Below are 72,089 nucleotides of genomic sequence, written 5' to 3' on the forward strand. Positions count from 1 at the left end.
TGAGTTCAAACGAGAGAAATCCAGAGAAAATTGAAACTATTAAAGGTATATACAATATGTACTAATAAGGATTTTGAGGAAGAAAGATCTTACCAAGGACATATATGAAGCAGCCCTCCATGTTCGCACTATAAAGTCTTCATTAACTCACATAATGCACAACATTTTGGCCTGACTTGTTCAATTTGCTGGCCTATTTGCAGCTGTAAGAGTAGTGAGTTCATGATGGATTCAAGCTTCACATCTTTCATATCTTTGGCACATATCTTTGGATTCTTAACCATTTTAAACTCGTGCATGACATTCATTTCTAATCAGTGATCACCCAACTCTCAGCACTACATATTGGGGACAATTGCACCCTCATTGTGAAATATCAAACATCAAGAATTGTTTATGCCTGTTAATTTTGATTCCATAATTCGTCTCTGTAAAATATTGTAGCTATCTTCTGTATGTCCCTTTTTAGGTGTAATTTGCAATTTAGAGCAGAGTACCAACATATCAAAAGGATCTAAATGTTTGTGGATCTTTGAGCTCAAATTTAATGGCGGATTGACAAAATTGAAGCTCTCTACTTCTTCAGTTGTCGCTAAAGAAACACCCACACCCACTGAGGTTCTCTCTCTCTCTCTCTCTCTCTCTCTCTAACAATGACGACACCCAAATGGTTAAATTCGGTCAATTCTTACTTGCAAAGGCCTCAGATCTCTGATTGGAGGAGATCTGAGAGAGAGAGAGAGAGAGAGACTTGTAGATCTGGTGTGGCGGTACTGTGCAACGTTCGGAACTAAATGTGTGTGTGTGTGTGTGTGTGTGTGATCAGAGGCAGCAGCGGAGAGGTGCTGACGGTGAGAGAAGCAGCAGCGGAGAGGTGCTGACGGTGAGAGAAGCAGCAGCAGAGATGAGAAAGAGAGAGAGAGAATGAGAATATGTGAGTTATATGGGGTGGGTGAGGACCTTAGACATCACAAAATCATATTGTGGACCTCTCCCATTATTAAAAATTAGAGAGGGACTTTAGACTAATTTTCTCAACAAAAAAAAAAATCAAGATTGCATTCCACAACTTTCCATTATTAAATTCTACCTGAACATATTCTTATTGAGTGATGATATACAAACATAAATTTTCTATAGAATTTTCAAACGCAGTGATATTGCTTAATGGTGACATTTCACTTTAAAATAAAACACCCATAAATATGATTTATATTTACAATAATATCACTATCACAATATTTTTATGATATTTTTTGTATAAATTTTTATATATGAATATAATTTTTCATTTCTATTTTCACCATTATACCCAGATTAGATTAGTTTAATTTAGATATATTTAAAAAGTATAAAATTTTTGCAAAAAATTTTAAAAAAATCCATTGAATACAATAAAAAAAGATAATGTATTGAATTTTTATATGTTTATATATATATATATATATATTTTTTTTTTATTTGGTGAATTTGAAAAAAACACAAAATATTATATTTCTTAAGTATATTTTGATTGGGACTGGCTTCCCTCTATTCGTGATCGTGTTGGGTTGGTGGGGGCTGGTCATGAGTCCCGTTTCGATAATCTGAATCGTTTAATGTGTAGAACTCGTCGAGTACTATACATTTATAAAAAATCACGTTAATCGGATATCAATAACCACATGATCAAATCATTTTGTATAAAAAAAATGAACGGTAAAAAAATAAATGGTTGACAAAAATCTGATCTAATGAGATAACTATCAATACTCGATCAATGTGATTTTTTACAGACATATAGTACTCGACAAGGTTTGCATATTGAGCAGTTCGGATTGTGGAAACGGGATTCGTGGTGGGCCTCCACGGACCCAACAGTACCCTCCAGTTTGATCGCGGATTAGAGAGAAGCTCAGCCCATCTAGATTAGGTATATTTAAAAAACAAAAATAAAAAATTGCTTAAAATATTAAAAAATTTAATAAAAATAAAAAAATAGGAAAAATTTTTTAAAAATATTTTTTTTGTATTAGTTAAACCAAAGAAGATGGTTGTTATTTCTATTGAAATGACATGATTAAAATATTTGTATTATTTTATTATTTTATATGTATAAAGGCTAAGGGACAAAATTTTAATCTGACAGATGGATAAGTGTAATTTTTTAAATGTTAAGGGAGATTTGTATTAAACGAAAACCTCAACGGGGTGTCTGTGTAATTTATTCTAAAAAATATAATTATGAAAATTGATGTTCTAAATTTTTTTTTCTACTTTAATTTTAAATTAAAAGGTAATTTTAAAAATTTAATATTTTAAAAATATAATAATTATAAGAAAAATTATCAGTAAATCCCAATTGAAGAAATGTTGCTCCATTTAGGCCTAGTTTGGGAAGACTAAATAAGTGCACTTTTTGACTTTTTATGAAATATGAGTTGGGTTTGGGTTAGGTTTGAAGTGATGTGTTAGCGAGGTGATGTGACTTAAATAAGATGATGTGACTTAAATAGGATAGTGACTTTTTGACTTTTTGTCTTTTTTTAATCATGCCAAACTTGGCCTTAGTACTGTGTTTTTTTCTTATAAACCATTTGGTTATATTTAGCTAGTAAGGAATATTTCCTTTTGGTTTGTTCTAGTGAGGGTTTACCTATTTACCCTTTTGATGGGATTAGGGTGGATTCTACTTTGCTGATGTATTGGATGTGTGTTTAGGAGAGGAGGGGGTAACGTTTTTACGTTGTCACTTTTCTGTGTGTTTTTGACAGTGATTTAAGGTGTAGTAAATTTCATTTTTTGATGTGGGTTTCTTACAACATGGAAATCGTGTCTTACTGCCTGAAAGTCTGTGGTTTTGCTATGGTTTTCTGGTACCGGCGGTGATCGAAGGCGATTTTCTGACATTAGTCTGGGTTGTTGTATTTACCAAGAGCGGTTATTTTTTGTTGGGGGTTTTGGGTGGATGATTTTGTGGGATGTTGGCATGTTGTGGTGTATTGTGTTTTTGTTTCATTTATTCTTTAATGGAGGATCTGGGAGGGGAGGAAGCTCTGTTTGTTTTTTTTGTTTTTTGTTTTGTAGGTATGGAGGTCCAATTTTGTTGCTATGTACCTATGGCCAAATGTATAGTGGGAGTGGAAACAACATTCACAACGAATAGGGGTTCAACATTACAAACTCAAAAAATTAGCACACACACCAATCCTCACCGGATTTACATTGCCATTCTAAATGTTACCGTGTTCATCTCTTCCGCGATGATCGCATAGGAGGAAAAAATAAAAAAGCTACAGTACACTTTTTGAGTACATTTGTCAATTCAATATTGTACAATCCCAATATTACCCCAGAACAAATGAGGCAACACACGCTAACATCATGTCCAAAACTCTCCTTACTTATCAAATGGGACTTATTGGTTCATAAGATTAAACATAGGACTAAATAGTGCAAAAGATTCTATTTTGAAATTTATTGGTGCATTAGCCATAATTATACTATTAAAAAAAAGGTTAAATTTAGCTATCAATATTTTGGAACCGATGGAGTAAAAATTCAATTCACCATCTTGACTTGCCTACATAGATAAAACTTTCAATTAAAAAAAAAAAAGCCTTTTTAAAAAACTTTGTTAATTGAATTTTTTGATTTGTTATTTTTTTATTCAAAAATAATAATTTAATAAAGAAAATAAAAACCTTATTTTCAAATATATTTTTCGAGAGTAAAAATAAAATTTAAAAATATCTTATTGGGTTTTATTTCATCGTACTAAATTTAAAATTTTCAAAAAAAAAATCAAAAAAACAAGTTTTGAAAAACTCAACCAAATAATTTTTTCAAAAATAAAAAAATTAATTTGAAATACTTTTTTAAAAAATATAAAATATAAAATTTGTATAAAAAGACAAACATGAAAATAGTTGTATATTCCTTCATTTTATTCAATTTTATTTTGATCAAGAAATTGCAGAAGACACAATCTTGAATAGGAGAAGGAAGGAGAGGGAGAGAGAGAGAGAGAGAGAGAGAGATGTTACAGTACCCGGCGTTCATGACTCAGTACCCATGGTCGACGACGATGATTCCGACGTCGTTTCTGCTGCCAGCTCAGTGGCCTCAGCCCCAAAACGACGAGCTCCTCCTCGCCAAGGAAGAGTCCGATTTCGAAGACAAGGTCTTTTTCTTGTTCGTATTCATATGTACACATACTCATATTCTATTGATTGTATGTGAAGTAGTAGTATGCGTAAAGATCCATTCCTTCATTGCTTCACTTAACCCTAAATTTGTGAGTTTTGAGTTGCACAATTTCAATGCCTCACACTGTTAAGAGTTATTGCTGTGTAAGACCATCTCCAATCCTTCACCAATTTTTTCATCTAATTTGATTTCAAGTCTGAGCAGAAAGCTTGATTTCATATGAACTAAATTTTCATCAAAATTTTCCTTTTCATCAAATCTGATGAAAAAAAGGGTAAATTATACTTTGCCGATATAAGTTTGGCCACTTTCCCAGTTTGACTTATGAAGTTCATGTTTTTCTGGCTTTGTTCACGTTTTTTTCCAATTTACTCTTAGGCCTCGTTTGGCAAGCGGCTATTTTAGTCAAAAAGCCAAAAAAGTCACTAAAAAAATCAAAAAGCTAACAACTCATACAAAAAAAGTTAAAAATTTCTTCTCTCTACTTTTTACACATCTTTTCGTAAAAAGTCAAAAAATCATCCCAAAGTGGCCTTGTTTGGTTTGTGTTTCTCAAAAAATTTTGGGAAAAATTCTCTACAAATAAGTTTTCAAAAGTAGTCAAACCAAACAAATTTTTTCAAATTTTTTTTCCAAAACTTGTTTGGTTTACAAGTTTTCCAAACAAATCTCTCTCTCATTACACATCAAATCAATCACTTTTTCCAAAACTCTCTCTCAAAATAATTTTTCAAAACATCTTTTGAAAAAAATCAAACCAAACAAATTTTCGTACTTTTTATCTCAAAACATGTTTCTCAAATACAAACCAAACAAGCCAGTTTTTTTTACATACAAGAAATGATACATTGACAGTTATAAAAAAATATTTTATTATATATAACTAATTACTTTGGCATAAGCTCAAATTCTAATGTAATAATATATATATTTTTTATATTATATGACAGTTATCATGACATTTTCTATGTAATTTTGAACAAAAATTAATTTTAGGAATAAATTGGAAAAAACTTGGGCCACAGTGGAAAAATGGCCAAATATAAAGGGGGCAAAGTATAATTTAACAAAAAAAAAAAAATCATCTATAATACTTCATCTTTTTAAATTTTCATTAAATTCTAATTTGATAAAGTCTTTTCTTTTGATTTGATGAAACGATTGGAGATGAATTTTGAGCACTTCTTCATCAAATTTAAATTTGATGAAAGAAAAAGTGAAGGATTGAAGATGACCTATTCTTAATCCACATATAATTTTGCTATACCTCAGGTATCTGGGTGAATTCAAATTACTTTGGGATTGTACGGGTATTTAGAATTGGGGTTACAAGTAAGACTTATGATTCCATGTTGTAGTTTCTTTGATTTCTCTCTTTTTGTGTGTGTGTGTGTGTAAATTATGATAATGTAGTTGGGCTTTTTATGGTTGTGATATTGCTGTGGAGCGATTCAGGGTTCTGAGGGTTATTGCTATATACACATATATACTAGTGGTGAGTGCAAATTACATCTAAATTTTTGGACAATTAATTAATTTGATGAATGATGAATAATAGGTTAGTTGTTATTTTATGGGCATTATTGGAAAATAAAAAAGCATGACAAAGCTTATGAGTTGTGTGCCATCTTGTGTATACATGCATAAACTTGTGCATATACTTTGCATATATACAAGCATGGATAGAATGCAAAAATAGTGTTGTATATATGACAACTTTTTACACATGTACATACAAGATAAGGCGAAGGAAGAACCATATTTTGTAATCATTTTTGAAGGAAGACCCAAACACTACTCAATAGTTTGGATCTACTGAAATGATCATAGCAGAGGAAATTGATGAATTTTAATGGATGTGGTTGTGTTTAAGATGACTTTTTACATGTCCACACAACATAAGATGAAGGAAGAACTATATCTTTTAATCATTTTTGGTACCTATGCTGTGCTCATTTTGACCAAGAATTTGTTGAAAGGTTGCTGTTGTTTGACACCTAGTACCAAAATCATAAGAGTAGCTTATTTTTTCCTATAAAAGAGAGAGATGATTCAGCACTTCATTGTCCCCTAAATTGCTATGTGTTAGTCCACAGTTTTTCCTAGGTGTTCCTCCAAGAACCCAGTTATTTGTCCAAATTAAATAGATAAGACTCAAAACTTTGTGGAGATGGATTTTCGCACTGTTTTAACACTGAAGCTATAGAATAGATAATAATTGCACGAGTTGCATTGGATTTAAGATTTAGTGGCTATAAAGTTATGAGCAAAGAAACACGGACATGGACATGAACATGAACATGGAACACAATGATTTTAAAAAAATTAGAATATGAACGTGGCGGGAATAAAACAAAAAACACTATATATATTTACACTTTATATGAATATAAATTTAGGGCACATAGATCTGAGGTGTGTCCAGACATAGGATACACATGTCCGCGAAATGTCCCCAACTTATCTTACAAAAATTAACAATTAAAGAAGTAACACATCATGGGTGTCTCCGGTGCATGGACACGAGTGTCCATGCCATGTGCTGTCCAACTGACACGGACATGACACCCATTTTGGAGTCTCTGCTTCCTAGCCTGTGAGTGTGTCAAATAAGAATCACAAGATATTTGATGGTTGAACAGGGATTGGGCATTTATAAATAATTTTGTAGGCATCATCACATTGCAGTAATTTGCATTTGAACATCAAGTATAAATTCAAAATAGTTGCTTTTGAAAAAAAATGAAACCAATTGGTGGTTACCACCTTGTTAGGTGAATATTCAAAGATGAACATCTGATGGATGGCCAGAGCTAGTTTGTTAGTTGAAGCAATTTTCATAAACAAGAAATTAAATTTGGAAACTTTTAAAAGACGTTAGTGAGGGTGGATTGCCAATGAGTTATAGTCACCTATCCATTTTTGTTATTTTAGAAGTAATTTATGGAGGATATCGATAAATTTTATTTCACTTTGTGACTGTTATATAATGCAAGAAACATAGATTATGCTGCTGAATCAAAAATGAGTTGCAAATGAGGCATTACTAAACTTTTCCAATGAAGATGATCAATCTAAGTAAATTAAAAAAAAAATTGGAACTGGATCAGAATTATGCAGTTGCAAGGACTATGTTCTTTCACATCTAAAGTTTGAAGCTTCGTATTGAAAATGCAATGGGCATGTGTGGGAAAAACAGTTTATGGTTGTATGAATGTTTTATTCCTAGTTAAACTTTTATATTTCATGCACATATGTACTAAGTTGCTTCGAGTTCGATGTTCTTACATAGAAGTTCAGTGGTATTCTTATCTCATCCTTCAAATCTAGTTGTAAATAAGGGATGAAACAACAAATTTATTGTTGTACATTGAATATTGACTTGTGAATTCTGTGCTTGACTAAGGAAAGAATTGAAGCTTCTAATGTTACCTTGTGGACTCTAGAGTTTGCATCCATTGCGCTGGTGATTTCTTAGTTTCACTTCTTCATTAAAATAAGTTTTAATTTCTTAAATCAAAGCCCAGATAGGTTTTTAGTTGTTTTTCTAGTTTTATAAGTATTCAGATTTTTAAAACCGGTCCCTTAACTTCTTTCTGCTCATTAAAGAGTAAAGCAGTTGCCAGAAATATTTGCCGAAATGCCCTCTCCTATGTGTTTTCAGTGGATTTGCTGCTTATACATTCCATTCCATTCCATATATGGAATTGACATCTGCATATATGAGTGTATTAGTGTAGAGAGTATATAACTTTACATCCTATGAACTTTAAGGTGTGCAAATTTCATATTTGATTTTTCAGGCAGATCAATAGAGACTTTATTTAACTTAGGTTGATCTAGGCCAGAGGCAGACCTACATCAAGATGACTCTTTTTTCGAAACAGTTTGGCAGTACTCATGGATCAAAATGCAAATAATGAATCAGACAGCCCCATTTCACATATAATTATCAGAAGTGCGAATGTTATGCATGTGATTGGATGATGTATTAGGTATTTCAACTTCATTACATAAAAAACTTAGGAATCAATATGCACACAAAAAAATAAAAATTCATCAGAATGATCGTGATGTGCAGATTTTCGTAATTTGTTTTTGTGACTGGTTTGTTGCTTGCTGACATGGGTATAAATTTATTCTTTTTCAGTGCAATGAAATCAGAATGACAAATAGCAACTTAATTGTGATTGGGAGGACAACGGTTGATATCGATAAAGAGGACTATGACAATGGTGCAGATGATGATGAAGCTGACAATGCAGAGGAGTCTGAAGGTGATGAATTTGAGCAGGAAACTGGTTAATTGCTTCATTATTCCATGCAGTACCTTTATTGATTTTGTTTGTTAGTTTTGTTTAATAAACAAAAACAAAACCAAAGCGAGTTATATTACTTTTAGGCATTGAGTTTAATGTCACACGCCTAACTACCTTCGTGTTCGCCTATATGTATCTACATGACTAAAGGCTTGTTTGGCATATGCTTTTTTAATAGTTTTTTTACCTTCTTCGTTTTGAAGTATGAAGTAGTTGCTAAAAAGGTTAATCAAATAGGGCGGATCCTGGTAAGAAAGTTTATTTATTTATTTTTTCAATTGTCAGCTTACTAAGTTGAAACCAACCAACTAAAATGTTCTGGGCTTAATTAATCAAAAAGTATTTTTTTTAACTGAAAACAAATGTAGTTGAAATTTCACCAGTCTCTTGGCCTTTATGATTCATCAATGTATTGAGTTGAAATTTCATAAAATTGATGAAGTTTTTCAAAACTATCAAATTCTAAAAGAGACTTTCTAACAATGGTTCACTCTTCATGATCCATCCAGGAATTGGATAGAGAATAGTTGAGATATTTAACTGGGGAGGGAGAGGTTGGGATGGCACAAGTACAGAAAAAATAAATAAATAAAAAAAATCTAGAATTGGAACATACAGAAAGAAAAAAAATAAAAAATAAAATAAAATCTAGTTTATGGGTTTAAAATTTTAAAAAGATTAATATCAAAAAAATATAAAATTGGATCAATAATATAAAATATTTTTTAAGGGATAAGATTAATACTTTTAGGGCAGTTGGTTGATGAATTTGAAAGCAGGGTGCAATTTTTTAGATGTAAACATCTAAAATCCCTACACCACCTCATAGGAGGTTAGGAGTTTGACTTTTTCCTGCTTTTATGTGGATCTTTGCCTAATGAATTGTTGGACTTTTGCTTTTATTTTTTTATTTATATATATATATATATAATTGGATGCTTAATTTGATGCAAGTCTCATAATATTTGTATATTATCTCTTGAAAAGAAAAAAATAATAGAGGAAACTAGCAGATTTATGAGTGAAATCTAATTTAAGAATAGCAGAAGTTTTTGAAAAAAGGAGACATGGGAAAAGTAAGCACATTAGAGCTCTTTTACATATTTATTGAATTACAATTTACAAATGAGTTCTATATTATTAATCAAAAGCTGATGAGTTGTAAAATTTACAATCATTATTTATAATAAAAGAAAGACTAATATTTGTGTTAGGATTACAAACGTGAGATAAATTGTGGGAGAGAATATTTATTTTAGGGAAAATTTCAAAAAAAAAAAAGTGGTGGGTAAGAAATATAATTACAAAATGATAAAGATACAAGTTTTATTTGCACAATCTAATGCATATTAATTGCACACGCATAATTTTGCAATTTTTTTTTTTACTCTCTGTTTTTTATTGTGTTGTGTTGTTTTGTTTTGTTTTGTTTTTTTTATATTTCCATTTTATTTTACATTTATATCTCATTTTTTGAAAATCGTTGTGCATCTGGACTTACTGAATCCAAACCCATTAAGAAACAACCAAATAAAGCAATTTCTTAATTAAGGCAATAAAATTAAAGAAAATAAAAAAATTACAAAACAAATGACAAATTTAAGTGAAGATCAAATTTGAATGTTAGAGAGAAAAATTATATATATATATATATAAGTCTAGTCAAAGTCAAATGCTAAGGACATGTTTGGTAAGAGCATCTCCAACGGTGACTCAAATTTTTCAATAAATTTGAGTAAAAAATGACTCATTTCACTAAATTGATACCACTCGCTCCAACGGTTCACCTTTCACCAAATCTATCCTGGGACAACCGGGTGGTCGACTGGCCGGTTGACCGGTTAGGCAAATTTTTTTTTTTTTTTTTTTTTTTGCGAATTGTCTGAACTTTTTTTTGAACTTTCTGAACTTTTTCGGGACGACCGGGGTGGTCGACCGGCCGGTTGACCGGTTAGGCAAATTTATTTATTTATTTATTTATTTTTAACGGTTTGAACTTTTTTTCCTGAACTGTTTGAATCTTTTACTGGTTGACCGGTGTACCTCTTTCAACGGTTAGTAACAGTGATTTGGTAAAATCTGTGTCTCGTTCTCAGTTTGATACTTTTTTTGCTGAAATCTCATTTTGATATCAATCTGGTGCAACGGTTGGAGCTTGAAAAAGTAGGTTTTTCATCAAAATTTGAATTTTATGCTGGGTTTGGTTCACCGTTGGAGATGGTCTAATGTATGTTTATATTTACAATATTTTTAGTTTATATTTATAAAATTTTAAAAACTATAAACAAAAATTCATTTGCCATCTAAATTTGTTTACAAGCTTCTGTTAAAAAATTATAAAATTTACTAAATCTTTATAAACACAAAAAAATTGTTTATTTTTATATTCATTATTTTCTGCTTCTTTCACTCCATCTAGCCACCATCCACCACTCATCATCACCATTGACCATTGTCACTGATAACCTTCTCTGGTCACTACCATTCGTAGTCAACAACCACCTCCTAGCACTGCCAACTACTTCCCATTTTTGAAAATTATTTGCAGCCATTACCTCTGTGTGAAACAATCTTCAGCCGTCATCTCCAGCCGTTGGTGATCACCTCTTGGCAGAACTATCTTTAGTCACCATTTTTAACTATCAACAATTATATTCGACCATCACCTTTTGCCAGTTGCCTCTCATTTATTTTTAAAATAAAATTTTAAAATACTTATGTATCAATTGAATTTTTATTAAAAATAAGCATAAATATATTCAATATTTTCTGTTTGTAAACCTTACCAAACAACATTTAAATAATTCATAAATTAATATCCAAGCAAAATAATGTGAAATGGGCGTAGAAATAGAAAAGCTTCCTTTTGTTGTGTGCTGAATTTTTTTGAAAAAAGTTCCCACTTGCCTATGTCCCCGACATTCCTCAATTCACACCACCACCATCGCTGACTTTCACTCTCCTAATTCCCCGAAAGCACTTTATGCCTTCCCCTTTCTCAGTTTATACCAAATTTGAGAAGGAAAAATGGTGAAATTCTACTCTCAGTTTTATTCTAAAAATAAGGTGAATATTGTAGATTTAAAGTTCATAAATGTGGATCACATTTAGAAAAAATTTATTCTATAGTTACAATTTTCTTAGTAATTTTCTAAATACTTGTTCTGAATTCTTGGTATTGTTGTTTTGCAAAGCTCTAACCAACATATATTGCATAACAATTGGCTTTGTTATGGCCTAATTGGTGAAAAATTCATTCTTATGGGGTCAAATATTATTTAGTCTAATCTTTTTTATTTATTATTTTTTTTGTGATAAGGACACAAGTTAAAAAGTTATTGACAGTCGACAGTGGTTGATGGTGGTGAGTGAACAAATAGATAACACTGAATAGATAAGTGACAAGTGTACATATATGTAACATTTGAATATATAGGCAGGGACGAAACTAGGAGCAGTGCCGGCTCAGATATTTTGGGGGCCCAAAGCGAACTCTTGATATAGGGCCTCACATACATTTAAAAAATAAAAAATAAAATTTTATGATCAAAAGATCATATATTTAAATTTTGATCATATATATAATTATTAAAATTCATTTAAATATATAACAAAGTTTACAATAAATAAAAAAAATTAAAATAATTCAAGCTGAAGTACTAAATAAAAAGTGAACAAATTGTACACCTAAACACCACTCTTCTCATATTTTTAACTACAAAAATGCTAATCTAATTTGCATAATTCAATTTATTAACCAAATTATTTTCAATGGATTAAATTGTTAATACATTCAATTTTTCTTGTGACATAATTAAATGAAGATAAAATTTAATCAATTTTAAATTTGAAGAGTTTTTTTTTCCAAAAACAATTTTATTTGGTATAATTAATTGTGTTCCATACGCAATCCGTATCAGGATCCTCTGGAGTAATTGGCCTGAAGTGATCCCTGAAGTGTATTGATCCAATGGCTGAAATCTAACTAACCAAAACGACGTCGTTTTGGTTAGTAATTTCAAAAAAAAAAAAAAATAAATAAATAAAATAAAACCTGATTCAAAGTTCCCAAATCCTTCCCTCCAGTAAGCAAAGCTGTGTGGCGGGAATGTAAAAAAGAGAGAAGAAGTCAGAGAGAGAAGAGTGACGGGAGTGTTGTCCAGCCATTGCCACCATCGCCGCCGTCGTCCAGTCGTTGCCGCCATCGCTGAGGTGTGGGAACATTTCATTCATCCCTTTTTATGTATATGTATTGTTTAAAGTGTCCTGTGCATTTTTCAGTATGTATATGTGTTCTGCATTTTGAGGTGGATCAGAACAGTTCCATCTCAACTTCTTGAGGTGGATCAGAACAATTCCAATTCACTATGTATATGTATATGTATTGTTTAAAGAAGCAGAACACCTCATTCCCTAAAGTCCTGCATTTTCCACCGTTTTGGAGGTTGAAGAGGTCTGAAAAAGAATAAGGGAAGAGAATCTTGGAGTTAAAAATTTGACTTTGATTGGCCCTAACAATATAGTATTTTTTGCTCAACCACATATCTTTACATGTAATATTTTGAAACATATGTATGTTGTTTTTGAACTACTTAGAGTCCAGGCCCATATGTATGTTGTTTGTGAGGCACTTTAGATATCTGCTCAGGCTTGCATTTAGAAAATGCTCAATCTATAGAAGAATCTAGCAATATTGATGAATTACTAGTCAATAACTCCTTAATTTGTGCATATGCATACAATGGCGAGGCAGCAGCGTGGCAACGGCAGCGGCGTGGCAGCGGTGATCAGGGGTGGATCGAAAGCTCTTCTCTCAGCCTCTCTCTCTCTCTCTCTCGTCTCTGATGCTTCACATATCACAGATGATTTGGGAACTTTGAATCAGGTTTTATTTTTTTATTTTTTATTTTTTTATTTTGAAATTACTAACCAAAACGACGTCGTTTTGGTTAGTTAGATTCTCAGCCATTGGATCAATACACTTCAGGGTTCACTTCAGGCCAATTACTCCAGAGGATCCTGATACACGCAATCCATGCATTTGAGAAATAACCATCCATTAATTTAAAATAATGCGCCATATCAATCGACTTTTTAATTTTTGCCAATAAAAACAATCATTCATTTGGTTTAAATAATTCTTCACAACAATCAACTATTAGTTTTGAATTTTCACCAAACTTTGCCGGATTTTTCAAATTTAGATAGAGTTTTTTTTTTTTTTTTTTTTTTTTTGTGGACTAGTATAATAGCTAAAAAAAGTTTGGGCTTTTTTTTTCACTCAATTTTTCGACGCTCAAAGTGTAGGAGAAGACTATGGGGGCCTATGGCCTCCCTATTTCTATGAAAAATAAGATTTGTCATGGTATTTTAAAAATCGACAATACTACGTAGCTCAAATTTTGTGGCTCAAAAGTGATTCAAATGGCCAAAACGACGTCTACGTAGCTCAAATTTTGTGGCTCAAAAGTGGCTCAAATGGCCAAAACGACATCGTTCTGTACTCAAATATATCTCATTTCATATATAAAATGGCCTTCATTATAAAAAAATACATATCTCATTCTTATCTTATCTTGCATTCTCCTTTTATTTTATACCAAAAAATTTTTTTCTTCCTGTTTATATATCATATTGTATATACATGTGTACTCATATTTATAGTGAAAATTTTTATTTGTCTTTTGACTCCTTCAATGATGAAATTCTAATTCTGTCTTTACAGATAAGTAACACACGTACATGTAGTTAACATTTAGATAAGAAAGCTTTAAATAGATAGTAGTCCTTTTGGCCCAAAAAATTTAAACTTGGGCTATTGCCCAATAATTCCAAAAAAATAAAATTTTGACCTGAGTGCCCAATCTATATTACACCTTAGATCCCTATGAACCTCCAATACTTCAACTAAAATTCTAAATTCTAATCCAAGTAATCATGAGGAGACACTCCAGTATTAGTGAGGTGACATCTCTCATATTTGAGTTACATTAACATGGTGGAAAATGTTTGGTGACTATAAATTCTGTGTTTTAAATAGTTTGAAAATATTAAAATGATATCGTTTTGACATTTTCGGAGTTATTTTGTACTTAGAACGATATTGTTTTGACATTTTCAGACCATTTGAGTTACAAAATTTGTGACCACCAATCATTATCCTAACGTGTTATTGTGATCTAACTCTATTAATTTAGGAAAATGAGTGGGAGCACTAATTAGTATTCTCACTAATGATGTAATAGTAGGCTCCACCATAAATGATTTGATATTTTAACTTTAATATTGTATTTTTTTTATTGAGTGTCATATCATTAGTGATCTTTTTAGAGTTTTAAAATTAGTGATCTCTATCATTGTTGACTAATTTATTCATTAAAGAATAATGCTTGGGACCCCCTTTTGGGAGTCACCCCTCACTCCCTTTGCCATGTGACAGGAGGTGATTGGAGGAGCAGGAAAAAAAAGAAAAAGAAAAAGAAAAGATAACCAATAAGAGAGAGGGGGTCAAAGGAGGTGGGGGAAAAGGGGATGAATCATTACTCTTCATTAAAAATGCTTTGTGGCTCAAAATTTTCTCCCGAATGGCCCGAAAATGTTGACACTCTCTCTGTTCATCAATCAAACCACGATCAGCCTTTTCTCTTCTTCTGTATCTCTCTTTCTCATTCCCAACAATCAGTCTCTTTCTTCTCTCAACTCTTGAAAACCCCTCTCTCATCTGGAGCTGTGATTCAACTCGTTGAAACTCTCTCACTCATTGCTCTCAGAACCAGAGCTGCGATTTAACTCTTCAAAACTCTGGTCAGTGCTCATTCTCTCATCCCTCTCGTCTCTGTGTTGGGTAAAGAAAAACTCAGGTCAGTGATCCCTCTGTCATCTCTCTCGTCTCTGTGTTGGGTAAAGAAACTGGAGCCGATTCACTCTTCAAAACCCTTTCGCTTATCTCTCTCTCATCCCACTCGTCTTTGTGTTGGGTGGACAAACTGAAGTTGACTCCTCTCATACAAACTTGATATTGCAAAACTAGGGTTTTGCTTTGGCATAAATTCCTGTACATATTCATAAATTGTGACTGTTTGGGTATGCGTTTTGCCTTCAATTGCTGTTAGGGTTACAATTTTCCCATCAATTTTTGTTATAATTTGTGTCTTGCCTTGAAGATTCTGTTAGGATTTGTGAGAAATTTTTTTTGGGGCTTATAAATTAAGGACTGTTAGTTTGATTTGAGACTTGGATTCTATGAATTTACATTCTATGAATTTAGGATTGTTCTTTTTATTATTATTTGTAGTTAGGATTGTATAACTGGATTCTATGAAATTTTCTTTGGGGATTATGAATTTGGGATTGTTATTTTCATTTGAGACTTGGTTTATTTGAATCTACATTCTATGAATTTACGTTTTTTTTTTTTTTTTTTTTTTTTGAGTTGAATTTAGGATTGTGTAATTGCATTCTATTGGATGATATGAACTTGCGTTGAATTTAGGATTGTGTAATTCAGGATTCTATGAATTTAGGTTTGTTTTGTATTTTTTTTTTTTTTTTTGGTTACTTGAATATGCATTGAAGGATTGAATTTGCATTCTATGAATTCAAGATTGTTATTTTTTTTTACTTCAATTTAGGATTGTATAATTGCATTATATTGGATGATATGAACCTGCATTTAATTTAGGAATGTGTAATTCAGGATTCTATGAATTTAGTTTTTTTTTTTACTTGAATCTGCATTGTATGAATCTACATTCAAGGAAATTTTGTTTGGGCCTTATAAATTTAGGATTCTTACTTGGATTTTAGAGTTGGATGATATGAATCTGCATTCTATGAATCCTGGTTTGTTTTTTTGTTTTTTACTTGAATCTGCATTCTAGGAAATTTTGTTTGGGGCTTATAAATTTAGGATTGTTATTTGGATTTAAGAGTTGGATGCTAGTGTTTATAGTACTTCAAATTTTATTACAACCCGTATTTGTAGGCTTGAGACCATATTTATGAACTTTTGAAAAACATAAAATGTTTATCATCTTAGGTTGTCTTACCACTTAGTTAAGTGCATACAAAACAAACCTTGGACTATGTATCATTAAAATTGGTGATGAAATAGAAATAGTAATATTGAAAATATGAGACCTCCAATTAATAATAATAAAAAAAGGAATCCATGATCGAATCTAATGAGCTTCAGAAAATAGTTAGTCTTCACTAAATAAGTTATTTTTTATTTCAAATCAAGACGACTCGGAGAAAATTGAAATGGCTTAGGTATTGGTTATGCAGATAAAAAAATGGCTTTTTCTTCTACTAACAATAGCAACATTAGATTAAAACCAAGAATGTGTGATTGTGGGAGAACAACTGCCATGTATATTGTACGAACCAATGAGAATAGAAATTAAGGACGTTTGTTCTTTGTGTGTCCATCAAAATATGTAAGTACTAAGCTATATTCTATGTCCGTATGTATTATACAAATTAACCCTTTAGTATTTGGAAATTGAATTGCTTGCTTTCTATGAAGCACGGATACTCTGAAATGGGTCCCGTACGCGTATCGGATACGGATACGCGTCCGATACGACGGGATACGTATCGGATATGGAAAATAAGTATCCTATTTTTTTTTTTAATTTTTTGAATTTCAGATACATTTGGGATACGCGAGGATACTTTAGGGATACGCTTGGATACTTTCAGGATACGGCGGGGCGAAAAAATAATTTAAAAAACTTATAATGGGGTCAAATTGTAAAATAACAAAAGTTATGTAACATAAAACAAAAAAAAAAACAACCAACCAAGCCCTAGCAGCAGCAGCAGCAGCAAAGAAGGAGGAACAGCAGCATCGTCTCTCTGGACAGTAGCGTCGTCGATCAGGTTCGCGAACAGCAGCGTCGTCGTCGTCGATCAGGTTCGTCCCTCTCTCTCTTTCCCTCTCGCTCGATCTCTCTGGACTGATAGACTCGATCTCACTCACTCTCGCTTTTGCTCTCGCTCAATCTCTCCCTCTTCCTCTTTCGTCTCATCTTGCTCTCCTCTCTCTTTCTTTCGATCTCCTGTTGGTTGTTGCTGGTTTTATAATACACAATTCTTTTCTTTTTTCTTTCTTTTTTTTTTATTTTAAATATACTCTTTATTCTTTAAGATCTATAAAATGAAATCAATATTAAATTTGAGATTATAGGGGAAATTTTTTTCTCAATTTCTTTAGTAAAATTTACAGATTCTGAAATGAAAACTAAGAAATTTCATGTTTTCACATTGGCCCCATTTGATATCATTTATATGTTAGCTTTTTATACTTATAAAATTTTAGATTATTAGTTTAAAAGAATTAAAATAAGTTGTAAATGTGTTTGGTTATGAAAAAAGTTGAACCTATTTGGCTAAATAAATTGTCACATATTTTTTTTTTTTTTTGCAAAAAATATCATTATGGTTTGTAAATTAATTACTGTGCTAAATATTAAATTTTTTTTGTGCTAAATAAAACAATTTTAGATTATTAGTTTAAAAGAACTAAAAATTGAATAAGTTTTATTTTTATGTATGTTACATTACTAAAAATTGTGAAAATAATATTTTTTACAAACGTATCCCTGCCGTACCCATATTCTAGTTTTTCAAATTTTTTCGTATCGCCATATCCGTATCGTATCGTACCCGTATTTGTATCCGTGCTTCCTAGCTTGCTTTGATTAATTGATTTTCATGAATTGTAGAGTAATAAGGCACACTGCAATTACTTCAAGTTCACAAATGATGATGATGATGAGGATGTTACCTCCACATACTATTCCAATATTGGAGCTCGTCATGCTATAACAACAGAAGAATTTAACGAGCTAAGGGCAATACTTTCTGAGATGGAAAATGAAATTCATGACCATGGTTGAAGGCTTCAAAGGATGGAGAAGAAATTGAAGGCGATGATTTACGTTATTGTGTTTTGTATGATTTTGTACTTGATGATGCAAATTACTGGCTTGTTAGTTTTTGTTAGTTTTGGGGTAATTTGATGGCTTGTGGGGCTATGTTGTCATGAAATGAATGTGGGCATATCTTTGTAGGTGGAAACGAATATTTTGTTGATGTGGTTGATATAATATGATCTTCTTAGCTCATTTTGTTTGGAAATATGTTGTTAGATTACTAAATTAAAGCACATTGTTTATATGCACTAGTATTATGAACTAAATTGAAATGTTATTCTTATCACCCATTCAAAGTTCCTTTGATTTGGCCAACTTTGGATGCAAGGTTCTACAAAGTGGTAAAAGTAAGTTATGGATAGAAGCTGTTGTGCGCAAAGTAACATTCATAATTTAATTTGGAAGTCTTTCTTTTCTTAGGTTAGGCACACAATCAAGTGTTATACTGCTAGAAGTTGAAACCTTGCTGTCATTGACTAGCAAACAACATACATCTGTAGCTTCATACATCTGCAACTTCACTTTGTTCACAAGATGAAATTGCTATAAAAACCTCCCACCCTAGTCTCAATTTAGAATTTAATTTGGAAGTTTTGATTTTGTTAGGTTAGGCACATAGCCAAGGTTACACTGATGGAAATTAAAACCTTGTTGTCTTTGACTAGTAAACAACATACATCTGCAGCTCCAATTTCAGAATTCCAGAATTCTGAGCTTCATCATGCATAATACTGGCTCTGTTATAACTTAAATTTGCCTTTCTACATCGGTTTATGTAAAAGTAAATATCTCCAACAATAGAAAAACAGTATCTATGCCAATTATTAAAAAAAAAAACAGCATCTCCAATAAATGCTTTCATTCTCTTCAATCCAACGATAACAAAACCAACGTTTAGAAAGCAAACTATCCGAAGTTTATAAACCAAAGTCATAAAATGACTAGTACGAAACTGAAAAAAAAAATGGGGCATTTGGAACTACATCTATATTCAAGTCCACAAATTTAAACCAATTGTCGAACTTTGACTGCTTATATTGTTCGTCATTCTTGATTGACTAAGAATTTTTTAAATCACATATACACATACCTGCTTTTTCAATTCCAAAAATTCTTTACATTTAAATTGATGTCAAGGTTGCTTTAACTCCAAATGTTGGAGCTCCCAATAATGTGGGTGGGGTTGGAGTTGATGTTGTATGTATAAATTCAGGGTCTTACATAGAACAATCCCAAGTTGCAGCAGACTATTCGATGGTCAATGACAGCAACATTTTAACTCCTAATGTTAAACATCACAGGGAGTATTTCGGTTGTCAATGACAGTAACATTCAGGATCTTAATGTCATTGACAAGATCTTACACAAAGATTGACAGATGGCGAACAACACATGGAGTATTTTGGTGGTCGTTGGTGGTCACCCAGGTCGGTCGTTAGCTCTGATCGCTCTCAGTTCCTCTAGGTTACTGTTTTTCTTCGTCGACTAATTCCTCTCTCTCTCTCTCGACAGAGATTGATGGACGATGAACAACAGAGGGAGTATTTTGCTAGTCGTCGGTGGTCAGCGTTGGTCGCTCTCAGTTTTTCTTCGTTGACTAGTTTCTCGCTCTCTCTTCTTCTATTTCTTTCTTTCTAAACGCTTCGTGTCAATCAAATGTTGTGCAACTAGGCCAAACACTACAAAAACCACCTTTATCACTTTTGGGTAAGGCAATTTGAACCAACCCGATGGCGACTGTCACGACCTAAACTTGTCTCTATAGGTTTAATGTCGTAACCGGCCAGTAATCCGTGGATTACCAAAGGCTTCTTAACAGAACAACATATAGTAAAGAGCTGCGGAAGCAAATATAGAGAATATATAATGTCCATAGAGCTGTGTTCACATGTATGAGACAGAAAACTTCAAAACAAACTTGTATATATATATATAACGTCATAAATACATTAACCATGGGGCATTCAATCACAAGGATGAAACCAAAAGGGCATTTAGCCCAGTGTATAGATAAACAAACAAGCAAAAACGACTGTAGTAAAGTTACAAAACTAGGCATTTCGAAAGGGAACCCCCCCGGGAGGCACAGAAGGGTGGCTGACAAAATTGAGATGCCCAATCTTTAACTCTGTGCCTGGTCACGTGCCTGCTCACTTACATATATAATATAAATAGTGAGGTAGAGCCTAGTGAATAATAATAAAGTAAAGGATTCTAATGAATGATGTTTATTACATAATCAGAAACTAGAATTCGTAACAGAAATAGATTTATATTCATTCTCTTGTTCAACTTCATACAGAAATCAGAGTTTATGCTTCGTTATACATGGTACATCCATTAGTGTTAACTTGCTTGTTAGTTCCATTAGGAACCTCCGGTACCAGGAAACTTGTAACTTGCTTGAACTATGGTATTGTTGGGCAAGGACTATTAAACCACGGTATTATTACCCTTGGGCAAGGGCCTTGCTTATAAAAGCACGATATTGTTACCCTCGGGCTACGACCTTGTGCTAAGGATGCCACGAATACTTTACAGAAATTTGGATAATCATTCATTCATACAAAACATTGCATTTCAAAAAACCGATCATTTTATAGCATCATAAAATAATTAAAGTTAAATATAACTTTACAGAGTTATTACTTACTAATGGCTCCACTTGCAGAACAGGCAAATCAAATAACTTGAGGCGCGTGACCTACACGTACATAGCAGAAACACATAATGAAACACACACTCGGTTGGCACTTAACTTCTTTTATTTCATTCCTACTGTGTTTCTAGGTCTTAACCTCTTATTGAGTCTTAATCATGGTCTAGGAATGCCTAGGATGGAAAAAGGATGCAAAAATGTATTTGAAAACACTTGGTCAAATTGTCTAAAAACAGGGTCCCTGCTCGAGCGTAGCTTCCTCCGCTTGAGCGGACATGCAATGTATGAGGGGACGTTTGAGCGCAACTTCCCACGCTCGAGTGCTCTGCAAATTTTGAAAAAGTACAGGTGATTTTCACGCCCGATGGACGCTTGATGGTCGCTCAAGCGTGAGGCTCATGTCCCCGCTCGATCGTAACTCTTGCCGCTCGAGTGGTCTGCAAAAGCATGAAACTTCTGGGAGCATGTATTTCACGCTCGAGCGAACTTCTGGTCACTCGAGCGGAAATGCAAAAACAAAGGTGGCCGTTTAAGCGCAGAATCTCACGCTCGAACGGAAGTGCAGAATCTGGTATTTCCAGATTGCACTGCCAAGCTCCAAATTCGAATTCCACACTTCAAAACTTATCTTTTTGGGCCAAAATTTTGCAAAATATCTAATAACTTGTAAAACATTATGAGTTGAAGATCATTTCATGAAATCAAGGCCTAAAAGTATGTCAAACATGCAAGAATTCAACTTGAAATGTAAGAACATGATATAAACATGACATGCATGTGTTCACTTGAGTTCATGGCTTCTAAAACATGATCAAATGAGGTCTATTGATGAGAAATGTTATGAATTCTTCAACTCATGCTAGAATTACAACATGCATGGGGTAAATCTTTGAAAACAACTTCAAAATGCTATAAATATGCATGCATGTATGGAACGACCTAATTTTCTTCAATTCTAGCTCAATTCCTACATGAATTCACCTAATTTACTTGTTTTCATACATTAATCATCTACATTACAAGATCAAAGACTAAAACTCTTACCTAGAGTTTAAATTGCACAAGTGAGGAAGCTTCAATTTCCAAATTCTTTTGCAAATCTCCAATAATTTCTAGCAATTCTCTCTTTTCCCAACTTTTGATCTCAATTTTCTCCCCTCTCTCTCTCTCTCTCTCTCTCTCTCTCACTCCCCCACGTTTTGCTTGTGTATGTGTGAGCTCAAATGTGTTGAAATGAAGAAAAAGAGAGAGTGAAGGCACATAAGAAGCCTTATATAGGCTTACTTAATGATAATTAATTAATGCTAATTAAGTAGGCATTAAATTAATCTAATTTAATCGTTCCGAATTGAATTTTAATTAAACCGACCATAATGTTCTAAAAATTCTAAATGACACATAAATCAAGTCAATTTTTGAATTGGATGCCGATAAGGCCTTCAATTCGTAAATTGGAACGGAATCATGGACAGATCTTTCTACGTTAAACAGATATAAACACATATAAGGCAACACATGATGCAACATTTCACTTTAATTACTTATTAGGCATAACCAAGCATGGGTTAACGCTAATCATGGCTCAGGATTGTTATAGCCTTCCCCCCTTAAAGAGTTTGGTCCTCCAAACTTGAGTTACTTTCATCTTGGATGAACACTGGATTCAAAGGAAACAATTGAGGGTATCTTCTCATCATATCTTCCTCCGTTTCCCAAGTTGCATAGGTCTCTTCGTGGTTTTGCTAATCAACTTTTTCCAACGGTATTTCCTTGTTCCTTGGCTTTTTAATTCGGCGGTTCACAATCTGTATTGGCTTTTCTTCGTATGTGTAGTCATCTTTTAAAAGTACATGTGTCGACTCGATAACATGGTGCGGATCTCGTAAGTAATCCCGTAACATTGAGACATGAAAGACATTATGCATATACTCCATGATTGGTGGTAAGGTTACCCAATACGTCACCGGGTTGATTTTCTTCAGAACCTCATATGGCCCAACATATCTCGGTGCTAACTTGCCCTTAACACCAAACCGTGTTTGTCATTTCATTAGAGTTACTTTGATAAATACGTGATCCCCGACTTCATACTCCCTGTCTCTTCTTTGAATATCAGCATAACTCTTTTAACAGCTCTGAGCAGTTCTTAAGCGTTGTTGAATCAATTACACCTTCTCAGTTGTTTCTTGCACAAGTTCTGGTCTCAACAACGGTCTATCACCTACTTCAGCCCAACAGATCGGAGATTGGCATTTTCTACCATACAATGCTTCGTAAGGAGCCATACCGATACTTGAATGGTAGCTGTTATTGTATACAAACTCGGCTAACGGAAGATAAGTCTTCCAATTCCCTTGGAAGTCTAACACACACATCCGCAGCATATCTTCCAAAGTCTGATTGGTTCTTTTGGATTGATCGTCTGTCTGTGGATAGTAGATACTACACAATTACAGTTCGGTTCCCAAAGCCTGTTGCAAACTCTGCTAGAATTTTGACGTAAACTTCGAATCTCTGTCACATACAATAGCTACTAGTAACCATGTAATCTCACAATTTCATCCACATACATATTAGCTAGCTTTTTTTTTTGGTAGGTAATATTAGCTAGGTTGTCTGCATTATAAATAGTTTTAACAGGTAGAAAATGGGCAGACTTAGTTAAATGATCAACAATCACCCAGATAGAATCCATACCTCGAGAGGAGCGAGGCAATCCCACAATGAAGTCCATGGTAATGTGTTCCCATTTCCATTCCGGTATTGGAAGCGGCTGTAACAAACCAACGGGTTATTGATGTTCAGTTTTGACTTGTTGGCAATGCAAACATCAGGCCACAAAATCTGCAATACACTTTTTCATCCCAGGCCACCGAAAATTTTATTTCAAATCATGATACATCTTTGTATTCCTCGGATGCATGTCAAATTTTGAGTTGTGAGCTTCTGTCATGATTTGTTTCCTTAAATCAGAACAATCCAGCACACAAAGACGACTCTAAAATTTCAACACATTGTTTTCAAATACAAACCCGGGCCTTGGTTTTGAGTCAATTTCATTCATAATCTTTTTCAAGAATTCATCTTGTAGTTATTTCTCTTTGATTTCTTCAATGATTGCAGGCTGGGTGGAGATAGCAGCTAAAATTCCACATTGTTCTCACAATACAACTTCAATCTCATTCTTTTCCAAATCACATAGCAGTTCTTTCTGACCGGTGAGCAAACATAATAAATTTCCCATTGATTTTCTGCTCAAGGCATCTGCCACAGTATTAGATTTTCCCGGATGGTACAAAATCTGTAAATCATAGTCTTTGATCAACTCTAACCACCTTCTCTGTCTCATGTTCAATTCTTTTTTGGTGAAGAAATATTTGAGGCTTTTATGATCTGTGTATACTTCACAAGTCACTCCATACAGATAATGGTGCCAAATTTTTAAAACAAAAATTACAGCGGCTAATTCAAGGTCATGGGTTGGATAGTTTATTTCATGAGGACGGAGTTGTCGAGAGGCATAAGAAATCACTTTTCCATTTTACATAAAGACACAGCCCAAGCTTTTATAGGATGCATCACTGTAAATTTGAAACCCATCAATTCCATTAGGCAGAGTCAAAATTGGTGCAGTCACTAATCTGGTCTTCAACTATTGGAAGGCAAACTCTCTTTGGTCGTTCCAATCACATGAGACATTTTTCTGGGTTAACTGGGTTAATGGCATAGCAAGTTTTGAGAAATCTTTCACAAATCTTATGTAGTAACCTGCAAGTCCCAGAAAATTTCTAACTTCTAACATATTTGTTGGTCTTGGCCAATCCACAATGGCTTTAACTTTCTGAGGGTCAACAGAGATACCGTCTTTGTTAATTACATGTCCCAAAAATACTACATTGTCAAGCCAGAATTCGCATTTAGACAATTTTGCATACAACTTCTTTTCTTTCAAAATCTGTAAAGCAGTTCGCAAATGGTTCTCATGTTTTTCCTTGCTTTTAGAATAAATCAAAATATCATCAATAAACACAACAACAAACTCATCCAAATATGGTTTAAATACCCTGTTCATAAGGTCCACGAAGGCAGCAAGTGCATTAGTCACCCCAAATGACATTACCAAAAACTCATAGTGCCTATATCTAGTCCTGAATGTAGTCTTCTCTGCATCTTTTACCTTAACTTTCAATTGGTGGTACTTGGATCTGAGATCAATTTTAGAAAATACTTGGCCCTCCTGGAGTTTGTCAAACAAGTCATCTATTCGGGATAGTGGGTATTTGTTCTTCACGGTTACTTTATTCAATTCATGGTAGTTTATACATAACCTCAAAGACCCATCCTTCTTCTTTACAAATAAGACTGGAGCACCCCAAGGTGATGTGCTTGGGCAGATAAATTTCTTGTCCAAGAGTTCTTGGAATTGAACTTTCAACTCTTTCAGTTTAGAAGTTGACATTTTATACGGAGTTTTGGAAATAGGTTGTGTTCCACGTACTATATCAATTGTAACTCAATTTCCCTATCAATTAGGTCCCCGGGTAGGTCATTAGGAAACACATTAAGAAAGTTATAAACCACAGGAATAGTTTCCACACTGGTACTATCCAAAGATATAGTCAGCACACAACACAAGTAGCCCCGACAACCTTTTCTCAGTAATTTTCTGGCTTTCATAAGTGAAATCAAGTATGGTGGGGGAACTACCCCATTCCCAGTAAAAATAAATTCAGGCATACCAGGTGGTCTAAACTCAACAGATTTACTTGCACAGTTAATGGTAGCCCAATATTTAGTTAACCAGTCCATGCCCAGAATACAATCAAAATGATCAATGCTCAAGGGTAACAAATCAACATACAATGTCATATCACCAATCATAATATCACATGCCGGATAAACATAAGTACATATCATAGAACCCCCAGACGGTGTAGATATAGGTAGTAAACAGTTCATCGGTTCTAATGGTCTAGTTAATTTTCGAGAAAAAGCATGCGACACAAAGGAATGCGTGGAACCAAAATCAATCAGCACATAGGCATTCTGACCACAGATAGAGATTGTACCTGATACTACTGACTCAACATTTTGTACATCCCTAAGTACTAATGCAAAAACCCGGCCTTGTCTTAAAACTTCTCCTTCAATATTGGCCCTCACATTAGTTCTTGGTGCAAGAACAGACCCAGCTGAACTTGCAGCAGGACGGGTAGTCGTGTCGAATCTCATCGGGCAATCCCTAATCATGTGGCCCCTCTTGCAGAATCGGAAACAAGCACCAGATGCACGGTGACACATGCCCCTATGTTTCCTTCCACATTCTGGACAAACTGGCATAGACCCACTGCTTTGGCTTGAGTTACTTGACGATCCAGTATTTTGCTTCTTTGAAATTGATCGGCCTTTCTTGAAGCTAAATCTAGCCCTTTTGCCTCTCCATTCAATTGTTGGAGTTGTAGTTTGTTTCTTGGCTACTATTATGGCCTCTACCATTAATGCCCTATCAAGCATTTCCACATAAGTAGGCAATTTCAAGACACCTACTCGATCAAATACTTCCAGGTCTAGACGTCCCTTGAACTTTCGTGCTTTCTTATAATTGGTGTCCACCATGTGTGGGGGAAAACGAGCTAACTCAGTAAACTGGGCCTCATATTCGGCCACTAACATCCTGCCTTGTTTGAGTTCTTGGAATTCTGACACTTTTCGGTCTCTAAAGCATTGGGGAAAGTATTTGTTGTAGAATACCTCATTAAATTGAGCCCATGTCATGTCCCCATTATTGTTTCAGACCAACAGCCACCATCTCAGGGCTTCATCCTTTAAAGTGTAGGTAGCCAAGAGTACTTTCTGAGTTGCGGAGTAAGGGAATACTTTAAATAACTTTTCCATTTCTAGCAACCAGGTTTTTGCCTTCAATGGTTCGATGCCAACCAAAAAGGTCAGCGGTTTCATTTTCATAAATTTCTGAGTCAAATTGATGATGTCACTATTGTCCGGTTCTATTAGTATTGGTGGATGCAGAGGAGGTAAAGGTTGTTGTCTCAATCGCTGCGTCATGGCTTCATTTAAAGCCGCAAGCATCTATTGCATTCTGTTCATTCGGGCCTCGGAGGATTCACTCACATCATTTCCCTTTATATTCTCTATTTTGCTATAGAGAGACAAGGCAACCATAAACATAAAAATAATCTTGTTCTCTTTTCTTTTTTTATTTATTTATTTAGATTCAAATTGGGTTCTCACATGTATAAAGATTATCACATTCATACATGTTGATGTAATGTCCCTAATTCTTTCTAGGACATCCTATAGCTTTTATGGACTCATGTGTGCGGTATAACTCGTGCTCTGATACCACTCTGTCATGATCCAAACGTGCCCCTATAGGTTTAGTGTCGTAACCGGCCAGTAATCCATGGATTACCAAGGGCCTCTGGACAAAACAACATATAGTAAGGGGTTACGGAAGCAAATATAGAAAATATACAATGTCCATAAAGCTGTGTTAACATATATGAGATAGAAAACTTTAAAACGAACTTGTATATATATGTATATATATATAACGTCATAAATACATTAACCATGGGTCATCCAATCACAAGGATGAAACCAAAAGGGGACTTAGCCCAGTGTATAGATAAGCAAACAAGCAAAAACGATTGTAGTAAAGTTACAAAACTGGACATTTGGAAAGGGAACCTCCCCGGGAGGCACAGGAGGGTGGTTGACAAAACTGAGACGCCCAGCCTTCAACTCTGTGCCTGGTCACGTGCCTGCTCACCTACATACATAATATAAATAGTGAGCTAGAGCCCAGTGAATAATAACAAAGTAAAGGGTTCTAATGAATGATGTCTATTACATAATCAGAAACAGATTTATATTTATTCTCTTGTTCAACTTCGTACAGAAATCAGAATTCATGCTTCGTTATACATGGTACATCCATTAGTGTTAACTTGCTTGTTAGTTCCATTGGGAACCTCCAGTACCGAGAAACTTGTAACTTGCTTGAACTACGGTATTGTTACCCTCGGGCAAGGGCCATGAAACCATGGTATTATTACCTCCAGACAAGGGCCTTACTTATAAAGGCACGGTATTGTTACCCCCGGGCTAGGGCCTTGTGCTAAGGATGCCATGAATACTTTACATAAATTTGGATAATCATTCATTCATACAAAACATTGCATTTCAAAAAACTGATCATTTCATAGCATCGTAAAATAATTAAAGTTAAACATAACTTTACAGAGTTATTACTCACTGATGACTCCACTTGCAGAACAGGCAAATCAAATAACTTGAGGCGCGTGACCTACACGTACATAGCAGAAACACATAATGAAACACACACTCGGTTGGCACTTAACTTCTTTAATTTCATTCCTAGTGTGTTTCTAGGTCTTAACCTCTTATTGAGTCTTAATCATGGCCTAGGAATGCCTAGGATGGAATGAGAATGCAAAAATACATTTGAAAACACTTGGTCAAATTTTCTGAAAACAGGGTCCCCGCTCGAGTAGACATGCAATGTGTGAGGGGACGCTCGAGCGCTCTGCAAATTTTGAAAAAGTATTGGTTACGTGATTTTCACGCCCGACGGACGCTCGATGGTCGCTCGAGCGTGAGACTCATGTCCCTGAGTGGTCTGCGAAAACATGAAACTTCTAAGAGCATGTATTTCACGCTTGAGCGAACTTCTGGTCGCTCGAGCGGAAATATAAAAACAAAGGTGGTCATTCGAGCGCAGAATCTGGAATTTCCAAATTGCACTCCCAAGCTCCAAATTCGAATTCCACACTTCAAAACTCATCTTTTTGGGCCAAAATTTTGGAAAATATCTAATAACTTGTAAAACATTATGAGTTGAAGATCATTTCATGAAATCAAGGCCTAAAAGTATGTCAAACATGCAAAAATTCAACTTGAAATGTAAGAACATGATATGAACATGACGTACATGTGTTCACTTGAGTTCATGGCTTCTAAAACATGATCAAATGAGGTCTATTGATGAGAAATGTTATGAATTCTTCTACTCATGCTAGAATTACAACATGCATGGGGTAAATCTTTGAAAACAACTTCAAAATGCTATAAATATGCATGCATGTATGGAATGACTTAATTTTCTTCAGTTTTGGCTCAATTCCTACATGAATTCACCTAATTCACTTGTTTTCATGCATTAATCATCTACGTTACAAGATCAAACACTAAAGCTCTTACCTAGAGTCTAAATTGCACAAGTGAGGAAGCTTCAATTCCCAAATTCTTTTGCAAATCTCTAATAATTCCTAGCAATTCTCTTCTTTCCCAACTTTTAATCTCAATTTTCTTCTATCTCTGTCTCTCTCCCACGTTTTGCTTGTGTGTGTGTGAGCTCAAATGTGTTGAAATGAAGAAAAAGAGAGAGTGAAGACACATAAGAAGCCTTATATAGGCTTACTTAATGATAATTAATTAAGGCTAATTAAGTGAGCATTAAATTAATCTAATTTAATCGTTCCGAATCGAATTTTAAGTAAACCTATCATAATGTTCTAAAAATTCTAAATAACACATAAATCAAGTCAATTTTTGAATTCGATACTGATAAGGTCTTCAATTCGCAAACCGAAACGGAATCATGGACAGATCTTTCTATGTTAAACAAATATAAACACATATAAGGCAACACATGATGCAACATTTCACTTTAATTACTTATTAGGCATAACTAAGCACAGATTAACGCTAATCATGGGTCATGGTTGTTACAGGGACCCGATCCCCCGGCCTCAATTTGAACGATTTTTTTTTGAAAAATACTCCCGACGGGACGGGAGATAGTATTCAAAAATCAATCCCCAATCAATTTCGAACTGGGAACGGTGATAAGTGTCCAAGCCCAGGCCCCGTTTGTCCCCAAAGTGATATATATATATATATATATATACTTTTTGATTAACTGTTTCTCTTTCTCTTTCTCTCTCTCTCTTTCTCATTTCATTTTTTTTTATTTCATATCTACTCTCTCTCTTTTCCTTACATCTCTCTCTCTTCCTCACTATCTCTAATCTCTCTCTTTTTCTCATCATGTCATCTCTTTCTCTCTCACTCACTCACTTAGAAAGAGAGAGAGCATTGGATCAGCGCCACCTTCTCCTCCTCTGAACAAGAGAGAGAGAGAGCACTGAACATCGTCGCCAAATTAGAGATAGTACCGTCGCCTTCTCCTCCGCGCCACTGCTATTGCCGTAATGCCAGAGTTGCTGAACCTCCATACTCTGGCATCAGTTCCCTCTGCCACGATAGATCTGTGCAGATCTCTCTCTCTCTCTACTCAAATCTCTCTTCCTTTCTGTGATGTTGATGTTTTGATGATGTTGTTGTTAACGATGTTGATGATGTTGAGGATGTTGTTGAATTGTTGTTATTGCCGCTGTTGTTTGGTTTTTGTGTTTTTTTTTTTTTGGTCCAGGGAATTTTCGGGGTCGGGGAAACCCGATCCCCGTTAGGAGACGGGGACGGGGACGGTGATAGGTTCCTGTCGAGGATTGAGGCTGGGGACAGGAAATTTTTACGATCGGGGATCGGGGACAGGGAGTGTGATCCCCGGCCCTGCCCCATTGCCATTCTTACTTTCGGGCCATTTAGGAGGTCTCCTTTTCAAGCTACATAGCGGGACTGTTTATTAATATATGATCATGAAGTTGAAAGAAAAAAAAAACTCCAATACTTTAAAATATGAATTTTGCAAATGAGTTGTTAAGGGTATTTATTAATTGGAAAATACCATCATCTTACCAACTTCACGTTGGTATCATATATATATATTATTAAAAATAATATTTTTCTCATACTTAGGTAATATATTAAAAGAGTTTATTTTTTTCTAAGAGAGCCACATCAGCATATATTTTCTTAATTACATATATAGTTCTATACAAACTCAAACTTAATTTAAATTATACTAATTTTATCTATTTTATATAGACTTAAAATTGTTCCTTTATAACACATTGTACCATCAAATATTTTTTGAAAAAAAAATAGCATGCAAAGTGAAGGTATATAAAAAAATATATTAAAATATATATAAACATATGAAAATATGTGAAATATGCATTAAAATTTTATTTTTTTTTGGAATTATGTGATCTCTTTTTGACAACCGTTAACAGGACTTTTATTAATGAAGTTAAATAATTTTACATTTTCAAATAAAGGCCTACAATAAAAAATCTATAATTTGTAAAAAAAATTTATCAATTAATACCTTTAACAAACATGTTAATTTTTTTTTAATTATTCATTCAAAATTTCAATCTTAAGTAAATTATCACAAGACTATGTGATTTGTATTTTGTTATAAAAAATAGTACTAGTAATTTGAAAGAAAAAAAATATTAATAATTTACTTTTATTTATAAGAAAGTTTTGAATTTCTCATGCATAATTTTAATGTTTTACGGTAAAGAATTTGAATTATTATTTTTTTCAACAATGGGACACACAGGAGTACATGATTTTTTTTTACCTTTTCCTTTCCCATGATGAACCCAACCAAAATGAGAATCATCAATTTTAATGGAAAATATTAATAATAACTGTTCTTAAAATATTGTTAGAAATTGAAGTGAAAAATATTATTAAAAAAAATAAAAAATAATTTAAAACTAGTGAAAAATTATCCTGCTGTTAGGAATATCTATTTCTAGTTTAAAAATGTTAAAAATGTCAAAAAGTTCTACAAAAATTTCTATTAAATGTTTCACATGGGTATGAGACCCACATTGTATGAGTCTCACATCCCTGTGAGACATTTGATAAAAATTTTAATAAAATTTTTAAAATCTCTAACATAACTTTTTCTAATTCCTTCTCTTTCTAAGGTTTAGTTGGCTAACGTTGCCAAAATCTCACCCATTAATATTACGATGAATATTTAATTATTATATTAATTACACAAAAATCTATTCAATTATCATAAAACATGACTTTACCTATTCAACTTCAAAATTATAAGTTTAAACCTTTACTACAAAAATTTCGATTTTTTGCGACGGCATTTTACTCATTATGCCGTCTCAAAAAAGTTTTAGAGACGGCAAATAACTTTTAACGACGGCAAACAGGGGATCACAATGGAGAGCGTTGCAAAAACTTATGTCGCCGCCTTTTTTTTACAACGGCATATGTTACTATTTGTGACGGCATTTTATTGTCGCCAATAATGCGTAAAAATAGAGACCTTTTTGCAACGGCATTATTTTACCATCGCCAAAAGTATTATTTGAGACGGTAAAAATTACCGTCGCAAATTATTTTATTTTATTTTTTTACGATGGCATTGATTATGTCGCAAAAAAAGTTTTTGTTTTTTTGCGACGATGTGGTGCCGTTGCAAAAAATGCAATATTTATTAAAAATTATAAAATTCCTGTTTTTTTCGACAGTTTGGTGCCGTCGAAAAAAAAAAACCAAAAAACTTGCTGTAAATTAATTAAAAATATTAAAGTTGCTTGTATTCAATGAATTATTTTTAAAAAAAAACCAATAATTCCATAATAATATAAAAATTCCTGTAATAATTTCTCCATAATAAACATATTCTTGCATTCATAACTATACATCAACAAAATTAACTCGGTACATAATGTTTCATAATACATATATAATGTTTAAATACATAATGTTATTCATAATTCAAAATAACATAAATCAAAATTAAAGGTTTTCCTTAGCATTCTCCGTGGTACAAAAACAAAAATTAGTGGCATTCTTCCCAGGCATGAAATCCACAAGAAGCAAACTCCTACTCCGGAAATATCTGAAAAAAAAAAAAAAATAATTAATGACAATATAATTATGTGTTAATATGTTAATTACAAAAAAAATCATAAAAATTTAACTACTATACAATTAGAAAGATAATTAAGTAAATAATTGTGCCTAGACCGAAATCCGACTCTAACTCTCAAACCGAGAACCCGATTTGAGTCCCATCTTCTCCCACAAGTCTCTCGTGCCAAGGCGGTCGTGTGTGCCAAATTTCGTGCTAATTCGACACCGTTTGGTGATTTTGGAGCGTTAACACCTTGAATTCTAAGTTTTTTAAAGAACTAGTTTACCTAAAGTGAAATCTAGCTCTAACTCCCAAATTAGGAACCCGATTTGAGTCCCGTCTTCTCCCACAAATCTCACATCCAAAATGGTCGTGTGTCCTAAGTTTCGTGCTAATTCGACGTCGTTTGGTGATTTTGGGGTGTCAACATCTCAAATTCTAAGTTTTTTAAAGAACTAGTTTGCCTAGAGTGAAATCCGGCTCTAACTTCTAAACCAAGAACCCAATTCGAGTCCCGTCTTCTCCCACAAGTCTCTCTTGCCAAAGCGGTCATGTGTGCCAAGTTTCGTGCTACTCTGACACCGTTTGGTGATTTTTGGGCATTAACACCTCAAATTCTAAGTTTATTAAGAAACTAGTTTGTTTCTTAAGAGTGAAATTCGGCTCTAACTCCCAAACAGGGAACCTGATTCGAGTCCCTTCTTCTTCCACAAGGCTCACGCGCCTAGGCGGTCGTGTGTACCAAGTTTCATGCTACTCCGATGCCGTTTGGTGATTTTGGAGTGTTAACACATCGAATTCTAAGTTTCTTAATAAATTAGTTTGCCTACAGTGAAATTCGGCTCTAACTCCCAAATCAGGAACCCAATTCAAGTCCTGTCTTCTTCCACAAGTTTCTCGTGCCTAGGCGGTCGTGTGTGCCAAGTTTCGTACTACTCTGACGCCGTTTGGTGATTTTGACCTCAAATTCTAAGTTTCTTAAGAAACTAGTTTGTTTCTTAAGAGTGAAATCCGGCTTTAACTCCCAAACCGAGAACCTGATTTGAGTTCCGTCTTCTCCCACAAGTCTCTCATGCCTAGGCGGTTGTATGTGCCTTTCGTGCTACTCCGACGCCGTTTGGTGATTTTGAAGCGTTAACACCTCGAATTCTAAGTTTCTTAAGAAATTAGTTTGTCCAGAGTGAAATCCGGCCTTAACTCCCAAACCGGGAACCCGATTTGAGTCTCGTCTTCTCCCATAAGTCTCTCGTGCCTTGGCAGTCGTATGTGCCAAGTTTCGTGCTAATCCGATGCCGTTTGGTGATTTTGAGGCATCAACACCTCGAATTCTAAGTTTTTTAAGGAACTAATTTGCCTAGAGTGAAATCCGGCTCTAACTCTTAAGTTGGGAACCCGATTCAAAACCTATCTTCTCCCACACCTAGGCGGTCGCATGTGCCAAGTTTCATGCTACTTCGACACCGTTTGGTGATTTTGGGGCATTAACACCTCAAAGTCTAAGTTTTTTAAAAAACAAGTTTGTTTCTTAAGAGTGAAATCTAGTTCTAACTCCCAAATCGGGAACCCGATTTGAGTCCCGTCTTCTCTCACAAGTCTCTCGTTCCTAGGCAGTCGTGTCTGCCAAGTTTTGTGCCACTCCGACGCCGTTTGGTGATTTTGGGGCGTTAACACCTCGAATTCTAAGTTTCTTAAGAAACTAATTTGTCTAGAATGAAATCCGGCTCTAACTCCCAAACCGGAAACCCTATTCGACTCTAATATATTTAAACAAAAGATACCAATTAAAAGAAAATCTACAACAACCATCAGATTATAGAGAAAAAATTAGCTCAAACTTATTCTTGTAATTCATATTAACAAAATAGTTGTTGATATTTAAATAAAAAGAATGTGCACTTGACACCAAACTCTGTTATTTATTCATATTTAATATATATATATATATTACAATTATGCACAAAAAAAAATAGACTTACAACATAATATTTTATATGAATTTATGTAAACACTCCCATAGGTACTCTCAACCTTAGACTCTTTTATGTACCCCATTCCCACTTCGAGCAACTAAGATTTCGATATAACATCACCTATTCCAGGAATCCAACCCTATTATGGAAGCTTGAGATTTATTAGAACTTAAGATATAACATGCGTATTACAAAAAATGATTGATTTTGATGAGTTTCAATCAGTTTAACATGTTTTTAACTTCAAAAGGGAAATTCACACAGCAATAGAAATAGATTGATGAAATAGCACTTAGCTCAAACTAAGACCGCCCAAACCATCCAGCAAATGCGCGAGGATTAAGAAGCTTGTTTCAAGAATGATCCAAATTTAGTTTAACGACAACATCAAGAATCTGACACTACAAGCAAATAATAAACTCAACAATCATAAGAATCAAAACAACACTCTTAAAAGAGTCATACTCAATATTTCAATATAATAATGTTATTGAACCACTTGCCTTGGAAATGCTCCCCTAAGCTACTCTATTCAGGTGATCACCCAAATAATCCAATGATTAACATGATGTGTGCTTATATATATGTGCTTGTCGGATAATATAAAGGAGAAAAGGAGATATAGATATACCTTTTGATGGTGCAGAAGCAACATTAAGACAAGGAGCTAGTTTAAGAAATCTGTCTTTATTAAAGCAAATTTGTTTTAAGCTGGTATTAGCTTATAAGACGTCAGGTAAAGTCTGAAATGGCAAGGAAAAATAGAAAGGAAACAATTTCTTATATAATATACCAATCTACAAAAAGTATGCCTGCCAAAATCTATTCCAAGGGCTGCAATTCAGAAATTGATATATGACAAAAAGGATTACACTATGCCCCTTTCAGATTAAGTGACTAACAATTGAACTATGCTGCTCACAACCTACTGGAACTCTGTGAATGTAGAAATAACATGTGGAGACAACTAAGCAAACCCTTAACAAGAGAAAATTAAAAAGATCATGGAAACAGATTTCATCACAAATTGAATTCATAGCTCTTATAGGTTCTTCAACTTGAATTCGACTGGTTAAATAAGTGAAAAATGACAAAATAGAATTCAATTTCAGCTTCAAATCCTTTATTTGCAAAATGCATTAAAAATATGGCAAGATAGCAACAACAATTTGTTAACCCAATCATAGCATTAACACACAAAACAGCCAGCCTATTCTCACCAAAATGAATTTCAATCATTCCTCCAAAGTTAAACAAAAGCAGTAGGGCAAACAGAGTTAAGATACATACCTGAAAATTAAACAAAAGCAATAGGGCAAACAGAGTTGAGAATAGAAGTGCGGGCACTCTCACCTTCTAATCTATCAGGCCTCCATCACACAGGCCTCTGTCACACAAATTTGAATTGAGACTAACATTTATTTATATTAAAAAAAAAATATATATATATATATATAATGGCAATTCCATAGAAGAGAGAAGATATATAGAATAGAACCTCTTCAACTGCCTTCTATCTAAGGCGTTCTAATCCCAATTTTCGATCCTTATCTGCATAACCAAATCATCATTGTACCTATGTTAAGCAGATTATTACAGATGGCTAATTGAAAACCCTAGGAGAAGATTCAAGATTGCAAACCCTAGGAGAAGAATCGATGTGAAGGAAGAGAAAACAAAACTGAGATTGTAGACGGCGGTGCTCACCGTAGTAGACGATGGTGCTCACTCTCGCCGGTGCAGACGGTGGTGGCGGTGGAGCTTCGAAATCAAGAGAGACAAAACTTCGAAATTGAGAGAGAACTTCGAAATCAAAAGCGAAATTGCTCTGAAATGAATCTCTCACTCCCTCACTAAGATGAATCGAGATCACGGAGGCGACGAGAGAGATGGCAATGAGAGAGAAGGTGTGGCGGCGGCAGTAGTGGTCGCCGGTGGCGGCACTAGAGGCGACGACGTAGGCGGAAGTAGGGGTGAGCATGGTCCGGATTGGGGTAAAACTAGGACCAATCCGTTATCTACGGTTCTTGAAAAATTGGAACCAATCCAATCCGTTTAAATCATGGAACCAATCCGAACCAATCCATTTAAATACGGATTGGATCGGTTTAGGACCACGGATTCACATAATTAAATAACAAATATATATATATATATATATAACACTTTAATTTCATAAAAATATAAACATAGCGCTATATCATTTCCATAATAGCAACATGTTTTTCTATAATAGTGACATATTGTTCTTGAATTTAAACAACCATAAGAAAATACAAACAAAAGTAATAAAATAAGATATTATACGGTTTTAGGTTTGAGTTTAAATTTTATATAGAATAAGAGAAGATACTATGGGGGAGGATGTATAATAAAAATATAGACTATTTGTATACGGTCCGGATCGGTTCCAATCCGGAACCGTGGGGTTCAATCCGAAACCAATCCGTGGACTACGGATTTTTAATTCTTCAATCCGAAACCGAACCGCGGATTCAAAAAACCAATCCAAACCTATCGGATTGGACTGGACTGGATCGGATTACGGATTTCACGGATTCCTTACTCAGCCCTAGGCGGAAGAGATAAAGAGAGAGGAGAGTGATAGGGAGTGTTAGGTTAGGGATTGGGGACATCATGAGAAACAAAAGGAGGGAATTAGGAGGGAATTGAGATAGAAATTGAGGGAAAACGAAAACAATTTCATTTTTTTTTTCTTTAAAATATATATATATATATATATATTGTAGTTAATGAATTTCGATAATACTACGTAGTTCAAATTTTGTGGCTCAAAAGTGGCTCAAATGGCCAAAACGACGTCGTTTTGAGTACAGAACAACATAAAAATGGCCAAAACGACGTCGTTTTGGCCATTTAAGCCACTTTTGAGCCACAAAATTTGAGTTACGAGACATTTTCCAATGAATTTATTTACTTATTTATTTTTCATTTTTTTTAGTTAATGATTTTGTTTTTTGATTTTTTTTTTTTTTTGATTTTTGATTTTTCATTAAGAATTTATTTGTTTCATTTTTATTTTAATGAAAAAAAAAATATTTTCTATTAAAATTTTTTTTTATTTGGTAGAAGTAAAGGTAGTATTTTAATGAAAAATATTTTCTATTAAAATAAAGTTAATTTTTTGTGGTCAATGAATTTTTTTTTTTTTTTTTTTTTTTTTTTTTTTTTTTGCGGCCCATTTTTTTGGTTACTATAAATCATGAACTAATTTTTTTATGATAGAGAAGAGGGAGCAACAGTAGTGGTGAAAGTGGTGGTGGTGGTGGTGGTGATGGGGATGGTGAAGGAGATTAGTGGTGAAATTGTGGTAATGGTAGAGGAGATGGAGTGGCGGTGGTAGATGAGAGATAATGGTAGTAGTGGCAATAGTAGTGGTAGTAGTGGAGTGGTGGCGATGGTGGTAGTAATGGTAGTTGTAAAGGTAGAGTGGCAACAGTGGTAGCAGTGGTGGTAGTAGAATGACATTTGCAGTAGTGGTGAAAGTGGTAGAGGAGATGGGTGGTAAGAGAGAGAAATGACTGAGAGAGAGATAAAAAAGAGAGATAGAGAAATAGAGACAAAGTGGTCGCTAAAAGTGCATTTTCTTATAGTGGATCGATAACTCGAGATGGAGCTCGGTAAATAGACAAGATGGAAGGGAGAAAGTGAGCAAGTTGAACACAGTGAGGGAGAGAGGCAGACAGATAGACAAACAAATAGATAGACAGAGAGAGAAATAGAGATAGAAGAATGATAAATGAGAGAGAGAGAGAGAGACAAAAAAAAGAAAGAAACAAAAGATGAGCGAGAGATAGACAAAGAGAGAAAGAAAGCGAAAAGAGATAAACAAGAGAGAGATACAGAGAGACTCACGAGAGAGCAAGAGAGATAAAGAGAAGAGAGATGAACGAGACACACAGAGAGGGAAGAGAGACAGAGAGAGAAGAGAGAAGAGAGATGGACGAGAGACACAGAGAGAAAGAGACTGACAGACAGACAGATAAAGCAGAGTGATAAGTGAGAGAGAGAGAAAGAGAAGAGAGACAGAGAGATAGAGAGAAGAGAGATGGACAAGAGACACAGAGAGAAAGAGACAGACAAACAGATAGAGAAGAGTGATAAGTGAGAGAGAAAGAAAGAGAAGAGAGACAGAGATAGAGACACAAACACAAAGAAAAAGAGACAGACAGACAGACAGAGAAGAGTGATGATTGAGAGAGAGAAAGAGAAGAGAGACACAGACACAGACACAGACACAGAGAGAAAGAGAGAAACAGACAGATAAAGAAGAGTGATGAGTGAGAGAGAGAAAGAGGAGAGAGACAAAGACAGAGAGACAGGAAGATGAAAAAATATGTGAAAAGAGAAATGTTATATCAAAAGAGTAAGACGACATTGTCTTTTTTTATTTTTATTTTTTGTGACAGAAAAATACCGTTGCATTTATTTAAACCAGTTTGTGACTATATACATGAAGCCGTCTCAAAGCCACAATATATATATATATATATATTTTACTTCTTTTCTTTTTTTGCAACGGTACCTATTACAGTCACAAAAAACTCCTTTTTTTTTTTTTTTGCGACTGCAGCTGGTGCCGTCGCAAAAACTCTATTTTTTTGTAACAACAATCTCTGCCGTCGCAAATTCTCTATTTTTTTTTTGCGACAACAATCTCTGCCGTCGCAAATACTCTTTTTTTTTGCGACAACAATTTTTGCCGTCGCAAATACTCTACTTTTTCGCCACAGCATTTTTTGTCGTCGCAAATACTCTATTTTTTGTGATGGCAAATGTGCCGTCACAAAAAATTTCGTCTTTTAAGCTCACTTTTCTTGTAGTGCTTCCATCTAACTATAAAAAAATATAATATTATAAAAAAAAAAAGCAAGTACACATAATCTCACCGCAAAATCAAGCATAACCATCAAGTGTGTAGGTCTCATCTCTAATAAAAAAAATTATGTATAATTTTATAATCTAAAAAGTTAAAAGAAATCTAATGTAAGATTTTAAAATAAAAAAGGTCTCATATTAATATTAAAGTAGAAAAAATTATTTATACAAAAACAAATCATAACTCTCACAAAAAGTGAGAAGTTATCAGTTGGTCTTAGACATAGTCACGTGGTGCTCTTGTTGGATTTATTCTTTAGTGTGGCCCAATAGCCTACATATTTCTTACATGTTTTATTTTATTTATACTCCACAATTAGATAAAAGCCAATATTTGAGATTAAGTTTAGTAATTAAAATTTTAATATAATTATTTTCTAAGATAAGAAGGAAACTTTGATGGAGAAGAATTCTTTTGATAGAGTTTATCAGACCCTCTTTTCTCCACTATTTAAGGATGAGTGACTCCCCTTACATGATATGAGTATTTATCCATCACTCTAAGTTCTATAGTCATCCTAATTAAGAGAGATAGAGAGAAGAAGGTGAGCCAAGAATTCAAGGTTCAACTACTAGGAGTATTTTCTTAACTTCTCTAATTCTATGGCAGCTAAAGGTATGTTCGTTTTATTCTTGAGTTGTATTGAATTCAAGATCCTCCAAAGTTAATTCTGCATTATTATTATAGCTACATGTACATTAATTTCTTACATGTGGTATCAAAGCCTTAGTTTTGTAAATCAATAAACATTGGGATAATAATATATTTATGAATATTGTTATTATATTATAATTATAATTATTCATGAAGTGTGGTTTCTTACTTTTTTCTGATGTGTCATCTGAGGCATAACTGTCTGAAGCCAATTCACTTAGTAAGGTTAAAGAGGTGAGCAGGGCTATCGGCTCCAAAAATGAGGGATCGAAATTGCATGATAAACGTGTAATATGCATGCTTCAGTTTATTATTAATTTTAGCAATAATAATTTTTATAATCATTATAATATGACACTAAATTGAGTGTAATATTCATATTGTCTGCCATTGTGACAAAGTGCATAGATTAAAAGCAATTTTAGAATTTTGTTAAATCATTCTGTCTATTAAATAAATATATTTATTTGACTACATTATGTTAGATAATTATGGTTTTACCTTGTCTAATTATGTACACTTATTGTCTATTATTGTTGATCTATTTTTATGATTTAAATTTGATATCATGAAATAATTTTATGACATTGAATATTAAATATTGAAGTGGTTAATTCATATTAGATGCAATTCTTATTGACCATTATATGAGATATTCACGATTGTCATATTGCATAATTTGATATATATATATATATATTCATGTTTGTCCAAAGTTATTATTATTATATTGGTAATTGCAATCATATAAAAGAAATTTTAGAAATCAAAAAAATAGTGATTTCATTAAAATAGTTATTGAATTAATGATAATTAAATAACTCAAATTAATTAATAGAGAATATTGTTGGTTAGTTCAGTATTCATAAGATTTACTAATTTAGTAGCTGCCAAAGTGGCCTAGATTTGTAAAACTTATGAATATAAAACTACATAAAAGAATTGTTAAAAGGGTAATATTAAGGTCGATTGTTATCGCAAGTAGGCAACCCAAGAGGGGGGTGAATTAGGTTATTAAAAAAAATTTACAATATTAATATTAACACAATATTCAGAATTTTAACAAACAAAAAAAATAAAATAATTATTAATATAAAAGTAAGAGAGATAGGGAGAGAACATTAAACACTGAGATTTATAGTGGTTTGGCACGCCAGGCCTACGTCCACTTCCCAAGGAACTTTCTTGAGAATTTCTTTACTATCAACTGAATAAATATACCACCAAGCTTGTGGATTTGGCACAGGACTTACTCTTATCTATTGAGCCCCACTCAATAATAAATGTCTCACTCTTACAAAAACCTCTCACAAAAATAATGAATAAAAATAAGTGGTACTTAAACCCTCTTCTACAATAATTCTCTCACAAATAGTAGATATGAAAGTGTAAGAACAAATGATACACTTAGATCTAAAAGTGAAAGACCAGAATACAATATACTCAAAATTTTGGAGCACATAGAAATTTCTCTCTTCAAGTTTTTAATTTTTCTCCATACACATCACTTCTATTTATACCAAAAGATATACCTGTTGGAAGAGAAGACTCTCTTTGACAGCATATCCTTTTTTTTCTTAGTCCACTTTTCCTTTGTCCAACTTTTACACCTTTTCTTTATCCACTTTTTTCTTTGTCAAACATTACACCTTTCCTTTGTCCACTTTTGTAGGCAAGTCATCATAATTTTGAATATAAAATTCAATTCACATTCATATATATATATATATATATACACATATCAGATAAAATATATATATACCCCACTTAAAAGTTTTGTAATTGTTGAAGAGATTATAAATACACTCAAATAAAATAAAAATAACCAATCATCCCATGTGAGTATATCAAAAAGGAATAATTCATTAATATCACATTTGTCAAAAAAAATTAATCAGCTTTAATTTTGCAAAAAAGTAAATAGTGACCAGCCAACCAATTAATCAATTTTGTCAAAATAATACAACTAATCAATTTTAAATTTTTCAAAAAGTGAATAGTGATATTTTCAAAATACTTCCATTTAAATAATATTTTTAACAACTATATCATACAATCTATATTTTAAACAGATAATATTTTGTGTCAAATAATATAGTATATGTATAAAAAAAATCTGAATTTTTCAAATAATCTTTTAGACATCATCAAAATTAAACAATATGATTAACAATCTCCCCCTTTTTGATGATGGCAATATTTGTATGAATTTGACACAAAATAGAAATCAACAAGTTATTTGATAATTTTGCAACATAAGATATTTAAAGTATATGCATGCACAGCAATTCAAAATCATATTTTTTTCTCCCCATTTGACATCATCAAAATAAACTATGGGGATAGGAAACATACACAGTTGATACAATAATTTGAGTTGTCAAAAATATAATAATGTTCCTTAGGTCTCGTCGAGATCATTATGGGGATTTTGGGCCATCTCGAGCGCACAAAATGTTGACAAACAAAAGATTTGAGCAGATATGCATGAGGATTGGATCGATGAAGTGTATAAAAAGTGACAAGGATGATAGGCAAAGAGACGAAAATATCAAGTGTTGGAGAGAAAAATTTGTTTTACCTTCTTGTGTAATCATGTCATTCCTTACCTTCTTGTGTAATCATGTCGAGATCATGTCATTAAATTAGAGGAGACACTTATTAATTACAATAATTTTTACAAAAATATTTCATGCAAGTTTTTACGATTGATTTCAAGAAACATCAAAAAAAAAAAAAAAATCAGTGTGTTTGGTTTCAATTTTCTGAATTCAGTTTTTTGAAAATTGAGTTTTTTATTTTTTTGTTTTTAGTGAATATTTTTTGAATTTTAAGTAATTTTTTATTTTATTTTTTAGATGCACCTTACTTAGATATATCTAAATAGTAAAACATCTGTGAAAAATATTTTAAAATATTAATAAACACACAAAAACACAAAAAATATACTGAATTTTTATATTTTCTTTGTATTTTTTGGTATTTAATGTATTTTTTAAATATTTTTTTCACAAATATTATACTTTTTAAGTGTATGTATGTTAGGTGTGTCTAAAAATTTTAAAAAAAAATTTGCTTAAAATATTAAAAAAATTTATTCAAAACATTAAAATACGAAAAATAAAAAATTAGAATTTTCTGAAAACTGGAAACAAACAAACTGAATGTTATTTGTAATTAGTGTATCATGAACAATACAAAAAAAGAAGAAGATATAAGCCTTAAAATAAATTATATAATGATAAATTATTTTTTAATACAAAATTTGATTAAAAATTCAATATAATGGTAATACCACGTCATCATTCATATGTGATATTACCCACTAACGGTAAATAAACACATAGAGAGTGAACCTCACATATCAAATGTAACTAACAATCTAATAAATTTCATATCTTTATAGTGAGATTATTTATGCTTACATATCATTAATAATGACATTGCCGTTACATTAAAAAAATTTCATAGCTAATATGGTTTATTTATAGTAGTCTCTTCATTTTCAATCAAAATAATCATTATTGTTCTTATAATTTTTAAAATGTCATTGACATTTCACTCTAATAATATTTTTGTAATTTTTTTATTTAAAATATTTTCTCTATGTTTGCAAAAAAAAAAAAAAAAATTCCCAAAATCTAGGGGGGGCACGTGACCCCTTTGGTCCCATGCTTCCTCCGCCACTGCATGAAGTGCTTGTAATGCAGACAAATGAAAAGGTACCAGTGGTGCAAGCACATGCTATTCTTGTAAATGAGGGTTCTAGTGTTATTGGTAATCGAAAAGATATCGATGCTATTAATAACACTATGACTCTCAGTACATAAGCAATGACTGCAGTTTCCAATATGACGCAACGATTACAAGCAAAAGTACAAGAAAATCAGCAATGGAGAGATGAGGTGTGCTTGTTAAAACAACAACTGGTTAATATGTGCAAGGAGGAAAAAGAGCTAAAAAAGAAAAATGTACAATTAGAGAATGCGGTGCAATATTATGCAACGGTTATAATACCAAGACTCACAGAAGTCGAAAATAGAGAGGCATGTAAAAGAGGCTCACGAAAAATTGTTGAGAGAAGTGAAACAGAAAAAACCTGTGAAGCCTTCTGAAAACTTACATGTAATCGAGTAATATTTTCTCTTTCTGAAATAAAATTGCAAGCATTCCTCCTCTCTTTTTTATTTATTTATATAAATTCTATCTTTGCAAAGAAATTTTGGTGGTGCAGAAAAGAAGTAGTGCAGATAAGAAAAAAAAAAAATATATATATATATATATATATACTCCCCTAAAATTATGCACAGAACATACACACGCCCCTTTTTTCTTTTTATTTTTTTTTATTTTTTTTATCATAGTTGTTAATCTCAAAATATATGAGTCTCCCCCTAAATTAATACACTAAAAATTACATAAATTTGAAGAAAAAATTACCAATCTATAATACTAAGGGCCATTAAGATCCGGCCATAAACAACTACACCAAGTACACTAGCATAAAAGGAGAAAATAAAAATAAAAACATTTTTTTCAAACAAGGTAGAAGCAATCATTATTAAATCCAAGAGAGTTTGGAGTACATACAACAAGTAAAAAAATATAACACAGTACAAAAAGAATTTTAACATGTTGATCGGTGATGACCTTGATGATTTGAAGAAATGGAGAAGATCATGTAGATCGGTGACAAATTTTGTGGATCGATAATGGATCTTAATGGATCAGTCATGGATCTAGATGGATCAGTGATGGAACTTGATGAATTAGTAATGATAGTAATGCAGATTTTGGGTAGAGTAGTGATGGATTTCGGTAGATTGGTGAGGGATTTGGGTGGATGATGGAAGTGATGAAAGTGATGGATGATTTTGTGGATGGTGGAGCTGGTTGTAGACGATGATAAGGATGAAGATGGTGTCGGCGAGGATGAGAGGAAGAAAGGGAGAGCAAGAGAAAGAGAAAACAGAGAGTAAGGGAGAGAGCGAGTGAGATATAGAGACGGAGCGGGTGAAAGAGAGAAAGAATATATATATACATGTACATAATTTTATTTATTATTATTATTATTTATAATAATAATAATTATTATTACTATAGTTATTTTATTTAATTATTTATTATCATTATTATTATTTTTTTATTTATAATTTTTTTTTAAATAAACATTATCTTAGAGTATTCATCATATCAAGTTTAGTTCTAATATAAAAAAATTGTTCTTTATTTAGAGGCTTGGTAAATATGTCAGCTAATTGACGATTTGTAGGCATAAATTCGAGTTCAATGTCATCTCTTAGAAAATGATGCTTTATTTCAATGTGTTTAGTGCGTGAGTGTTGAATAAGATTTTTTGAAAGGTTAATGGCACTTGTGTTGTCACATTTTATAGGAATATGATCGTAGTGAAGTCCAAAATCTTGAAGCTGTTGTTTCATCCAAAGCAATTGGGCACAACACCTAGCGGCGGCAATGTATCCTGCTTCAGCAGTTGACAGAGCCACTGAGTTTTGTTTTTTGCAAAACCAAGAAGTGAGTGAGTGTCCAAGAAAATGACAAGTGCCACTAGTGTTTTTTCGGTCAAGTCTACATCCCGCAAAGTCGGCATCTGAGTAACCAAAAAGTTCAAAGGTGGTTCCCTTAGGATAACATAATCCCAAATTTGGAGTGCCAACAAGATATCTGAAAATACGTTTGACTGCGGTGATGTGTAACTCTTTGGTGCGGATTGAAAACGTGCGCACGTATAAACACTAAACATTATATCGGGTCTACTTGCAGTAAGATAGAGTAGAGAACCAATCATACCTCGATATTTCTTTTCATCTACAGGTTTACCTTGCTTATCTTTGTCGATTTTTATTGATGTGCTCATTGGAGTTGCTGCAGGTTTTGATGATTCCATTTCAAACCTTTTGAGTAGATCCTTGATATATTTCGTTTGATTTAAATGAATTCCATCATTAGTTTGTTTAATTTGTAGACCAAAAAAGTAATTTAATTCCCCCATCATACTCATTTCAAATTCACCTTGCATATCTTTAGCAAACTCTTGGCATAAATTTTCATTATTAGCACCAAAAATGATATCATCAACATAAATTTGAACACTTAGCATATCTTCCTTTTTTATTTTTATAAAAAGTGTTATATCAATTTTCATCTACAAAAACCTTTGTCAAATAGAAAATTACTCAATCTTTCATACCAAGCTCTAGGAGCTTGTTTTAAGCCATATAATGCTTTTGAAAATTTGAAAACATGATCCGGATATTTATGATTTTCAAAACCAGGAGATTGTTTAACATAAACTTTCTCCGAAATATACCCATTTGAAAAAGCACTTTTAACATCCATTTGATATAATTTAAAATCCTTAAAACATGCAAAAGCAAGTAACATTCTAATAGGTTCAAGTCTAGCAACTGGTGCAAAAGTTTCATCAAAATCAATGCCCTCTTCTTGATTATAACCTCGAGCTACTAATCTACCTTTATTTCTAGTAACAACTTCGGATTCATCCATTTTATTTCGAAAAACCCATTTTGTACCAATAACGGGATGATCCTTAGCTCGAGGAGTTAAAAACCAAACTTCATTCCTTTCAAATTGATTTAATTCTTCTTGCGTTGCTAAAATCCAGTTTTCATCATTTTTAGCTTCTAAAAACGATTTTGGTTCAATTTGTGAAACAAACGCTAAATAACCACAAATATTTCTAACATAGGAACGAGTTTTTATACCTTCTGCCGCATCACCTATGATAAGGTCTTTAGGATGGCCATGAGCATACTTCCGTTCTTTTGGTAAATTTGAGTCATTTTCTGGAAGATCATATATTTCTTGAAGTTTTTCCATTGTCATTTCTTCTTCATGTTCATGTAATGGATTTTCTTCATTTTCTTTTATATAAATGTTCTTCATGCTTGGTTGTTTTTTTACAATATCATTACTTACAAAATTCTTGGAAATAATGTTGTTATATTCATCAAAAACAACATGCACATATTCTTTAACAAGTAGAGTTCTTTTATTGAATACTCTATAGGCTTCACTGGAAATTGAATACCCAAGAAATATAGCTTCATCTGATTTGGTATCAAATTTTCCTAAGTTATCTTTATTATTATTCAATACAAAGCATTTACAACCAAATGCACGCAAGTTACTAATATTAGGTTTTCTACCTTTCCAAATTTCATAAGGGGTTTTCTTAAGAATAGGTCTAATCATAGCTCGGTTTACAATATAACATGCAGTGTTAACAGCTTCCGCCCAGAAATATTTTGGCAAATTATTTTCACAAAGCATAGTACGGGTCATTTTTTCAAGAGTTCTATTTTTTCTTTCAACTACACTATTTTGTTGAGGAGTTCTAGGGACAGAAACGTTATGATTAATTCCAAACTCATCACAAAACATAATAAAATCATCATTTTCAAATTCTCTATCATGATCACTTCTAATACTACAAATATTAAGATTTTTTTCATTTTGAATTCTTTTATAAAGTCTTGAGAAATTATAAAAAGTTTCATTTTTTTGTGCTAAAAATAATGCCATTGTATATCTAGTATAATCATCAAAACAAACAAGAGCATATGATTTTCCTCCTAAACTTAATATTCTAGATGGTCTAAATAAATCAATATTCAAGAGTTGAAGCAGTTTAGTAGTTGAAATGATATTTTTGGATTTAAAAGAAATTCTAGTTTGTTTTACAAATTGACGTGCATCACAAAGTTTGTCTTTTTCAAAAATAATTTTTGGTAAGCCAATGACTAACTCATTTTTTGAAAGTTTGGAAATTAAATCAAAATGAACATGTCTTAATCTTCTATGCCAAAGCCAACCATTATCATTTATAGAAGATAAACATTTAATGTTAAAACGAGAAGACAAATCATGTAAATCAAACACATATACATTCTCATGTCTATAACCTACAAATAAAGTTTTGTTTTCTAGGGTGTTCTCAATAGTGTAATAAGTTTTCTAAAAAATAACTCTATACCCTTTATCACATAATTGACTAATACTAAGCAAGTTATGTTTTAAACCTTCAACAAGTAAAATATTTTCAATAATAGGAGAGGATTTTTATCGATACTACCTACACCTATGATTTTACCCTTGTTATTGTCACCGAAAGTTACATATCCGCCATCCTTTGGTTGAAGTGTGGCGAACATAGCTTTATTTCCGGTCATGTGCTTCGAACATGCACTGTCGAGATACCATCTATCATTACTAAATTTTGTCTTGAAACATACTTACAAAAATTTGAATTTTCTATTGGTACCCATATTTTATTAGGTCCATAAAAATTAGAATTTGACACTCTTGAAATGTCCTAGGAACCTACATCTTTTTTATTTTAGCAAAAAGATTTCTTTTAACAAGACATGAAGGTGAAATATGACATTTTGTACCACAAAAATAACATGTGAGATGAGAGTGATTAGAAGATGCATGCACAAACTATTTTTGACAGTTTTTACTTTTGAAAAAAGGTTTATATCCAATTCCGGCTCTACCAAAAGTACGATTTTGATTCTTAAGAATTTTATGTAAAGTCTTTCTACTTTGAGTGAATTTGGAAAGAGTATTTTTTAAGTCTTCGATATTTTCTTTCAAAATAATTTGCTCCTTTTTTAAAGACTCATTTTTTTTTCTTGCAATACAACTAATGTTTTATTAGAAATTAAAGACTCTTTTCAAGTTAAAATATCATTTTCCTTTTCCATTTTCATGGTTTCATTTTCTAAATCATTTATTTTGAAAGTTAAGGATTCATTTTCTGTTGATAAACTTGAAATCACTTTCTTTTGACAGTTACTTTTCAACCTAAGTTTCATAAATTCAGCATGTAATTCATCAAAAACTAATTGTAATTCATTAAATATAAAAGATTCATTATTTACCTCATATTCGTTTCCAAGTACCATTAAGCATAGGTTAGCAACCTCATTTTTGCAAACTTTGGTTTCTGAGTCGCTTTCATCACTATCTTCTTCCCATACTACAATCATGGCTTTCTTCTTGTCCTTGTTGAATTGTTTCTTATGTTCCGGACATTCTGATTTGTAGTGTCCACGTTTGTTGCATTCGTAGCAGGTAACTTCAAATTTTTTGTGATTTTCTCCCTTTTGAAAATCCTTATTATTGAAATCTTTTCTGAAAAATTTTCGCACACATTGTTTCTTTTTCAAAAACCTTTTGAACTTCTTAGTGATGAATGCAATTTCCTCATCATTATCCGAATCATCTTCTTCATCCTCTTGATGTTTCGAGGTGGATTTGAAGGTTATTCATTTCTTCTTGTTGTTATCATTTTCTTCTTTTCCTTCTTGCATTATGAGCTCATGAGTTAAAAGAGATCCCATTAACTCATCTAGACTTAGCTTTGATAAATCCTTGGCTTTGGTAATGACAATGACTTTTGTCTCCCAACTTTTTGGCAATGACCTAAGCACTTTTCTTATAATTTCAGTATTAGTATATATTTTGACAAGAGAAGTTAAACCATTAATAATATCAGTAAAGCAAGTAAATATTTGAGGAATAGTTTCGTCAGGTTTCATTTTAAAGAGTTCGTAATTATGGGCTAGCAAACTGACTCTAGATTCTTTAACTTGTTCGGTTCCCCCATGAGTCACTATAAGTTTATCCCAAATTTCTTTTGCGGTTTTACATATGGAAATTCTGCTGAACTCGTTGGCATGTAAGGCACAGTCAACATGTTTGTGGCTTTGACATTAATTTGGGCTATTCTAGTATTTGATTCATTCCACTCATCTTCAGGTTTTGGACCTTAAGTCCATCTACGGTTTTGGTAGGAATTTTTGGACCATTGCAAATAACTTTCCAGCATTCATAATCATTAGATTGAACATATATGGTCATCCTAGTTTTCCAATAGCTAAAATTTGTGCCGCTAAATAGTGGTGGCCTATTGGATGCTTGTCCCTTAGGTAAGAAATAACTAGGGGTTGCTATGATCTACTCTAAGACGGTTAAATCACACAAACTAGAGTCTAGGCTCTAATACCAATTGTTATCCCAGGTAGGCAACCCAAGAAGGGAGTGAATTGGGTTATTAAAAAAAAATTACAATATTAATATTAACACAATATTCAAAATTTTAACAAATAAATAAAAAAAACAGAATAATAATTATCAATATAAAAGTAAGAGAGATAAGGAGAGAAAATCAAATACTGAGATTTATAGTGGTTCGGCACGCCAAGCCTATGTCCACTCCCCAAGAAACTTCCTTGAGAATTTCTTTACTATCAACTGAATAAATACACCACCAAGCTTGTGGATTTGGCATAGAACTTACTCTTATCTATTGAACCTCACTCAACAATAAATGCATCACCCTTACAAAAATCTCTCACAAAAATAATGAATAAAAATAAGTGGTACTTAAACTCTCTTTTACAATAATTCTCTCACAAAGAGTAGATATGAAAGTGTAAAAATAAATGCTACACTTAGATTTGAAAATGAAAGAGCATAATACAATATACTCAAAATTTTGAAACACACATAAATTTTTCTCTTCAAGTTCTTAATTTTTCTCCATACACAACACTTCTATTTATACCAAAAAATATACCCGTTGGAAGAGAAGACGCTCCTCGACAGCATATCCTTTTTTTTCTTAGTCCACTTTTCCTTTGTCCAACTTTTACACCTTTTCTTTGTCCACTTTTTTCTTTGTCAAATATTGCACCTTTTCTTTGTCCACTTTTGCAGGCAAGTCATCATAATTTTGAGTATAAAATTCAATTCACACTCATATATATATATATATATATACATATTAGATAAAATATATATATACCCTTCTCAAAAGTTTTGTAATTGTTGAAGAGATTATAAATACACTCAAATAAAATAAAAATAGCCAATCATCCCATGTGAGTATATCAAAAAGGAATAATTCATTAATATCACATTTGTCAAAAAAAAAATAATCAATTTTAATTTTGTCAAAAAATGAATAGTGACTAGCCAACCAATCAATTAATTTTGTCAAAATAATACAACTAATCAATTTTAAATTTGTCAAAAAGTGAATAGTGATATTTTCAAAATATTTCCATTTAAGTAATATTTTTAACAAATATATCATACAACCTATATTTTAAAAAGATAATATTTTGTGTCAAATAATATACAATATGTATAAAAAAATCTGAATTTTTCAAATAATCTTTTAGACATCATCAAAATTAAACAATATGATTAACATCAATTAATATTCTCAATTACAGTTATAATTAGGAGATTGAAACTAGCCTAAAGGAGAGTCACTTTCAAATAATTATGAACTGGGTAGGGTAATGTAACTTATGTAATTTGATAGATTAGAATTGAATACTCAAAGGTAACATGACTAACTGAAAAGTTGCATAAATTACTTTAGACCTACATAAGTGATTCTTGACGAGTGGACAACACATATACCTAAGTGTTGCCCAAAGAAAAGACTTATGTGATATCAATAGTTCATCATTATAATTCTCAAAGCTTTAATATGTATATTGTTTATGGTATATTGTTTATGCCTATTTTCGCGTTACTTATGAGACCTTATGTTAATACTTATTGATGGCAATCGAAGAGTTCAGGATCACATCCTCAATATGGCTGACAAAGCTACAAACCTTAAAACTTTAGGGATGCAAGTTTATGAAACTTTCCTCGTGTAGTTCATTCTCAACGTTGAGGGAGGAAGGACGTCAAACTATATTGGTTGTAACTTATGGAGCAATAAAAAAGGGGGGTAATTTTGTAAAATCAAAGAAAAATCCACCCTAGAAAAAAAATGGGCTTGGGGAAGAAAATCAGGCTCAGAATGGTTTCACTATCAAGTGCTACTTTTGTGGCAAGAAGGGATATGTGAAGAAAGGCTGTAGCATGCGAAAGGCTTGGTTCGAAAATAAATGTAAGAAATTTTCTTTTGTTTGTTATGAATCAAATCTTGTTGAAGTACCTTTTAACACTTGGTGGATTGACTTTGGGGCCACGACCTACATTAAAAATTCCATATAGGGATACCTCTCAACTAGAAAACTGAAGGAAAGTGAAAGATTTGTCTATATGGGGAACTGTCTCAAAGTTGAAGTCGTAGCTGTAGGAACCTATCAACTGATTTTAGAGACGGGTCATCAGATGATCTAGAAGAACACTTTTTATGTTCCTTTAATTTCTAATAATTTAGTTTCGTTATCCAAATTAGATCGTGTTGGATATTCAATTTTATTTAGTTGTGAAAAACTCAATGTTTAATTCAATAATGATTGGTTCTGGTAATTTATTTGATGGTTTATATAAAATTGCCTTAAATCATGAATATGCACAATCATTAGTAACTCTGCATTCGAACATTCGAATATTGGTTTAAAACGTGGTCTAATTAATGAAATATTCTCAATCTTGTGGCATAGACAATTGGGGCATATCTTTAGAAATAGAATTGAAAAATTGGTGAAGAATGGGATTTTGAAAAACCTAGACTTCACTGAACTTGAGATATGTGTGGATTGCATTAAAGTAAAGCAAACCAAACACACCAAGAAAAGGTGCCACAAGAAGTAATGAGCTTCTTGAGATAATTCTTACAAATATTTGCGGGCCACTCAAGATCCTATGTCTTAGTGGTGAAAATATTTCATCACATTTATAGATGATTTCTCACGTTATGGATATGCGTATCTAATTCATGAAAAGTCTTAGGCTGTTGACATCCTTAAGGTGTACACAATTAAAGTTGAAAGACAATTAGATAGAAAGGTTAAATAATGAGATCAGACAGGAGTGGTGAGTATTATGTTAAATATGATGAGTCAGGCCAAAATCCTGGCCTACTTGCCAAATTCTTAGAAAAGAAAGGCATTTGTGCTCAATATACAATGACTGGTACGCCACAGCAGAATGGAGTTGCTGAAAGGTGTAATCGTACACTTAAAGATATGATTAGGAGTATGTTAAGTTACTCAATTGTACCCATTTTACCATGGGGTGAAGCTTTAAAGACTGTAATGTATATCTTAAATAGGGTTCCTAGTAAGGTGATTCCAACAACTCCTTCTGAGTTGTGAACTGGTAGGAAACCTAGTTTAAGACACTTGCATATTTGGGGTTGTCCAGCAAAGGCAAGAATCTTCAACTCACAAGAGAAAAAGTTGAACTCAAAGAACAATATCTGGATATTTCATTGGTTATCCAGACAAGTCTAAAGGGTACAAATTTTATTGTCCTAATCATAGTACGAGGATAGTGGAGATTGGTTGTCACGACCCGAACCCGCCCCCGTGGGTTAAGGACGTAACCGGCCAGTAATCATGAGATTACCTGCGGCCTCAAACTGTTCTAAACGTATTTTAACAGAGTTAATGGGGGCCAAACGGAAGCAAAATTAAAAACTTTGTCCATAGAGCCGTGCTTATATGCACATCAAACAAACCATACTCAGATACGTTAATAACTCACATCAAAAGTGCAGTTTCACAAAATTCATTACAGACAGGATCGTCCAAAACGAGTCAACCTATAACAGACTATGTACAGACATGCACTGGGTCCTTGCCGACAAGACAAAACATAGGTACATAGTAAAAGGGCAAGGATGGTCTCATGCGCGGGGCACAAGGCTGACTCTCCCAAAACTCCTGTTGTTCCTAGCAGACTTCACTGGGGCTGGGTTTGGACTTCCCTTGGCTCACCTACAAATACATGAATGAGCGTGAGCGATAGCCCAGTGAATAATATCAAACATAACAGTTACATAACAATATGTAGATCAACATGCTCCAAACGGCCTTGGGCCCAATTCATACTTCTGTTTAACAGCAAAATATATATAACTATACGAAATGCAAGTCAAGTAACTGTAGTTCCAAACATTCTGGCCTTTGGCCCATCCGGGTTTCCATTCATGTCAAACGGCCTTTGGCCCATTCATTCATGTCAAACGGCCTTTGGCCTATTCATTCATGTCAAACGGCCTTTGGCCCATTCATTCATGTCAAACGGCCTTTGGCCCATTCATTCATGTCAAACGGCCTTTGGCCCATTCATTCATGTCAAACGGCCTTTGGCCCATTCGTTCATGTCAAACGGCCTTTGGCCCATTCATTCATGTCAAACTTTTGTCCACAATCCCAATTAACAACTCATAATATTTATAGGGGAATAACAATTGGACATTGACAAGTTTTCAAATATTGATATTACTCACAGTGATCGGCTTGTGGATGCGCCCTGGAGCTTGACCCTACACATTTCATGAATACAAAAGGGTCACTAACAGTTCAATCCGTTCTTTAATTCACATATTCCTCTTTAGGCTTTGTTCTTATCTCATTAACTCATTTACAATGCTTAGCACATGCCTAAGAGTGCTTACAAGTGAAAGAGAACGGAAAACGAATCACAGAATGCATGAACAAAATTCCAGGAAACAGGGTCCCCGCTCGAGCGTAAGATTCTCCGCTCGAGCGGACCTTTAAGGCCTGCAAGGTACTGGTTGCACAAAAGATGCGCTCGAGCTGAAGGTCCGTCTACAAAAATCCACGCTCGAGCGTGAAATGTCCCGCTCGAGCGGGCATCCAACTCTGCAAAAATGCTGGGAGCACGATTTTCCCGCTCGAGCGGCCATTACCCCGCTCGAGCGGACCTCAAAAATCTGGGTTTCCCAGATCGTGTTCTTGAGCTCCAAATCAGTTTTCCATCTACATTTCTTGCATGCAATGGTTCAAATTACACATTTACACATGCTAACATGCTACTAATGCAGATTACAACATTAGGAAGCTCAATTACATGAATTATCTACATGCATGTCCCAAATTGTCTCAAACCCATCATCAACATGCTCAAATTCAACATTCAAGACTTATACTCCCATGATTTGTACATGCATGTGGGAGATGCTCATCATTCTCAACTTAGATGGTACAAATGGTGACTACAATATGAGCTTTACCCAAAACTCCACATGAATCATGTGTTTCAAGCTCAAACATGCAATTTCAAGGTAATTTCTTACATGCATGAGTTCTAAGACTTCAATCTCAACAAAAATCAACTCATTACATGTTCTTGATCACAAACAACCCTTGAACTTACAAATTACAAGTAAGAGTTCATGAAATCACTTACCTAAGAGCTTCAACACTCAAGCTCTAGCCAAATCTTGAGCTAGATCTTCAAAGTCCCAAGTCTTGAGCCCAAATTACACAAATCTCTCCCTTTTTCTCTCCATGGCCGGCCTCTCTCTCACTCTCAATTGTCTAACTCAGATTTTGAGTTTTAAGAGAGCTAAAGGAGAGTGCAATACAAATATACAACAAGCCCCACTAACAAATATTTTAATATAAAATAATGGGATACTTAATTTCTCAATTTAATCAGTTTAAATTGACCAGAATCAAATTTCAATTAAATTTCACCGTAGGCCCTAAAAATTATGCCAACCACAATGGCGCAATCAATTTCGGGTTCCGTGGCCGATAAGGCCCTCAATTAAATTTCCAAAACAGACTACTCAAACAGATATTCCTACGATGAACAGATAAAATTTCAAACCACATATTTTCACATAGTGGAACACAAAATCATATCAAAATACATAATCACATCATGTTAAGGACCAATTAACATACTACGGAACAGGGGTGTCACAGTCTTCCCCCCTTTAGGAAGTTTGGTCCTCCAAACTTAACTTACCTTCGTCGGGAAACAAATGTGGATAGCGTAGACGCATTTCCTCCTCTTTTTCCCATGTAGCATCTGTCCCATAGTGTTCCTTCCATTCCACTTTCACCATTGGAATGGATTTGTTTCTCAATTCCTTCACTTGTCGGTCAACAATTCTTTCCGGCCATTCAGCATATTCCATATTTTCATCAATAGCAATCCGGTGATAATCAATCACATGCAACGGGTCTCGGAGGTAACCCCTCAACATTGACACATGAAACACATTGTGGATTTGCTCAAATCCCGGTGGCAAAGCAACTCTATAAGCAACTGGACCAAGTTTCTCCAAAATTTGAAACGGCCCAATATAACGGGGCGTCAACTTGCCCTTTTTCCCAAACCTGACTTGGCCTTTCATTGGAGAAACACGGATGAACACATGGTCGCCGACCTCATACTCAAGAGGTCTTCTCCGGACATCTGCATAACTCTTCTGTCGGTCTTGAGCTGTTTTGAGCCTTTGCCGAATAGTTTTGATCTTTTCAGAGGTGTCTTGTACAATTTCAGGCCCGAGCAAAGCTCTGTCCCCGACCTCTGTCCAACAAATAGGTGATCTACACCTCCTACCATACAAAGCCTCGTATGGTGCCATACCGATGCTGGAGTGGAAGCTATTATTATAGGCAAATTCTGCAAGTGGCAGGTAATCTTCCCAACTCCCCTGAAAATCCAAAGCACACATGCGAAGCATATCTTCCAAAGTCTGTATTGTTCGTTCTGACTGCCCATCTGTCTGTGGGTGGAATGCAGTGCTGAACCTTAGTTCTGTTCCCATAGCTTCCTGCAAACTCTTCCACAATCTAGATACAAACTTCGGATCTCTATCCGACACAATGGATACTGGAACTCCATGTAAGCGGACAATTTCATCAACATAAATAGTAGCCAACCTGTAAGCAGTAAATGTAGTTTTGACAGGCAGAAAATGTGCAGATTTAGTCAGTCTATCAACTACAACCCAAACAGAATCCATACCGCGGGAAGTCCGAGGTAGGCCAACAACGAAATCCATGGTCACATGTTCCCACTTCCACTCAGGAATGGGGAGAGGTTGAAGTAGACCGCCTGGTTTCTGATGTTCAGCCTTAACTTGCTGACACTGAAGGCACTTGGACACATGTTCTGCAATCTCTTTCTTCATTTTAGGCCACCAATAGGTTTGTTTCAAATCCCGATACATTTTATTGTTACCCGGATGCATAGCAAATATGGATCTGTGGGCTTCATCTAAGACCCTCTTCTTTAGCTCCGGAATAACTGGAACACATATTCGGTTTCGAAATTTCAACATTCCATTCTCGATACTGAACTCTGCTTTTGGGCTGACTTCAAATTCATCAATTACCTTTCTGAGGAACTCATCCTCTTTCTGTTTTTGCTTGATTTCATCAACAATTGCCGGCTCGGCTGTAATAGCGGCTATCAATCCGCCCTGTTCGCACACTACCACTTCAATTTCAGACTTTTCAAAGTCTTGCAAAATCTCCCTTTGTTCAGTAAGCAAGCAAGCCATACTCCCTGTTGATTTCCTGCTCAAGGCATCAGCCACTGTATTAGCTTTTCCGGGGTGATACTGAATTTCTAGGTCGTAATCTTTTATCAATTCCAGCCATCTTCTCTGACGCATATTCAACTCTTTCTGCGTGAAGAAGTATTTTAGGCTTTTATGATCTGTGTAGACTTCACACTTTGCCCCATACAAATAATGCCGCCAGATTTTCAAAGCAAAAACAACTGCGGCCAATTCTAGGTCATGTGTTGGATAATTCTTCTCATGTGGCCTCAACTGTCGGGAGGCGTAAGCAATAACCTTTCCGTTCTGCATTAACACACAACCCAAACCCTTATAAGATGCGTCACTGAAAATCACAAAATTTTCCGTACCTGAAGGTAGTGTCAAAATTGGTGCAGTGGTCAATCTTGTCTTCAATTCATGAAAGGCTGATTCTCTTTCACTATTCCACTCAAATGGTTGTCCTTTACGTGTCAATTGGGTAAGAGGCACAGCTAATTTCGAAAAGTCCTTTACAAACCTTCTGTAGTACCCAGCTAAGCCCATGAAACTGCGAACTTCTGTCACATTAGTTGGTGTAGGCCAATTCACAATTGCTTCTATTTTCTGCGGGTCCACTGAAATTCCTTCCTTGTTGACCACGTGCCCTAAGAAAATAACCTCATCCAACCAAAACTCACATTTCTTTAACTTAGCAAATAGTTTTCTTTCCCGAAGTATTTGTAAAACAGTCCTCAAATGATGTTCGTGTTCAAGTCTATCTTTAGAGTATATTAAAATATCATCGATGAAGACAACAACAAACTCATCAAGGTAGGTTTTAAAAATTCTATTCATTAAGTCCATAAATGCTGCCGGAGCATTAGTCACTCCAAATGGCATAACAAGAAACTCAAAATGACCATACCTCGTTCTGAATGCGGTTTTCTCAACATCTTCTGCCTTAACCTTCAGCTGATGATACCCGGATCTCAAATCAATCTTAGAAAACACCTGTGATCCCTGCAACTGGTCAAATAAGTCATCAATACGGGGTAAGGGATATTTATTCTTTATCGTTACCTTGTTCAATTCCCGGTAATCAATACATAGGCGTAAGGTACCATCCTTTTTCTTTACAAATAACACTGGTGCGCCCCAAGGCGAAGTACTGGGCCGGATAAACCCTTTATCAAGAAGGTCTTGCAACTGTTCTTTTAATTCTTTCATTTCGGCTGTAGCCATCCTGTAGGGAGTTTTAGAAATAGGTTGGGTGCCTGGCACAGTTTCAATAGTAAACTCTATCTCCCTGTCTACCAATTCCCCTGGTAATTCATTTGGAAACACATCTGGGAATTCTCTAACGATGGGAATATCATTCAATTCAACATTCACGGATTGTTCAGTCAATACATAACACAAATAACCCTGGCATCCCTTCCTGATCAATTTACATGCTTTCATTGCAGATATCAAATATGGTGGAGGTACTACCCCATTTCCCACAAACACAATTTCTTTCTGTTCTGGTGGTTTAAATACAACCCTCTTTGTCACACAATCTATAGTGGCACAATATTTGGTCAACCAATCCATGCCCAAAATTACATCAAAGTGTCTAAAGTTTAAGGGCAACAAATCTACATACAGGGTAGCATCCTCAATATGCATGTCACAAAACCGATATATATAGTCACATAACACAGATTCCCCCGATGGAGCGGACACACATAACAAATATGGCAACAATTCTAGGGGTCTTTTCAGTCTAGATGCAAATGCATATGTCACAAATGAATGCGTTGATCCAGAATCAATTAACACAAAAGCATCCTGATTACATATCGAGATAGTACCTGAGACAACGGCATTGGCATTCCGTGTATCACCCGGAACGAGTGCAAAGACTCTCCCTTGTCTCACTGTATCCCCAGTAGTAGCAGATCTCAAAGTGTTTCCCGGCTTCGGGATCGATGCAGTGGAGCTAGCAGCTATCTTCCCACTATTCTGATTACAATCTCGGGCTATATGCCCTTGTTTCCCACACTTAAAACAGGCTCCCGATGCACGGTAACAAACTCCACGGTGCCTTTTGCTACAAGTGTTGCACATGGGAGTCGTGTCTCGGGAAGAACTTGAGGTAGTTGAGGAGCCCGTGTTTTGCTTTTTCAGAAATTTCTTCTTCAAAAAGAAGCCTTGTCTTTTGTTGCCTCTCCATTCGGTTGTTGGCTTAGCTTGTCTAGCTATATTAGCCTCTGATATGATGGCCCGGTCAAGCACCCCAATGTAGGTCTCCAATTTCAGGACATTCACCCGCTCTAGGATGTCACTTCGGAGCCCACCTTCAAAATGCCTTGCCTTCTTATAATCAGTGTCAATTACGTGTGGTGCAAACCTGGCCAACTCAGTAAATTTGGCCTCATACTCAGCTACAGTCATACTGTCTTGTTTGAGTTCCATGAACTCTGCCACTTTCCTGTCCCGGACACACTGCGGGAAGTACTTGTCATAGAAGATTTCCAAAAATTTCGCCCAATCAATATCTCTGTGGTTTTCCCTCATCAACATCCACCATCTTCTCGCTTCATCTTCTAGCATAAAGGTGGCTAGAAGCACTTTCTGTGTATCCGAGCACGGAAACACCTCAAACAGTTTTTCAATCCCAAGTACCCAAGCTTCGGCTTTTAAGGGATCTAGTCCACCATGGAACTGTGGTGGTTTCATTTTCTTGAATTCCTTGGTGAGGGCGATTATCCGATCATCATTTTGATTATCTGGCACAGGTGGTGCCGGAGGTGGAGGTGGCGGATGTGGTTGCTGCCACTGTTGTTGCCACTCCTGTTGCTGTCTCAAAGCTTCTGCCATTTCCTGAATCAGTCTTTCCATTCTGTCCAGTCTGGCAGCAGAGGATTCCTCTAACTCATCACCTCTGGTTCTCACCATCTGATTAAACTTGCATTATATTCCATGCCAAAGGTACACAAGTACACATACACTAAGGAGCACATATTTCCAGATAATTCGTAATGCAAGTAGTTCACAACTTACACATATAATTATTCATAACAAAACATTTAAGCATATAATCAATGCTTCCAAACTCGTATTTATCACATGAATGCATCCTAGATCTTATCTAGACGCTTATTGCTCTTTTTGGACAAGTGTGTGAGTTATTAACTCGTGCTCTGATACCACTCTGTCACGACCCGAACCCGCCCCCGTGGGTTAAGGACGTAACCGGCCAGTAATCATGAGATTACCTGCGGCCTCAAACTGTTCTAAACGTATTTTAACAGAGTTAATGGGGGCCAAACGGAAGCAAAATTAAAAACTTTGTCCATAGAGCCGTGCTTATATGCACATCAAACAAACCATACTCAGATACGTTAATAACTCACATCAAAAGTGCAGTTTCACAAAATTCATTACAGACAGGATCGTCCAAAACGAGTCAACCTATAACAGACTATGTACAGACATGCACTGGGTCCTTGCCGACAAGACAAAACATAGGTACATAGTAAAAGGGCAAGGATGGTCTCATGCGCGGGGCACAAGGCTGACTCTCCCAAAACTCCTGTTGTTCCTAGCAGACTTCACTGGGGCTGGGTTTGGACTTCCCTTGGCTCACCTACAAATACATGAATGAGCGTGAGCGATAGCCCAGTGAATAATATCAAACATAACAGTTACATAACAATATGTAGATCAACATGCTCCAAACGGCCTTGGGCCCAATTCATACTTCTGTTTAACAGCAAAATATATATAACTATACGAAATGCAAGTCAAGTAACTGTAGTTCCAAACATTCTGTCCTTTGGCCCATCCGGGTTTCCATTCATGTCAAACGGCCTTTGGCCCATTCATTCATGTCAAACGGCCTTTGGCCTATTCATTCATGTCAAACGACCTTTGGCCCATTCATTCATGTCAAACGGCCTTTGGCCCATTCATTCATGTCAAACGGCCTTTGGCCCATTCATTCATGTCAAACGGCCTTTGGCCCATTCATTCATGTCAAACGGCCTTTGGCCCATTCGTTCATGTCAAACGGCCTTTGGCCCATTCATTCATGTCAAACTTTTGTCCACAATCCCAATTAACAACTCATAATATTTATAGGGGAATAACAATTGGACATTGACAAGTTTTCAAATATTGATATTACTCACAGTGATCGGCTTGTGGATGCGCCCTGGAGCTTGACCCTACACATTTCATGAATACAAAAGGGTCACTAACAGTTCAATCCATTCTTTAATTCACATATTCCTCTTTAGGCTTTGTTCTTATCTCATTAACTCATTTACAATGCTTAACACATGCCTAAGAGTGCTTACAAGTGAAAGAGAACGGAAAACGAATCACAGAATGCATGAACAAAATTCCAGGAAACAGGGTCCCCGCTCGAGCGTAAGATTCTCCGCTCGAGCGGACCCTTAAGGCCTGCAAGGTACTGGTTGCACAAAAGATGCGCTCGAGCTGAAGGTCCGTCTACAAAAATCCACGCTCGAGCGTGAAATGTCCCGCTCGAGCGGGCATCCAACTCTGCAAAAATGCTGGGAGCACGATTTTCCCGCTCGAGCGGCCATTACCCCGCTCGAGCGGACCTCAAAAATCTGGGTTTCCCAGATCGTGTTCTTGAGCTCCAAATCAGTTTTCCATCTACATTTCTTGCATGCAATGGTTCAAATTACACATTTACACATGCTAACATGCTACTAATGCAGATTACAACATTAAGAAGCTCAATTACATGAATTATCTACATGCATGTCCCAAATTGTCTCAAACCCATCATCAACATGCTCAAATTCAACATTCAAGACTTATACTCCCATGATTTGTACATGCATGTGGGAGATGCTCATCATTCTCAACTTAGATGGTACAAATGGTGACTACAATATGAGCTTTACCCAAAACTCCACATGAATCATGTGTTTCAAGCTCAAACATGCAATTTCAAGGTAATTTCTTACATGCATGAGTTCTAAGACTTCAATCTCAACAAAAATCAACTCATTACATGTTCTTGATCACAAACAACCCTTGAACTTACAAATTACAAGTAAGAGTTCATGAAATCACTTACCTAAGAGCTTCAACACTCAAGCTCTAGCCAAATCTTGAGCTAGATCTTCAAAGTCCCAAGTCTTGAGCCCAAATTACACAAATCTCTCCCTTTTTCTCTCCATGGCCGGCCTCTCTCTCACTCTCAATTGTCTAACTCAGATTTTGAGTTTTAAGAGAGCTAAAGGAGAGTGCAATACAAATATACAACAAGCCCCACTAACAAATATTTTAATATAAAATAATGGGATACTTAATTTCTCAATTTAATCAGTTTAAATTGACCAGAATCAAATTTCAATTAAATTTCACCGTAGGCCCTAAAAATTATGCCAACCACAATGGCGCAATCAATTTCGGGTTCCGTGGCCGATAAGGCCCTCAATTAAATTTCCAAAACAGACTACTCAAACAGATATTCCTACGATGAACAGATAAAATTTCAAACCACATATTTTCACATAGTGGAACACAAAATCATATCAAAATACATAATCACATCATGTTAAGGACCAATTAACATACTACGGAACAGGGGTGTCACATTGGTAATGCTAGATTTCTAGAGAATGGTGAAATTAGTGGGAGTGAGAAAACACAAGTGGTGAATTTCAAGGAAATTAGGGTGGATGTGCCAACATTTGACCCTTATCGAAAAATTGTTGTTCCTTAGACTATTCCATATGGGTGAGGCAATATTTGACCCTTACCATTACCTCTTTCTAATTTAAGAAAAATGCAGTTGATCAGTGCATATATTTGAAGGTTAGTGGGAGTAAGTTCATTATTTTGATGCTATATGTCGATGACATTTTGTTAGCTAGTAATGACCTTGGCTTGTTGCATAAAACCAATGAATATCTCTTCAAGAACTTTAAAATGGTCGATATGGGTGAGGCAAATTATGTTATTGGCATAGAGACCTTTAGGGATCAATCTCGAGGATTGCTGACTATCTCAGAAAGGATATATTGATCGTGTTTTGGAGAGATTCAAGTTGTAGTTTTGTTCAGCCGATGATGCACCCATCATGAAGGGTGATAAATTAAGTGAAAAACAGTGTCCAATGAGTGACTTGGAAGTGACCTGATACTCAAACTCAGATTTTGCTGGTTGCCTTGATAGTAGAAAATCTACACCAGGTTTTGTTTTTCTACTAGCTAGTGGGGCAATTTCATGGAAGAGTGTGAATTAGTCCACTATTGCTTTATCTACTATGGAGGCTGAGTTTGTGACATGCTTTGAGGCTACACATCATGCTTTATGCTTGCGAAGTTTCATCTCAGGACTTGGTGCTATTGACTCAATTGCCAAGCCGCTGAAAATATATTGTGACAATACTGCAACAGTTTTTTTCCTCTAAGAATGGAAAGTACTCTAGTGGTTCCAAACACATGGAAGTAAAGTACATAATTGTTAGAGAAAGAGTCCAGAAACAACAAGTGTTAATTGAAAATTTAAGCCCCTCTCTTATGATTGCTAATTCATTCACAAAGGGATTGCAACCAAAGATATGCAAAGAGCCTGTTATCAAGATGGGTCTTTTAAGCAACCCATGATGTGTATGGATAATCTTGAGTGTTTATTTTTTATTTGACACTATTTGCGCAATAATAATTTTGTTTCTATTTTTCCTATTCTACAAGTATGTGTACATATTAATTTGAATATTGATAAACAGGAAATGTCTTAACAAGACAAATTACAGGGGTTTTTCAGGCAAATAATAACCCCGTTTGGTAGAGCTTAAAATCAACTTATTTTAACTTTTAGCTTAAATTAAGTAGTTTTTGAGTGTTTGGTCTAGCTTAAGTGATCAACTTTTAGCTTAAATTAAGTCAAAAAGTGATTATTCTTTGAGTGGCGGAGGAGATGCTTTTCTGAAACAGCTTAAGTGGGAAGCTAGAATTGAGAGGCAAAATGACTTAAATGCCCCTCATCAATCTCAAATATTACCAAATGGCCATTATATAAACTACAATGAAAAACACTATTCACTAGGGGTGGGCATAGGGTTATCCGACCCGCCCAACCCGCCCTACCCTACCCGACTCGCAGACCTTTTGGCAGTTTTGCAAACACGTTAGGGTCGGGTGCAATTTGGATTATTGCTGAATTTCGGATTGCGGGCGGGTTGCGGGTTTGAACCGAACCCGCCCAACCCGCCCGCTTACACAGATTTATATATATATATATATATAATCTGAACTGTTGATCTTCATCTATAACAAACAAAAGTAAAAAAAAAACCCCTAACAATTCATTTCACACATTTGTGCAGCTAGAGGAGAGAGCTGAGCTCCTTCTCTCATCTCATATCAGTCTCTCTCTCTCTCTCTCTCTCTCTCTCTCTCTCTCTCTCTCTCTCTCTCGTTTTTCATCACCGATCGACCTCTGGTTTCTATCTGCTCATCGCCGATCGACCGATCGACCTCTGGTCTGTCTGCTTATCCCTAACTTTGCTTTCTCATTGCCGATCGACCTTTGGTTTCTCATCGCACCAATCGACATCTGGTTTCTTATCGCACCGATCGATTTTTGTTTTCTCATTGCAACTCTATGCGCAGCTTCACTTTGAATCTCACTCTCTCGTGCTTCGCAAGATCAACTCTTCTCTGCAACTCACAGGTAAGACTCTGCTTTGTTCTTCAGATCTGTCTGTCGACTCTGCTTTTCACTTCGAATCTATTTTTTTATTTTTTATTTTTTTTATGCAATCAGATGTGAATATGTTGAATTTGTTGATGTTGAATCTGTTTTTTTTTTTTTTTTTTTTTCACAGGTATGTTTTCTTCTTTGTGAATATGTTTGTTTTTATGCAATCAGTCTACTCACAGGTAAGACTCTGTTTTTTTTTTTTTTTCGCACCGATAGATCTGTTTATGTTGAATTTGTAATTACATCTATAATTAGATCTGTCTATTTGTAATTAGATTTGTTAATGTTGAATCTGTAATTAGATCTGTTTATGTTGAATTTGTAATTAGATCTGTAATTAGATCTAATTACAAATTGGTTTATTTTGAGTTCGATTTTGATTTTGAGGCTTTTTTTACCAATGTTGTTGGTTTAGTGCTTGATTGGGTTCGCAATTATTTGGGATTAAAGTTGCTTTTGCATTGAGTTAGTACATTCATTACTTCTGATTTTTTATTTTTTATTTTTTGTTTGGGTTTGAATTTCTTAGCGGGTTTGATTTGGGATTAAAGTCCACACCTTGATTGTTGCTTCTGCACTCGACTAATCATTTCTTTTTTTTTGGGTTTGATTGAGAAAATGTTTTCTTTAAAGGTGTGCTCTTTTTGTATTTAGTGTTCTTTAAATCATCTGGGTTTGATTGAGAAAATATTTTCTTTAAGACAGTTGTTGTTCTTTGAGTACAGATGCAAATTCCTTTATGGTGGTTGAGCACTTGAATTATATCACAACAGGCTTTCTTTGACTTATATCCAATCTTGCTTGATCACCTGTTTATTCTTGTTCCGTCGAATTTATTTATTTTTTAATGTTCTATTTTGGTAAAGCCACATTGCTCCTCCTTGGATTATAAAAATGTGAACTTGTGATTTGGGTGATTTCTACTTTGGAGTCATGCTCATCTTCAAGTTCAACCTATAATGTTGATGCTAATACTATAATTGAACTCTAATCCATTTGCTCATTGGTATATTTTTCATTACTTTATTCTTTTATACTTTTTTTGTCAAAGGAATTATGAAGATTGAAGATTAATTTTTTTATTTTTCAGTTTGTTTTTTTGTAGGGTTCATCAACTAAATGCATAGAATTGAAATTTTTAGAACTTTATTTTATTTTACAACAATTTTATTTTATTTATTTTTCCTTGCATTTTGGATGAATGTAATAGTTAATGAAGTTTGAATGATTTTATTTTAATTTTGGATGAGTGTATATGTAATAGTTAAGCTTAGGATTTTGAATGATTTTACTTTAATTTTGTATTATTGGGTAGTGGTGGTGGTAGTAGTAGTAGTAGTAGTAGTAGTAGTAGTAGTAGTAGTAGTAGTAGATGAAGAATGTTGAAAAAGTAGTTGAAGAATGAGATTGATGATTTACTTTAGGATTGTAAATGATTTTACTTTAATTGTATTGCTGGGTAGTAGATTAATTTTGAATGATTTTAGGATTTTAAATGATTTGTTTGTGGTAGGAATTGATTTTGAAGCATTTTAGAAAATTGATTTTGAATGATTTGTAAGTTTTAATGATTTAATTATTAATGTTGAAGCATTTTAGAAAATTGGAAGAAAATGACCTAAAATAAATATTTACAAAATGGGGAAAAAAAATTTTAAAAACTAATTTTTAAAGGGAAAAATTCAAAAATACAAAATGAAAAATTCAAATCGCAAACTGCCCGTAATCGCCAGCACATCCGCAAACCCTATCCGTACAAATCGCAAACCACACTGTGGACGGTTGCGGTTTGACTTTTTCCCAAACCGCAGAGATGCGGGCGGGTCAAAACCGACCCCCAAATCGCACAAAACCAATCCGCGAACACCCCTACTGTTCACTTCTCTAAGAGAGTGATTGGCGATTTCCGGTGTGTTCTCTCTCTCTCTCTCTCTCTCTCTCTCTCTCGATGAAGATGAAGATGAAGATCTAGATTGGTCGTTGATGAAGATGAAGCTCTACAATCGATACGGCAGGATGAAGATCGTTGATGAATATGATGATCTGTGGTTGGGTCGATAGGTTTTGGCAGCTCGTTGATGAAGCTGAGGATCTAGGTTGATCATCAACGAAGATAAAGATCTGTGTTTCCAGAGTCACCGTCATTGCGATCTCAAGGCAAAACCCTACACATCTCGATCTGAACCAGATCGCTGTTGTCCTGCCATCATCTCTCTCTCTCTCTCTCTGTTTCTCACGAACCAGTTCCCATCTCTGGCGTTAGAAGAAAAAAAAAATTAAACAAAAATAATAATTGAAAACAAAAATGAAAATTAAATAATAATAAAATAATAATAATTAATTGTAATGAATTAATAAATTAAACAAAATTAAATAAATTGCACAATTTAAATAAATTGCACAATTTTATTTCAATTAATATCAATATAAATTTATTTCAATTAAATAACTTCTTTGGTATTTTCTTTGGTATTGTAATAATAATATTAAAAAAAAAACAATTGTTCTAATTGATATTAATGAAAACAAAACAAAATAATAAAAAAATGAAATAACTTCTATTAAATGAAATGACATGTAATGACATCACAACATTAATATAAATACATAGATATTAATAGATATTAATTGTAATGAATTAATAAATTAAATAAAATTAACAAAAAGAAAGAAGAGAAGAAAAGAAAAAAAAAAGAAAGAAGAGAAAAGAAAATAAGGAGAAAAAGAAAAAAAAAATGTAGAAAAAGAAAAAAGAAAAAGTATTGATGCTAATTAAGCCATTAATTGACAATAATTAATTTATAATGAAAAAATGAAATAATTTTATACTAATTGATACTATTAATGAAAATACTGATTTTTGTAATACTAATTATATTAACTTTTATTAATGAAATAATTTTTTAAATTAAAACTGAAAAAAAAAATGACAAAATAATTATTTTTATATCATATAAGGGTAAAAAAGACAATTACACAGTAAAAAGTTATTTTACAGCTTATTAGCCAAACACTACTTTGCAGCTTAAATGCATAATCCCACAACTACACCAATCAGGTTAACAACTTATGTTCACAGCAATAAGCTATAATCTATAATCTATAATTATTTTTCCACAGCTCTACCAGACATGGCCAATTACATGTCCCGATAATGGACTGGGTTAGTGAAGGTCATTGATGGTGTGGTGCATAGAAGAAAATATGACATAAATATTATATAACCGCTATGACTCACATTGGTGATTTGAAGTATTCACAATACTCCCTCCGTCCCAAAATATTAGTCCCTTATTCCATTTTTCATTGTCCCAAAATATTAGTCCCTCTTTATAAATCAAGTACAAAAATAATATAAATTTCCTATTTTGCCCTTCTTTTAAATTAATAAATAATTTAAAAAGTACAATTATGACATTGATATTCCCAAAAAATGTACTATCAAAAGGGTAAGTTTGGAAAACCAACTTTTTTCAAATGCAATAAGTGTACTACCAAAAAAAGTTGGATTCCCCAAAAGGGACCAATATTTTGGGACGGAGGGAGTATTATAGTTTCTAATATATCTGAATTTATTGGCTATTTTTAAAATTCGTGATCACGTGTCAAAGTTTTTTAGTGTGGAATCCAATGAGTCAAAATTTTTATAAATTGCATATTTAAAAAAAAAAAAAAAAAAAACATCATAGTTTCATCATAATCGGCTTAATGGGCCAAGTGGGAAAATGTTTGATTTATTTTCTGGTGTGGCCCAACAGCCTACATATTACTTATATGTTTTATTTTATTTGGATTCCACAATTAGATAAAGCTAATATTTGAGATTAAGTTCAGTAATTAGAATTTTAATATAATTACTCTTCTATGATAAGAAGAAAACCTTAATGGATATGAATTATTCTGATAGAGTTTATTTGATCCTCTTCTCTCATTTATATAAGGATGCATGACCCCCTTATATGATATGAGTATTTTTCCATCACTCTAAATTCTATAGTCATCATAATTAAGAGAGACAAAGAGAAAAAGAAGAGTCAAGAATTCAAGGTTCAACTATTAGGGGTATTTTCTCAACTTCTCTAATTATATGGCAGCTAAATGTATGTTCGTTTTATTTTTGAGTTGTATTGAATTTAAAATCCTATAAAGTTCAATTTCACATTATTATTATAGTCACATGTACATTAATTTCTTACAGCTCTAACAGTATCGTGATTGGTGGAAATAGTGAGATCTATAAATTTGTATGAGTAATGCTACAGATTCCAAAAATTCTATCAAAAATTCTACTAAAAGTCTCATATGAGTGTGAAACCCATGCAATGTGAATCCCACACCCAATGTCTCACAATGTGAATCTCACACTCATATAAGACATTTAACAAAATTTTTAAGGTTTCTAGCATTTTTGAATTTGTATTAAGCCTCTGTTTGGGAAGTGGGTTGGCTTTTTGACTTTTTTGGCTATTTTAGCCTGGGGCTAAAAAGCTTGGTTTGGGAAGGGCTTTTTGGCTTTTTTGGCTTTTTGACTTTTTGGTGATGTGTGTTCCTGTTAATTTACCAAAGTGCCCTTCCCAAAACACATCTACCTTAATTGCAAGGGCCATGTCGTCCACGTCAGCAAGCCAACTGTCCGAAATAGTTGTTGTTATTTTTTAATTTTTTTTTTTAATATATTTTCGGTTTGGAGTTGCCGTTTTTTGCTAACCTTTTTTTTTTTTTTTCTTATTTTAGGTTTGCATTTGGCATATTTTGTTTAAATTTTTTTATTTTTTATTTTTTATTTTTGGGTTTTATTTTGGGGTATTTTGGTAAAATATTTATTTGTTTATTAGTTGTTTATTTTGGATTTTGATTTGACGTATTTTGCTTAATTTTTGTAATTTTTTTTGAATTTATGTTTTTGTCATTTTTATTTTTTTATACATTGAAATAAGTTCTTGTTCTTTAATTTGCGTTTTTTGTAATATTTTGTTTAATTTTTTTTTTATTTTTTTCATTTTCTGTGAAATGATAAAAAGTGAGGTTTTATTTTATTGTCCTGTGTAATTTAAATAATTTAATTTTAATTTTAATTTTAATTTTATTTTTATTTTTATTGTAAATATTTAAATAATGTAAATGATCTAAAAAATTTAATAAGCAAAAATTTAAAATAAATATTCAAAAAATTTAAAGCCTAAAAATTTAAATAATTTAAATATTCAAAAAATTATTTTAACAAAAAATTTAAATAATTTAAATATTCAAAAAAATTAAATAATTTAAAATGTTAATATTTTAAATTTAAAAACAACTCTACACTCAAATCGTAACTAAACACATAAAACAAAACTTAATTAAAAAATTATTTTTAAAACTTATAACCAAACACATAATTTGAAACTCCATACTACTTTCATAACTCTACACTTAAATCATAACCAAATACCTAACAAAAAAATTAAAATATTAAAAAATATTTTTATAAAATAGAGTTTGAATTTTTTTTATAAAAAAATTTTAAAATTTAAAAAATTCAAATTGTAATATTTTGAAATTAAAATATTTAAAAATATTAAAAGACGTTTTCCTTTTTGCTGTTGACATGACTTGGCTGGTTGAGGTTATACTTTAGTGCAGGTGAGTAGGACACGTGGACGGTAGTGGCTAATTGGTTCAACATTTCCAACATGGGGCATTTTGGTAATTTAACCCCTTGTTGTATGTGAGCTACCATTGAAATGGAGGCTGATTCATATTTTGTCGCCTTGTGGCTAATTTAGCCAATTTTGTCGTGTTTTGGCTAAATTAGCCCACAACCGGCTTCCCAAACGTACCCTAAGTAAATAAGAAATATGAGAGGGTATGATAAATTGTGATTGGTGGATGGAGTGAAATTTATAAATTTGTAGTAAGTGATTGAGAAATATGAGAGAGTATAGTGAATTGTTATTGATGACTGATGTAGAGTTGTTTTGAAAAGATGATTAAAAATTAATATTTTGATTTTTTTTTTTCAATTTTTTTTTTAAAAAATATATAAAAAATAATATGATCTAAAATAAATTAAAAATTAAAAAATAATTTTTAACCAATATTCCAAAATAAGCCATAGACCCTTAGCGTCTTATAACAACTAAGGCCAAGTTTGGGAAGACTAAATAAGTACACTTTTTGTCTTTTTAGATTAAAAAGTTGAGGTTGAAAATATGAATGTTTGGGTTAACTTTTTGACTTTTTATGGAAAAATGTGTAATAAAAAATTGTAAAAATTGATTTGTAGGAGAAAATTAGAATTGAGAGTTGTGCAGCCGTAATTGTTGACTTTTGGTGAATAGTGATAACTTTTTAACTTTTTGAGTAACTTTTTGACTTTTTGGATTTTTGGAGTGTTCGCAAACTTGGCCTAATAATTTTTTCAAAGAGTGAGGTCTACTATGGCCCCACACTTGTATTAGGTAAGAGTTGAATGAATTTCTGTGTAATTAACCCTTGATTATTTTGGTCAATTATGATTACTTTATTTTTAATTATTTGATCATGAATTATACTAAAAATTTCAAATAAATTATTAAATTTTCTGCTAAATCTAAGTGTGAAATCTATATATGTCTAATTTATATAGATC

At 33.7% G+C, this 72,089-nt stretch overlaps 2 protein-coding genes and 3 long non-coding RNA genes across 8 annotated transcripts; 3 read left to right on the plus strand and 2 right to left on the minus strand.

Moving 5' to 3' along the window:
• The first annotated feature begins 3,934 nt into the window (after positions 1–3,934).
• Positions 3,935–8,669, plus strand: LOC114322952 (transcription termination factor). Its single transcript, XM_028270417.2, has 2 exons — positions 3,935–4,162; positions 8,339–8,669. Exons 1-2 carry the CDS (start codon positions 4,019–4,021, stop codon positions 8,492–8,494), a joined length of 300 nt encoding a protein of 99 aa, XP_028126218.1. The 5' UTR covers positions 3,935–4,018; the 3' UTR covers positions 8,495–8,669.
• Positions 8,670–15,086: 6,417 nt separating this feature from the next.
• Positions 15,087–18,650, plus strand: LOC114322951 (uncharacterized). 2 transcript variants are annotated; one of them, XR_003650960.2, is made up of 3 exons: positions 15,087–15,367; positions 17,159–17,424; positions 18,236–18,650. It is a non-coding gene; the product is annotated as an uncharacterized LOC114322951 (long non-coding RNA). The 2 variants fall into 2 exon arrangements; XR_003650961.2 differs by having other exon boundaries at positions 15,090–15,590.
• A 6,951-nt stretch (positions 18,651–25,601) lies between these two features.
• On the minus strand, positions 25,602–26,879 carry LOC145824103 (uncharacterized). Its single transcript, XM_082923693.1, has 2 exons — positions 25,966–26,879; positions 25,602–25,851 (listed from the first exon to the last, which is right to left on the minus strand). Exons 1-2 carry the CDS (start codon positions 26,877–26,879, stop codon positions 25,602–25,604), a joined length of 1,164 nt encoding a protein of 387 aa, XP_082779819.1.
• Positions 26,880–32,692: 5,813 nt separating this feature from the next.
• Positions 32,693–36,763, minus strand: LOC114322950 (uncharacterized). 3 transcript variants are annotated; one of them, XR_014327614.1, is made up of 4 exons: positions 36,624–36,763; positions 36,415–36,467; positions 36,207–36,303; positions 32,693–32,931 (listed from the first exon to the last, which is right to left on the minus strand). It is a non-coding gene; the product is annotated as an uncharacterized LOC114322950 (long non-coding RNA). The 3 variants fall into 3 exon arrangements; XR_014327616.1 differs by having other exon boundaries at positions 32,693–35,263; XR_014327615.1 differs by having other exon boundaries at positions 32,693–35,317.
• Positions 36,743–37,576, plus strand: LOC145789561 (uncharacterized). The gene is made up of 2 exons (XR_014327617.1): positions 36,743–36,877; positions 37,493–37,576. It is a non-coding gene; the product is annotated as an uncharacterized LOC145789561 (long non-coding RNA).
• The last annotated feature ends 34,513 nt before the right edge of the window (positions 37,577–72,089 follow it).

The sequence above is a fragment of the Camellia sinensis genome, chromosome 4 (genome assembly GCF_055761805.1).
Source record: "Camellia sinensis isolate YWXY chromosome 4, ASM5576180v1, whole genome shotgun sequence".
In the NCBI taxonomy this organism is placed as follows: Eukaryota; Viridiplantae; Streptophyta; class Magnoliopsida; order Ericales; family Theaceae; genus Camellia; species Camellia sinensis.

Excerpts from the sequence above, each read along its gene's own strand:
- LOC114322952 (XM_028270417.2), top strand. The coding sequence starts at position 4,019 with ATGTTACAGTACCCGGCGTTCATGACTCAGTACCCATGGTCGACGACG. Across the intron at positions 4,163-8,338 it reads AGTCCGATTTCGAAGACAAG|TGCAATGAAATCAGAATGAC; the intron begins GTCTTTTTCTTG and ends ATTCTTTTTCAG.
- LOC145824103 (XM_082923693.1), bottom strand. The coding sequence starts at position 26,879 with ATGACATGGGCTCAATTTAATGAGGTATTCTACAACAAATACTTTCCC. Across the intron at positions 25,852-25,965 it reads ATGATTGGTGATATGACATT|ACCACCTGGTATGCCTGAAT; the intron begins GTATGTTGATTT and ends TGTTGAGTTTAG.